This window comes from Plectropomus leopardus, chromosome 2 (genome assembly GCF_026936395.1).
Source record: "Plectropomus leopardus strain MGB_pleo_1.0 chromosome 2, ASM2693639v1, whole genome shotgun sequence".
Lineage (NCBI taxonomy): Eukaryota > Metazoa > Chordata > Actinopteri > Perciformes > Serranidae > Plectropomus > Plectropomus leopardus.
The window spans coordinates 8,540,619-8,612,707 of NC_142177.1; the positions used below are offsets into that span (position 1 = coordinate 8,540,619).

Here is a 72,089-nt window from a genome sequence, read left to right on the forward strand (position 1 = left end):
TAAGTAAGCTCTGGGTTGATAAACTGGGTAGAAAACCTGATCAGTGAGCTTCACAATGATTCATATAGCCATATTTTTTAAAGTTCTTTTTTAGAAACCCTGTAACGCACATCCTTAGTTTCACATAGTGTTAAATATATGGCAGACTGCAAACACAGCTTCAAAACAGCTCCAAAGTGTAGCCAGTCTTCAAAAAACAGCAGTAACACACCAAACAAATTGTAGCCAGTGGGCCAAAATTATTTCATACAAGAGATGAATTTTAGATCTGATTAGACATTTACTGCAACTCCATATGGGAATGTAGCATTGGGTATTTAATGTACCCAGTCATATAAGCCACAAAAGCAGCTTGTGCAACTGCGTCCAGCTCAAATAAACACAAGCGCATAACAGTGCATGGCAAGAAAGATTATATTTTTTTTCTTTTTTTTTAAGCCATAAAGAATCCCAATATGTTGAGTTATTTATCACAAATTACAGTTTATGACGGCCTAATTCATCTTCCATCTGTATTGGATTTTCTCTCAGATTAAAGAAGTGATTTTATTTTAAATGAGGATCAGAAAAAAAACATGAATAAAGACTATTCAAATCATTACTGATTTAATAATCAGGGTATTGTGTCTAAGGCTAGGTTGAATTTTGACAGGGTCCTCTCTTCTCAGTTAAGAGTGATATTAAACATTAGTAACAATGGAGTCTGATTCTATCCTGTTGTTCTCACTCTGTTGTCTACGTGGCATATCCTGGCCACTGCTTTGTTGTTATTCTGACCTCACTTTCTCCACTTTCACTCACTCGTCCTGAAAATCATAACGAAAGATAAACTTTGTTCGAAAGCATCATGAAGCCATTGAATACTCATATCGCACCACTATCACACCTGTTAGTGTTCGATTGGTATCATGCACATCGGGGCTGTCGACAGTTACCTGAAACAGCATACTAATTATGCAAATGAAGCGCCTGGACGGTGGGAATTGAAGAGGCTCTTTGTACTTGCCCTCTTGAGAGGAGAGATGGGCATAGGAGAAGGGGGGTTGGCTGGGCCAGAGGTAACAGAAGAGTAGAAAAGACCAGGCTTTACTGGTGCGAGAGAGACACTCACTATGACTTGTGTTCCAGTGAGGGAGCGCTGCTGGATCTCCTCACGTCCACTCCTCCCGACCAGGTCAGTACTGAAAACTTCAGGTTACAGGTTGAAGTATGTTTTATTAAATTTAGTTTTTAACTTTGAAATTCTTTGAGATCTTTGAAATTAAAAAAAAAAAAAAAGTTTTTCCTTAACGGCAGTTCTGCACAAAGTTTAACCTTTGAAACCTGGAATCACATCCCTTTTCTTGTGCTGCTTTCCGATGACTTTCCGAAGTATTTAAACCTTTGAACCCTGAGCACACTGGTGCGCTTTCTTTCCGAAACATTAGAAAGATTACAAATTGAAAGAAATTATTAGATGAAGAGGATTGTTTTTTAAAAAAAGTGAGGTTAATTGTCTAGGAAAAAAATGCTAGGGGAAAAAGGGGGGAAACTTCATTTATAATTATCACAATTGCATATTACAAAATAATTATTTTTAAGCACCTTTTCCGGCTCATTTCTGTGTTTGTTATTATTATTATTATTGTTGTTATTAATCATTTAATTTTACTTTTTTTCTTTATGATTTCTGAGATAATTTTTTGTATTTTTACTGATTTCTTGCTAATTTTGGGGTCATTTCTTCTTTCATTGCTCATTGCCTTCTTCCCGTGTTTTTGAAAGAAAGAAGAAGAAGGCCAGGTTTCGTAGGGTGAATTTCATGAAAACTCACATTGCTTGCTTTTTTCTGGTGAGCGGAGTCCAAGCAAAGCAACATCCCTCAGTGATTGTCAATCAAAAGAGTAGATTTTGGCAGATTCAAAAGAAAAAGATTTGAGATGAGATTGAGTGTCTTACAGTGATGTTTCTGGGCGTGATCAGCCATGCCCTGTGGGCAGAAAGGCACTAGAGCTTGCGCGGTGAGCCGAATTGTTTTATCATCCCTAAGCAAATACTGCTAACTGTGAAACATTTCCCCAAACATTTGTTTATACATCAGTTCACACTTGTCCTAACACAACTTCACAGCAGGTTGGTAACTTACTGCAAGTGCTCTGTCATGGAACGCAGTTGACAATGGAGCAATGTGAGAAAATGTATTGCAACTGCTTCCCTATCGAGTGTGATGGGACTGACTGTGGAAATATGCAAAGATTACAGTTTGAGATTTTTTGTTGCTTTTTTGTTGTTGCTGTTTGATAGAATGTTGTGCTTGAGCCAGTTGACTGAGACGTTTTGTGGTTGTCTGCCGTTGATACATTCCTGCGGGGAACCTTCTGCCATTACAGCTGTCAGTCTCGGGGTTGACAATGTCTTTATTTGTTTATCAGCGAGTAAACCCCTTTAGATGTCTAACACTTTATCCTGCTGCTCTCAACTGCTGAGACGAGCTCCTGGCACTCTCTCTCCGTCTATTGTGCGCTCTTTGCTATTCTGCCTCAGGCACTAGTTGGAAAGCGCCATGAACGGTATAAACCCAACAAGCTGCTTCTGTCGAGGGGGGGAGAAAAGAAAACAGTGAGAGAAAGAAGAAAGAAACAAAGGAAGAAAGGAAAGAAAAGAAAGGGAGAACAACAGAAGAGATTTGCAATGCCAATCCCCTGGGGGGGAAATGTTGGGTTTTACGTGTTGCAACTTGTTGGGTAACTGAAGGTTTTGTGTGAAGTGATTCTTGTGTCGTGGGAAGTGTAAGGTTTCAGTGTTGTCAACGTTCAAAGGAGAGGAGCTGATTTTTATCTGAGGACAGAGGCATGTTCCCTCTGTCCTCTGTCATCCTCCATCGCCTCCATCTCTGCTGCAACAGGAGCATTCACTTCACAGCAGGGGACGGAACAAGTGTACTTCTGTAACAGCACAGCTATTACTGTGGTCAGACTGACAGTGAGACACAGTAGGCTTCTTTTTTCAAAGGCTCAGTTCACCAAAATAACAAAAACCCCTTTCCCTCTTACTGATGCCTATCATACACTAGAAGACTTTAAAGTATTATCGATAGACTAAAGTCTGACACCCTCTTACTTTAAAGTTACTGTGTGACTATAAGGGCTGGGCGATAAAAGTATAATGATAACTTTCTCAATATAATTTTCTTAAATAGTAATATAATAAATGTTCGATAAATCCACTATATAATTAAACCATGCACCTTAAACGCCACTTACCACCCACGATTTACCTGAAGAAGAAGAGCAGCAGCAGCAGCCATAGAAGAAGAAGAAGACAACGAGACCAGGGTACCAATCCATCGGCCACCTTTTGCCGGCCACCAATGCGTACGGCAATGTTATAATGTTACAACAATTAACATGCATAAAGTTAGTATGATTGTTTTGACAATGGAAACATTGCAACTGTGATTGAATTTGCCAAATAACTTTAGCTACAGTATAGCTGCAAAGTTTACTCATCTAATGCTAAGGGTATGTCAGCAAGTTAAAGAGGTAGTTCAACCAAAAAGTGAAAATTCAGTCATTATCTACTCACCCTCATGCTGATGGACAGTCTGGTAAAGTTTTATAGTCCACAAAACACTGCTGCAGTTTCATGGGGAAAAAGCCATTGCATTCTTCTCCCAAACAATTAAAGCAAATGGTGACCAGGATTCAAATGTTAAGTCAAGTGTTCTGAAGCCGTGACATGGCAAGTTGTTTTTAAAAACGTCACTGGTGTGTCATGTAGCCTGTAGCTCCTCGGTAGGAGCTGCATTCGCACACACTTGCGAACAAAAGCTTTCGGTATCTGCACGCCAGTATTTACATGCAAGAGACCTCTGGAGCTTGCAGCAAGTCCCTTTGGACTGAGTTTTATGACTACTAAGGATCAAATGATCAAAGTATGCTCGGCAAGATCAAGCATGCAACAACTGAGGTAAAACTCTCATGATTTTAATCCGACATTGGTTAATTGTGACAGTGAAATAGCTTGAAAGGTCGCTTGGTATAAGACCGGTCTGAAGATTTCCCAGAAGTTGATTACAATGTTCTTGTACACAGATGTGTTGGATCAAAATCTCCTCACTCTCAAAAAGAAAAAGAATCCTGCACTCTCACTTGCAATCACTTGCACTTTTATTACCTGTCGGACCTTTATTAGATCAAATCCATGTTTATTTAAATACAGGTTGATCAGTTTTTAATTATTATTTTTTAAGTTGTTGTTTAGTGTCTACTGTTAAACCCAAATTTGACAGTGATTAGCACAGAAATGTGTCACATTGTATTTGTTGCCATTGCAGTGTACACAGTGGTTTTTGTCTTGTGCACTTTCACTTGTCACATCATTATGTTGATGGCTGATTGACAAAGATCACACCCCTTTTATTACCCAACAATGCCTGATTCCTCTAACACACTGATATGCACTGGAAGCAAAACATAGTCTCACCTGTTCAGGCGGTTTATTCTCTTCTGGAGGTAAACTCACCACTAGTTACTCTCTTATTGTATATATTTAACATGAGAACATTGTTGCAGGAGTCTAATAGTAGTTCTGGTCACTTTGCTCTGCTTCATTTAGCTCAACAGCTGCTCTGAAGTCTGCTTTATTGTGATTTCTTAGCGGCATGTGGCAAGTGCCTATAAAAGACGAACAACACCATAGGTGGTCGGAAAACTGGCCTCAATCAGATAACCTCGAAAGAAGGCGACGCTATTCAAATCATGCAACACACACACACACACACACACACACACACACACACACACACACTCCATACATATATACATACATATGTACACAGGGTCAGGTTCCACATGGGTGCAGTCAGCTGCACACAGGCTAAGTGTGTGCTTAAGTAGATGAGACTGATGTGGAGAGAAGCCATAACCTTGACTGTTTCCTATTGTTCTTACCAAATGTGAGGCATTGTTTAAAAAAAAAAAAAAAAGCCTTTGTGCTTGTAAAACACACACACCTTGACGCATTCCTTGCTGTCAGCGGCCCTGTGGGTCGCTGAGATTCAATGCATACCTCTGCATAGGGTGACACACAAACACACACGCACACAGTCTGTGCAGAGGCGTGTGAAAGCCACCTGTGGCAGCTCTACAGTCCAGCCCTCTGTGGAACGTGGAGGGGAGACCCAGGAATAACTCGCCGTGGGACAAAACTCTGTGTGTCGCCACTGCCAGCCTGACCCTCCCCCCTCCCCTCGTAACACAATCAACCCCTCGCTGATACCGACGTGGGCTGCTGCACTGTTGGTTAAACACTTTCTCACCTCTCCGTCTTCATCCCTCCATCCTCATTCCCTCGTAATGCTCTGCTAAAAAAAACCAAAAAAACACAGCACCTGAAAATAGCAATCAGACTGGATTAGGCTGATATGGATCCTTGTGGGTGTGCTGATAGCTGATATTTTTTTTCCACTGGTTACCACAGATGAAATGTATCATTGTGTTGGAAACCGCATTTAGATTGTGAGACGGATATTTTTTGTCAGGGACATTTCAATTTTGGACCTGAAAACAAGATTTTGGCCCAAACTCAGACACATATCCGCACACACATAACTGAGTGCGATATCGCGTTCAAAGTCAGCAGTAGTCAAGCAGGTGGCATCAAATGAGTCTGAGTGCTGTTGTTCCTCCCGGCTTGCAGCTGTATTTAATGTGCTAGGAGGCTTTTTAGTTTCCATCAGCTGTGTGAAATGGTTTTATTATGATTCAGAGTCTAAATACACACACACACACACACACACATACACACACAGGTATAAATACACAAGCATCCGTGCATGTTTAGAACCCTGGCAGACAGGTGGCTTTGTGTTGAAATGCAGTAACAGTATTATGTATTTGGCAGATTGTTGGTTGTCGGAGAGCACTGTGCCAAACTCCATAAAGATGTTTCATTAATGCGTCTGTCCTTATTGGTAAAGGTGCACACACAGCTGGCTTCTTCTAACAGAAAGCACCATGCAGGAAGTAACCAGCAGTGGGTGTAAAAGTTGATTAAAACAGTAAAGTGCATCCACTTCATCTAGATGGTTAATTAGGATTTTTGGCTAGCAATTCAGTGTCATTGTTTTGAGACATTTTAGTTGAATAATGTGGTGCTATGATAATACTGCTGTGTTTAGCAATATTCATTGTCTTAATTACTTTGCCAATTTTCAACCAGCTGTGTAATATAATAATGTGCGTAGTAACTGTGGTAAACTTCTCTCTATGTCTTCAGATTTTACATCTGACATCTTTGTAAACCTGAGGGTTGAGTTTAGCAGCAGTAGAAATGTCACTTGCAGCACTACTTATACGGATTTTGGTCCAGAACAGTGCTGCTAGAGGGCAGTACCAAAATATGTAAGAATATTGTTGTATCATTATTGAAGGCAGCCTATAGACTTTTTGACTACAAGAAGTGCTATGGAGCAATGTTTTGATAAGTGGGAGTTTTCTTTTTGTGTATGTAGGCTTGTCTTGGTAATTAAGTTAAAGACCAAGCTTACAACATATGAACGTGACCTCGATCATTTTGCTGACCTTGATTTGGTGTTCAGGCCATAGGTTTTTTTGTTTAGATAAAAATGTCACCAACATTTTAAACAACATGATGTGAAAAATATACAGCTGAGTTTTCCCAGCTGTAATAGTACAGCAGTGATTATCCCCCTTTTAGCCCCTCCACTTATGCCTATTTGTGTCCTAATAAAAACAAAACAACACTTTAAAGATGATACAGTGTAGCTTACCGGTAGCCTGTAGCTGCACTTTTGGAGATGGAGAGGCACAGTCTTGATGGTTATTTGCTAAAAAGTGAGTCGATTGTAGTTTTAACCTCTAACAACTTCATCCCCAACTCTGTAAATCCACCAGCAAACTCCCAGGCCATCCATCCCTGGATATGAGTTTAGCACACCAGCACGATTATGGTGGCAACTTCGCTAAACTTTCTATTAGTCGCAAGAAGCATCACTTGAAATTTTGTTTTAAGTCTCCAACGGAATTATTTTGGGCCACTTCTATATAGGTACTAAAATATTATATGCACTCTCTTGACTGTATTAGCAGGTGTTATTAAGTATAACAGTAACAATTGAACAATTGAAAGTTTATTGCTCTCTGAAAGGGTGTACTTGCATTATTATGCCATTATCATTATACCAGTGGCATAAAACGCTCTCAAAATGACAGAAATATTGTTTATCGCAATTATTGCTGGGACAATATATTGTCCAATACAAGTAGTTCTGCCTGTCTATACGTTAATGAGCATGTAGGTGATGTAATTCCTGCTGTTTCATGCTATTTTACTGATTGACAGTTTGTGGCAGTAAAATGCCAAGAGAAATAGCATTGTCCAAATGCCTAAGAAGAATGATGCTAGTTAGCAAACATGGATGTAAACAAGGCAGGTTTCAGTCCGTGTAAACAAACAGCTTTGCATTTGAGGAAGGAAATGGACTAAGAACATTTGTTAGGTCTCCAGGAGACACACAATGTGGTTTGGTAAGAAACAAAGAAAGTAAACACAACAGTTTACTAACAAGAAAACTCTGTACCTTTAATTCTAAGAAGGTTTTCATTGCAGAAGAACAATAGGTTAATTGTGTTAAGCTATCATCCACAAATACAATCAAAGTGCATTAACTTGTGTTACTTGCTTGTGGTTTACTCTGAATTTCTTTTGTGTTTAGATTCATTGATTCATTACACACACACACACACACACACACACACACACACACACACACACACACACACGCATATATACATCACTGAGGTTTGGAGCCTTGGACCCTGGCAGACAGGTGGCTTTGTTCGGAAACACAGTATGCAGGCTGGGAGAGCTGGGTGAAGTGGAGGGGGGGCTCTAATCATTATTATGCTTTCCGCAGAACGGTGGCGCTCCGCATTTTTTTGCCGTGTTCCCGAGTTGGTCGGCACATTCCGCTGGCATTGTTATCCGGCCTGTTTCCTGCGGCCGGCGGCTTTTGTCAGCCTCTCCCCCATTGTCCCGGCTTCCTTTGTTCCCCGGCTCCAACAATGGCTTTTTTTCTGCCTCTTAATATATATGTGCACTTTTTGCCCTTGTGTGTTCTGTTTGTTTTGTTCTGCTGTCTGCTGTGTTTTTCTTTCCTCCCGCTGCAGAGCTGGGAAATAACACACATACACACAAACATACACGCACCAGCCCGAGTTGATATGTTCAAGTTCACTGTGGTTCAAACCTCCCTCACTCAACCTGTCCTCTCTTCCTTTCTCTCCCTTTCTCCCTCACCGAGGCGTTGTCTGTCTCCCTCCCCTACAGCCTCCTATTATTCACTGTCACACACAAACACACACACACACACACACACACACACACACACACACACACACTTACTTAGACAATAAGCCTGGCTGTGACTTTAGGTGGTGGTAACACAACCACCACCTAACCTTTGACCTTGACTTCAGCAGTGACCTAAAACAGCGGTTCTCAATCAATCTTTGTCATGAAATAGACCTTGAGACACACATCAGACACCAGAGATGCCTTGTGAAGAGGTTTTTGGGACTTCTTTTTTTACAAACTGATCTGCATCACTTCAACATTGGGTTGCACTGTGAGGAGAAGACAGTGGTGACAATGAAATCCATCATTAGAATAACCAGTCTCATACATTTGGTAATTGGGATGATGAGCAGCACTAAATTACAAAATAAGCTTATTTTAAAAAAAGCTTAAATTAAAAATGTCTTTATTTCTAATTTCTGCTGTTTCATACATACATTTTTATCCTGTTTAGTAAGAATAAAAGTCCTGCTATGTCTACAGGCTGTCTTCATGAATTCAGTAACATACATTTTCACAGAACTGAATTCATCACTACATTAATAGAGCAATTGATACTCACCAACTCTGCGGCTTTTTTTTCTTTTGTAACTGAAACACCTGTTTTACTCACTAATACATTCAAATAGGTTACTCCAGCCACCTCAGTGTTTTTATAAAAAAAAATTACCTGGCCTTTATAATGGAGCAGCCTTTTCTTAGGGCAATCGTGTTGGCCCAGCACAGTCTCATAGAAATGAATGAAATGAACAGGATCTCTTGACAATGCATTATGTGCTGGTGGGCTTAAACTGTGATAAAATATCAAAAAAAGTATATAGTAAATTGCAAAGGGTGAATGATAAAGTTCACCTCTGACCTTTCCCTCTTGCGTTACCATGAGGCTTGACATTTGTGGTTCAGAGTGAAATGTGACAGTTATTGGATGGACTATAATGACATTAACTACAGATATTCATGGTCCCAAGAACATAAATTCTAATGACCTGATGATACCCCGAATTTTCCCCCAGTACCGCCAGCAAAGTATTCTGTGAAAATATGTCAACACCTGCTCGACTGGTGAACTCTAGTAGACACTCATGGTCCCTAGAGGATCGATTTTATTAATTTTGATGCCCTGTCCTTTCATATTTAGCCCCATTATCAGGACAGCGTTTGTCCAATAGTTTGACCAAATACCTGCAAAATGAATGGCATTCCCTCCAGCCTCAGCCGTAATTTGTGTTTAGTGCTAATCAGCAAATGTTAGCATAGCTGTAGACTCTTAGTCTTGTCCACGGAGTCAACCAGCTCTTCTTCAAAAGTTGTTTTAACTTGCTCTTCCTGCAGAGTTTTCTCTTCTCACATAACTAGGTGAAAAAGACAGAAACAGAAATGAACACCTGCAGGAATGACTTGACATTATTATTTGTCAATGTTATAAATTATTAAATTAATAGTACTTGAACTCTGCTCTTTGCTGTAATTATATCAAGTACCAAATGAAAATTGACATGGCAAATGGCCAAACCTCACCACACCCAAATGACACATTTTTGTCTGTTGTGTTTGTCTTTCAACAGGATGGTTGAGCCCAGCCCTCCAGCACTGCACCTCCTCTCTGGCGGGGATGTCAGCATGGCGTGTGTTGGTGTCAAAGTAGAACAGGAGGAATCCGGCGGAGGGGGTGGTGTCATTACCAATGCTGAACCTCCTAAGACGTCTCCCTCATGTGATTGGTCAGGGAATCATCCACTGGAGGCCCGCCAGTTGACCCCACCGCTCTCCCGCTCCCCTTCGGTAAGGATATTAAGGAAGGCATGCACGGAGTGAGAAAGGTTGAAGACAGGCATTTTAGTAAATGTAGGCAATGTCAGAGATTGATTTGTCAAAGTAAAATGTGCTTTGCCTTATCCTGCTCTGATGCCTTGTTAGTTGATGGTCTTTTTCTTTGCTTTGACAGGAGGGCTCTCCAGGTAAGGAGCTGCCTCATAGGCAAAGCCCTATGGGACTGAAGGAGGCCAGGACACATGATAGACCAGAAGGACAATCCAACTTCAAAGAAGGTCTGTCGTCTCTCTTTAATGACTTGCACTTTGGTGCATTATGGAACTGAAAAAGTATCCTCTGTATATGAAGTTGAAGGCATATGTTATTTAGAAGAACCAGGGTTGTGAAGACTGAGTGTTAATTAGGGTAGAATGTAAGCAGCTTGACATTCTTTGTTTTGGAAGAAATACCATGATAACTGTAAGATGGACTGCCATGCAATTTGCAACAGATGTCCACAGTCCTAATACCTGGCTAAATACCTTACCTTTTACCTTAATTCACCTGCAAAACTTCAGCTGGACTTTGTGTGAAGTGCATCTTACCATGTTGACTTTAGCATTTAGCACAAAGCACCGCTGTGCTTAAGTACAAACTCGAAAAACCCCCTAGCATGGCTGCAGACTCTGTTATGATAATGCTATGCACGCAGCAGTGTTAGTTTCTTTAACGGAAACTATGACTAAATACTTTCACCAAAGTCAAGTCCCTTTTTTCTAAGAGGAAGTGATGACAAGATGGCACCAAGGCCATAACACTATCTATAACTAAATCAACGTGTAATATTGTTAACAAAAAAACATACTGAAATTAACAAAAGATAGAGACAAATATTTTTGATAGTTTGTAGTTATAGAGTAGTCTCCTCTGCTATGCGCCCCATACACTAACAGCACATACTGAGCAGTCAGGAGGACTCTGGGTTACCTACGTAAGTTTAAGTTAATGAAAACAAGCGCAAGAGATTTGGCCTGTACAGCTACAGTTGTGAATACAGTATTAGGCCAGAGGGCAGTTGTAAAATGGTGTTGGTTCAAAATGAATATGCAGATGAAGGCATGCTCCACAACTGGATGTATTCCTCAAATTGATACCAGACTACTAGACACTTTCTCCAAATCTGCATTCAGCCTGTGTTTTATTAGCAGATAATAATAAAATAAAATCTTATGTGAACCAAGTTTGACTAATATGAGAAATTAGTGGTTTAGGCAGGGCTAGACTGACTGAAAAGATTAATAAAATCTGATGATTAATAGTTATCTTTGACTAAGACAAGACTAATTTGACTTTTAGTCAACTATAAAACAGGATGAGGTTGACTAAATGTGATTAAAAAAAACTAACAAGGACAGTTAACACAGGACTAAGACTGAATAAAGAAAGGTTTGATAAATTTAATACTACACCGCAGTAATTGGTGCGATCTGACAACGCTGCAACAGTGTTACAAAAAGGCCTGATGGCACAAGAAACTCAATGGTCAGGTAATCAGATACATTGTAAACATCATAACCAGTGAAAAGATGAAAATGAGATCCAGGTTACAAAAAACAATTCTGTTTCAATACTTATTTTCAATACTTATACTTACACTGTTCTAAGTCACTGTGTATTCAGTATTCTGAGGGAATAAATGTTTTTTAGTCAGTTTCTGTTAAATTAGGTGCAGCAGTGTATGTGTCTGTTACAGTCCATTGATCTCAGGATTTAATCAGTAAGGACACTAACACTGGAGGACGCCAAAGTTGGACATTTTACCCACTCCGCACATCGTTTTTTTTTAACATTTAAAATGCAAATCAGATCAATGATAACAGCAGTTGATTCGTCTTTTTATGATTTAGAACATGTTCCTACAGCACTCAGTAGCATGAGAGGCCCTGAACTGACTTGTATTTGGATCTTCACTTAATTCACCTCAGCAAGAACTCACCATTCACCAAGCATTGGTATTGGTGTAGCTTCATAGTCTGTCTCCTTTTTTGCACCTCAGTTTTATTTCTTTCTATGGGAGTCTTTCTCTCCTACTCAAATATACACACATCCATACAATTTTCTCACCAACCAGACTTCGACGACTCCATATTTTATGTGTTTAAGTGCACTACATTCAGCTGCTATTCAGTGTTAAACAATGCAGTCTGCTGAAAATCAATGCGTAGAAGTGACAGTTTGTCTAGCGGAGCGAGGGTGTTGTTTTGGTTCCTGAATGGGCTCGGGGGGAACGGGGTGCTTTTTTTTTTTTTTTTTGTCTGATTTTGTTCAATCCCTCACATGTGGAGTGAAAGGCTGCTCTGCCGAGCCGCTCCCGAGACTCTCCCTGCCCTCGAGTCTTTCACCAGCCTGCACTCCTCGCCTTAAATTTTTCTCAAATTCTCTCCACTAGCTGACCTTGGATTGTTCTCTGTCCAAATATCGATCCACTCAAACACTCAAAACTTCTCCCAGAGGCACAAACAACCTCTGCCCCACGCCACCTCAAATGTCTTCTTCAATCAATGCCATTAGGAAGGCAGAAGAGAGGCTGAAAAAGTAGTTTGGTGTCAGATAGATTTTATTTGACAGAATATATTTTTCACGCCATCTAGTGCAGCCCATTGCAGCTCAGCTGAGTACCTGTTGTGTCCTGTTAACAGTAATGCCTACCATTGAGAAGCTGCTGAATGCTGACTGGAAGGAGAAACTTCTGGATAAAAGCACAGTGGGGGCAGGACAACTGAAAGGTCAGCTTTCAAACACTACTAACACCTTTATACCATTTATACACCACTTATAAACCATTATTTCCAACACATTACTAATTGAGTGTGCAAATATCTGCCATATTTTTTTCATTTGTAATGATTCTCATTTGCTTTGTTAACTGAAATGTAATGTAACACTTTTCAAAAGATACCAGGCAGCGTGCACTGATTTGATAGACTATTGCTTGGATCATTTCACTGTCAAAACTGTTTGTTTCAACAGTTTTGTTTAAAGCTCTGTATACAATGTGCAATTTTGGGGTTGTCCCAGACGAAAGATGACCATCGTGACAGAAACGTGGCGACATCTTTATTCATGGGCCTACGTCGCTTAGTGAGACAGGTTCAAGAATGACGGTTGTCACGATCTTGCGATCGAAGACGGCCAGGGATAAAATTCTGACAGTGTCAGAAATTCACGATGAGCATCTCGCTGTGTGACTGCTGTTACGACCCACGTCTACAAACCAACCAAGAGACATGCAGCATGAAATGACGCTCTGATTAGTGCGACACTGGCGCTGATGCTAGTAGGTGCTAATATTTACTTTGAGCTTTCGTTGCAAAATGACCAAATTGGCTCTTTTCCCCAGCCAAGACCGCGTCCACATTCTCCTCCTCCCCCTTTTCAGACTTTTGTTGACACATAAATGCCACTGTAGTGAGGGCTTGATTCATGTTTGTTTACATTTTTCCCTTGATGGATGACGCACGCCCAGAGCAAGTACACCAAGCTTCGGGATGGCAAATTTTGTTTGACGTCCAGCAGCAAACACACAGTAGCCCAACATAGAATGTAGGGCCATTATTTTTTTGCTGAACTTAACCCAGCAATATTTTTAATATTTGTCCAAACCTGGCCTGAACTGTCACATCCCGTCGGGCTCCGGTCAGTGTCCACACTTTTTAAAATTGTAAAACTCTAGAAACACACTTTACCACCAAACACTGATCATGACACAGTTTGTCCTGACATTCAGTGCAAAAGGAGTTTTTGGAGAAACCTGACCCTCTGACCTTTTCCAGGTACCCCAGAGGCTCTGGCAGAGAAGGAGCTCCAGTTGTTGATGATGATCAATCAGCTGAGCGGTCTGAGGGAGCAGCTACTGGGCGCCCACTCTGAGCAGAGGAACATGGCCGCCCTGCTGCTGGAGAAACAGCAGCAGCAGATGGAACTTGCTAGACAACAGCAGGAACAGGTACCAGTGACAGGTGTCCAATCAGAACACCAGAATCCATGCATCTACCATCGTACTCATCAAAACATTCAAATTTCTGCGTGGTCACTGTCTGTTATCTTGATCAAAACTAGAATGAACCTTTCTGACCAAACAGACCTGGATTCCCAGGAACTAAATCAGTAACTCAAAGTCCCCTCTGTGCTCTCTTGTTTGTGTTTTGACTGCATACGAAGAAGCATTGAGAACAGGCAAATTAGGCAGATGAAATTAAAAGCCATCTTTGTTTGAGATGTCATTTTTTGAACACGACGAGACAACAGCACATTGTGTTGTTCTTTGTAATTCACTGCTGCACGACTGTGTGATGTTTGAATGGATGGAGGAAATGTGCAGCGGTGGAGAGGGAGACAGAGACGCCAGAGAGGCGAGACACCTGTCGCCAAAGAGATAATCAGTTGATTTTATTTTAGGCCTTTTTTGTAAATGTGCGTTGTTTTTGTTTTTTTTTTTTATGCTTACACTTGTTCTCCTTATCTTACTAGCTGACTAGAAATAGAAACTCAGCAAAAAAATAATGACATTTAAAAGTCAGCAACATAAGAAGTAATTCTCATCACTTGTGCTGATATTTATTCTGGTGACTGCTGGTGGTTCTTAACATCTGAATGGTTTCACACACATGTCTGGAGACTTGTCTCACTGTAACCTGCACACTTGGCCTCTCTGTCCCACAGCACTCGTTAACGTTTTCCAACATGTTGAGCTGAATGCGCCCACATCAGGGACTATTTTCAAAAACAGCAGAAAGACCTCACACATAGTAAAAGTTCCTCAGTGTAAGCAGATGGTCCACTTTAAGTGCTGTAGCTTATTAGTCTGATTCAGGCAAACAAATACCCCTTTCCACCAAAATTAGCACAGGCACACAGGTTTATTAGATAGATAGATAGATAGATAGATAGATAGATAGATAGATATTATTGATCCCCACAAAAATGACTTGATACGGCAGCCCCATTCCCAATCAAGCACAACGACAGGAGACATCAAATTGTAGAACCTACACATCTACATCATCACATGTTAAAGCAATTAAAAGTATACCTAGTGTGTAAAGATAAAAAATGTGTTATATTCAATGTCGCTGGTGTGCAATGTGGCTTTTCTAAAATTACAAAAACTAATTGCCTATATAAATATGATCTAAATAGTATCTAAAATAGCATTCCTAAAAGTCTAAAATATAAAAATATAAAATTAAAAAGTACCTGTATTAATATTAAATATATGTACATGCACACATCTACCCAATAAACATTATTATATACATTACACACACACGCATATATATATACACACACACACACACACACATATATATATATATACATATATATATACACACATATATGTGTGTGTGTGTGTGTGTGTATGTATATATATATATATATATATATATATATACACACATATATATATATATATATATATATATATATACACACACATATATGTGTGTGTGTGTGTGTGTATGTATATATATATATATATATATACACACATACATATATATCCCTGCAGTTCAGCTGTGTGTACTAAACAGTCTAACAGCAGTTAGCAGGTCGGACTTCCTGCAGCGTTCAGCCCTGTTAAACCCGTGTTAACCTGTGAAAGCATGCTCGCTGGGTGGAACATTACTGAAAGCAAGGTATAATGTTAGCCAGGACCCAAAATGATGCGATTCTGAATTTGATCACATCATTGTGCATTGGCACTAAATACTAGGCCTGGCTGCACCGCACCCTTCCCGCCCCCTGACACTCGGCCAGTCACAGTCAACATTTACAACATTTACAACATGTGTCTCGCCCAGAGTGAATCTCCTTTCTTTTGATCCATTCTCACACAGTTTATCATGACTCATGTGCCTTTTGTTTTTACTTAGTAAGGGATGTGATGTGATTTGAAATGTAGCAAACTACGATACTCATACTCAAGTTTTTCAGGAAAGGTCTGTCTGTCCATTTAAAACTTAAATGACCAATTTAAGAAAAAAAAAAAAAACCAAAACGAAAAAAATGTTCAAGTACACAAAAATGACTTTGTAACAGCAACAAGAGTGAATTCAACTCTGCATACATGATGTACCGACTGACTTAAGGCCAATTTAATTAAGTACAGTGTTTTTCACTTTAACCCTTTGAAACCTGGATTGACATCAGTTTTCTTCTGCTGCATTCAGAACCGTTTTTAAAAGCATTAAAATTGTTTAAAACGGAGCAAATTGGTTTGATTTCTTTCAAAAATACTGATATAAAGGCAATGGGCAACTTGGCAAGAAATGTCCCAAAAATTGCAAGCAATTTGCAAAAGTTGACAAGACAATTATCTGAAAATTTGCTTAAAAAAAACAAGAGAGAAAGAGACTATTACTATTACTATTACTATTCTATTACTATTATCTACTATTCCATGTGGTTTTATTGATTAACATTTGTAATTAACTAATAGCGAATGCATCTTATTAACCACTGTTTATATTGTATTTATTTATTATTGTGTAATGTTCAAATGTTTATATTCATATACTATACGTACTGTGAATGTGTATGGATTTATTTGTGTTACATGGTATGCTTTGCCACATGCATATAAAGGAAAATTGTGATAAAATGTCCAGACAACTATATTTAAAATTATTTTGTTAAAACATAACATAATCATATTTATGATAAGATGAGATGAGATTTTTTTTTTAATTTCCTTGTGTTTATTATGTGTGTGTGTGTATATATATATATATATATATATATATATATATAAAATATATATATATAATATATATTTATATTTAATTCAGATAATTTTTTCTACCTTTTTGGGTCATTCTTGTTTAGTTGCCCATTGCCTTCTTTTCATGTTTTTGAGAGAAGTCATGCCAATTTGCTCTGTTTTTAAATGGTTAATTTTCTGTTAGTACAGAATACAGTTTGTATTATTTAAATATACAGTATGTAATAATGTAGGAAGGCATGCAGGCATTTCTTGATATATTTCAATTGTCATTTTATTCAGTATGAATGCAACATATATCAATTAGTTTGATTTTTGTTTCAATTTGTAGCTGCGATACAGGATAAGATTCATTCTGCAGAAAACTGCATTTGTTGGGGGTTCAGGCTGAATTCCTGACTGCAGCCCTGATCATGGTCACCTACACTGTGTGCACTTGTGTCTGTTTGCCACAAACATACGTGATGCTTGTTACAATGAACTTGTCTTTTGTCTCAGATCGCCAAGCAACAGCAGCAGCTGATCCAACAGCAGCACAAGATCAACCTGCTACAGCAGCAGATCCAGGTCAGCTCCCCTTATGACCTTCAGGTGTCCTCACAAACCACAGCCAGCAGCACTAGCATGGGATTGTGACTACGAATAACAAGTTCTCATCGCAGATCAGAAATCTGTGTTTCAGACAAATGAGGCAAGAACTTTTATGTCAAATGTACTTGTTCTGTCTTGTCCCAGCAGGTGAACATGCCCTATGTGATGATCCCTGCTTTCCACCCCAACACCCAGCCCCTCTCGGTCACCTCTGACCCCCAGATGACCTTGCCACTGCAACCGATCCCCTGCAAGCCAGGTCAGTCATGAAGCTAGCAGAGAGATTGTCATTCTGAGAAGTGTTCGGTTGGGACAAACTGGCACTAAAAAAACCATAAATCCATTGTTGGAAAAGTAAAATGAAAAATAAAAATTAATTTAAGAAATGTAAATTTGAATACATTGCCTATCAAAAATGTACAAACATTCTGAATTGTGCATTTTCTTTTGCCGTGTGGTTTCAAATAGCTTTGGATACCAAGCTCAAAGTGACTTTTTGTGCCATTGTGATTGAGTTTTGCCTTTTTAGTTCTGTCCAACAGAACTTTATTAACACTGTTAAAATACCTATTCAGAATCATAAATTATAAAAATTGCAATTCATTATGGGCTCAATGGTGTTCTGTATTACATTCTGTGTTCTATAGTCTGTCTTGAATTATCATAGTGATCTCTTGATAATCCTTCAAGGTTTCCATCCACCAGGCCTTTAGTGCTGGAAAAGGTTGGGGTTTTGTCAGTTCTTTCATAGCTTATTCTTGCATTGTCCGTTATTAAAAGAAGAATGGACACTCTGACAATGATGGTGTGCTTTCAAGGTCTAAAACTCAGTGCTAAAAAGTTGTCAACTGCATGAGTTGCCATCCATGCCGCAGCGTCTTTTCACTCAAGTGTTTTTGAAGAGAGACTTAAGCATATTTATGCACTTCAACTCAAGGCCTACTTTAAGGTAAATGGAAAGGCATCAGTGAGCCACAAATATGGACTTCAGTTGAACAATGCGGTTGATAGTAGCTTTCACACACTTATGCTTGTACAGTTCGCAGGCTATAGAGGGTACAGCTCGAAAACGGCAGCTTTGTGCAGTCTTGCTTTCACAAGTCTTAAAAGCTGTGATCGTGGGTGACCTTGTCTCCTCTATCTTTTCAAACCTAAAACACACAAGGCCAGTCTTTAAAACATTGTAGGCGGAATTTAAGGATAGCCATTCATTTGCTCTATTTTATTTCAGTAAATGTGTGTGTGTGTGTGTGTGTGTGTGTGTGTGTGTGTGTGTGTGTGTGTGTGTGTGTGTGTGCACGTGTGTGCGTGTGTGTGTGTGTGTGCGTGCATGTGTGTGTGCGTGTGTTTGCTTCAGAATGTTTTGACAGATGAATGTAATAAATTGTTCAAGGACTGTGTGGAAGAGGTCGGCTATGGCCAGCAGTCTGAGGTTGTGTTTTCTCTGAAGGTATAGACTGAATGCAGGGCCATGCCTTTTAATTTCATTTTGGTAGAGTCTTTCATTAGTTCCCACATTTGATTACATACAACTTCACTATAAACTGGACACTGCATTTTGGGGTATTCCCCTGAAGTCCGAAACTAATTTTAACTATGTTTTTAGTTATGTTGAGATGTATGGAAATTTGTTCTTGTTGCCGGGAGCGTTATATGCACCTGTTGTGTTGTAACCATGCCCAGAGGCCATGTGTATCTGGTGAGGCCAGGCTGGACCTGTTATTGGTACTAATGACACAATGCAGCAACATTAGGAGACATAAAGACATTTTCAGTTCAACTGTCAGCCAAGCCAGGTAGGAAGGTACAATCTCCAACTTTTTCAGGCTTGATTTTGATGCTGATGACTAGATTACAGGGCAGCATTTTGAATAATATAGAACTAAAGAATGAGAAATTGGAGTGATAATTGAGGGGATGTTGACAGCAGAGCACTTTCCTTTCTCTGTCCTTATGAAAACATCATTTGTGTTAACACGGGGACAGCTATCCAAAGTTACACATAGAAGTTTTACTGTGTTTACGTGGTCAGTATTTGTGGTGCCAATATCAAATTTCACTTGAGGGTTGTTGGCCAACAAGTGGCGGGATCCATTCATAAAAACTCATTGACTTCATACCGAGGGAACCCCAGGTACTGAAATGCTCACTGATTTCAGGTTTTAGAACTTTTTGCTGAGTCCTGCAAGATGGCTAAGTTGTTAGGATATGGTTCCCAGGTGGTTTGCCGAGCTTGTTGTGGATTTGTGACACACTAGTTCCCCTTGGAGTATCTGGCACTCAACGTTTGGGGGTCATCTTTTCAAAATTTGAAAATTATTCCAGACACTTGAAATTTTCGACAAACCATCACTAAGTTTAAATGTCCTTGTATGAGAATAACTAAAAATAACCATGGCAATGCATAGTGAATGATGTTGGAAAACCATTTCTTTATTTATGGATTTTTTGGAGTAATGCATTTATTATAAAAACAGAGCTTTTGAATTTGATAGATAGATAGATAGATAGATAGATAGATAGATAGATAATTTGGAAGTTTCTAAGCCCTTTCTGAAAGTATATTGTAGAGTATGAACTATAATGTACAATGCAGGAGGGTCACTGACACATCAGTTAACTGTGTACTGCAATCATAGTTACTTACTGTAAACTACAAGTGCTAATAATCACCTTACTTTGTGCTGCATGGCGAACCTTCAGTTGAATCAGCATGACTTTACCGGTACAGTGTTCATGTCTTTCATTCTTAAAATTTTATACCTCCCACAGCTGTGGACTATCCCATGCCGCTGCTGCCAAACCCTCACCACACCCCTGTCAAGAGGAGCAGTGGTTCCTTCCGACAGGTACAGTGTTTCTATAGTTTATATTGTGTGTCATCTATAGAACTGTTCATCTCAGTTTAACACATTATGTATCCAGACTGCAGAGATAACTGTGAGAACATACGGTGTGTGTGCATGTTAAATGTACACTGTTTGTATCTACTATATACTTTATGTAATGTATGTGTATTTTTTTTAAGGGATATTAAATAGAGCGAGTCCCTCCAGATTTAACAGATAATGTACTTCTCTAGTATTTGTAAGTCTGGGAAAGCTTTTTAAATCCACCACACCCTCTGTTCAAAGGTTCAATGTGTGTGGTATCGGTGTGTGTGTGAGAGTATGCCTGTGTGTGTATGTGGCATGAAGCGTATTTGCACGGCTGCTTTCCAAGCAGAGATAGACTGACACAGCTTAGAAAAACAAAAGGGAAGAAAGGATGAGGTGAACATGAAGACAAAAGACAAGAGTAAGTACAAAGGTGTGACAGATACGCTCCGACATGCCAAATCTGCCGTGCATAACCGGAATACATGCACACCCTCGCCCTTTGCGGTTACGTCTGAATGTGTGTTAAGTGGCCCCACCCCTGTTCATCTGCTCTCGCTGTGTGTTTAGGAAGCCAGTCAGCCCTTGAACCTGACCTCCAAGCCAAAGGGGCTGGAGCTGGGGAAAACACCCAGTCCGCAGAGCCTGGAGCTGGGATCGCTGGCACTGCAGGGGGCCTACAGGTCCAGAGAGCTCCAGAGGGAAGTGTCCCACAGCCCGCCACGATCTGCCCTCAGTGAGTTACACTGACAGCTACACTGCTGTGATGGAAGTTGGGAATTTGTGATCCAAAAAGGAGGAAAAACTGTTGCATCCTCAAAGCTCTCTAAGATTCTTGAATCAAAGCAGTGGTATAGACATCCTCTGTTTCTCTGGTTTGTCATGGTAACAGAGTCTTCTCCATGCATGTAAAACTTTATTTAAAGGCACCTGTGGAGGTTGTACCTTACAGAAGTGTATTGCTGCCATGCTAGAAAAAAAAATCAATATCATGTAATAAAGTAGAACGTTTCCTGATTCAAGATGTTTTTCAGATTTTACATTATGGCATACAAACATATCCCATTATAACTAGAAACTTTTCTTTTTATAACAAGATATTGTCTATTTTCTTATGTTTAATGTTATAATGTGATAGTTTGTCGTTATAACGTAACGATAAATTATCGCATAAAATATTTCACATTATACCATGATCACTTATCATGAATTGTTTCACATTATTACATGATATCTTGATATTTTGATGAGAAGCTTGAAGCTTGTTGAAATGAGGAAACTTTTTTGCAGAGAAGGATAAATTGCAGAATGTGTCTCTTTTACAGAATTGGATTAAGTTTTAAATGTGACAAACATTTTGTTATAACTTTTAGCATTATTACCTGATACTTTTTTTTCTGGTGTGACACCAATATACTTCCGTATGTTACCAATAGTAGTGAGATGGAGCAATGTTTTTAAGACGGGGCCCTTGTTTAGGTTTTCCTCTATGTAAATCAAAAGTCTAAAGAAATAAATTGTCAACTTAGGGTTATAAGGTTCTATCTAACTTTTTGTCAAAATTGAGTTATTAATATGTTGTTATTCTGTTACAATATTATGTGTGGCTTTTTTCTTGTTTTATTGATTTTTTTTCTAAGTTATATGCATTTCTTGACTTTTTATTTTGAAAACAAAGAGGTTACTATCATTATTACTATTTGGAATCGAAAACCTTAAAGCCCACCTCAAGCTCAATATCTTAAAACTGTTCAGAACATAGATAAACTTTATTATTCCAAGGTGGCGAAATGTCAGATAAAGAAAGGGGAAGTTATTATTAGCACCAATAGCCAACGTGAATTAGCACACAAATAAGAGAGTGCAGACTATTGAAACTCAGATAGTGCGACCCACATTGTTTAATAATCTCAGTTCCATGCAGACTCACCACAGTAATGAGTTCTTTGCAACAACATGGGCTACAGTTGAAGTGAAAGCAGGAACTGTGCATTATCACTTTATAAGTAACAAAGAGAGGTTAATTTTTTTCTCTATGTCCTTGACCTGTCATTGTGTCACCAGGTTTCCTTGGAGACGGCGATGTGGTCACCCAGGCCATCCATGATGCCCAGCAGCTCCTGAGGGGCCACAGCACCGGAGGACGAGATAGAGACAGGGAGAGAGAGAGAGATGGTGGCGGAAAGATGGTGAGCCAATGTCCAAACTGCACAATCCACAGTTACAACCTTTCTTTTCAGAGCTCCTCTTAGACATGCTCCTCTTTTTGTAAATATGATAACACATTTACATGTCCTCTCATGTCTGAAGATGTTTTAAGGTGAAAGTCGCAAAGGCAATCTCCATAGGTCTGAACATAACATTTCGTTAAAAATTCAACACATCACCAGTCTAAGCTGAATGCAGTGTGACGAGTTTAAAGGCTACAGCAGTAAGATAAGACATGAATAGAGGAAATGTAAATGCACATTGTGTTATTGCAGCCTCTCTTACCCTCTCATACTGTTACCTTAGACTTCCTCACGTTATTTCTCCTGTGATTTTCACCAGTATGCCTTTCTCTCTTTTACATTTTTCTTTACTCTTTTGCGCAAGTATAAAACACATTTGAAATTTTTAATGAAAAATATCTTTAACGGGGACCTATTATGCTCATTTTTAGGTTCATACTTGTTTCTATTACAACATTGTAAATGCTTTAAAGGTCAAACAACACACATTTTTTCTCATACTGTCTGAAATGTTCCATCTTAGCGTGTGTCTCTTTAAGCCCCCTCTCAAAATTCCGGCCTACTGTAATTAGTCAGCCTATTGAGGTTTTCCGTATCTACGCATCTTTGCAGTGCAGTGCAGTGGAATGACTGTAATGTACAAAAAGCAGCACATTTTACCATGAAAAAAATGCCAAATGCGATTTCTACATGCCAGCAGGAATCTGGTCCGAAATCAGGAAGAAATTTACAACACTGGCAACCAAATGTACATGTTTCCCTGGCATTAGCCTGTAGCTACATATAGCATTATAGGCTAAACACTTGCAGTAACATGCTCGGACCAGATGATCATATAAAGAAATCCGTCATGAGTTTATGTCAGCTTTTTGCCAAAGTTAAAAAAAACAAACAAAAACAGTGTGTTCAGAACGGTGTGGAATCTGAGATTTTGGCTCACAGGATTACTCTTACATACATCACTTCATTATCTGAAACTTTATCCACGTTTAATATGAACATCCGACATGTAACACTTTACATAAGACACAAACTATGGAAAAGCATATTAGCTCCCCTTTAATGTTTATTCTCAACTGTCAACAAATAGAATAGACAATTCTCATGGGCCAATTATGTAACAGAGACTTTCAGAATCATTACTGTAACTGCAAGGTGATGTCAGCAGTGTTATATTCTAAGTCTGAAATTCCTCCTTCCACACTTAACCACTCACAAAATTTAAAGCCTGTGAATTTTTATGCTATTTCTTCAAATTTTGCACAAACGTTCACTTGGTCTCAACAATGACATGATTTGATTTTGGAGGTCAGAGGTTGAGGTCTAATTCTTGTGAACGCAATATCTCAAGAACAACTTGAGGAAATTTATCAAATTTGACCCCTAATTTCCACCAGATCCGTGCGCGGTCCGGCTTCGCTCTGTCACAGCAGACGGAGCAAATAGATTACACTCTAGTCTATGTGTTAATTTTCACTGGCTCCGCTGCGTTTCAGACAGACTCCGTCTCAGATCCGGCAGTCCAGAGGCTTGTAGATGAGATACGCAAGCCTCCTATTTTTGCCGGGCACTGGATCAGTTCGCATAAATTCAGCTGAAATTAACACAGAGCAGCCAGGAAATCACACAGCGATACAACATTAAAACATCCGGTTACTTTTCTGATTAAAACACTCTGTGTTCACGTCTGATCATATTTCACTAAACTACATAAACAAAATGTCAGAATGAGCGGAGGTCATTATCAGCAACATGGACGAGGAGAAGCCAATTTGTGAGGTGGAAAACCACAAAATTATTTATGACAACATACATCCTGTTGTAAGGACAACCATAGAGAGGAAATGGCGTGGAGCAACTCATTGGGAGTAATGTGAGTAAATTGACATCACTATAATTAATTCACGGCGTGAATGGAGTTACTACTTTTTCTTCTGTAATGATATACTGCGCGTGATTCTGTAATGACCGCGAGAACTCCTCGGTCTCGCCACCCCAGGTGATCAGGCAGTGCTGCGCCATGCCGGCCCAAAACGCAACCGGTGGGGATTGATGGATGATAGGGCACAGAGCAAAACCACAGCAGAACCGGAACACAACACACATGTAAGCTGTGGAAATCCGCTGTGACACAATCATCCCACTTGGACTCAACAATGAGCTGATTAGAATTTGGTGTTCAGAGGTCAAGGTCACTGTGACCTTGGACCTCTCATTCTCGTGAACTCAATATCTCAAGAAGGCCTTCAGGGAGTTTTCTCAAATTTGGCACAAATTTTCATTTGGACTCAGGAATGAACTGATTAGAATCTGGATGTCAAAGGTTTAAGGTCAAGGTCATGGTGGTGACCTCATAAAACATGATTTTGGCCATAACTCAAGAATTCACAAACTCAAATTTCCCACAAATATCTAATGATGCAGTTTTGACATTTTATATCCAAGAGGTCTAAGGTCAACTTTGACATCATAAAATGCTCCAAAAACACTTTATGGCCATAATTCAACATCATATTTCAGGACCAGCGGGTAAGATATTTGGTAAGATACTGAATTGGTGACGCTAATCTTGAGACCGTGCTGATTGTATAAATCTTCTGTGCTGCTAGGGGGAAGATGAACGTGAAGCATCCATGTTTTCGCAGACATGAACATAAATTTTAAGTGCAACTTGACTGGTGTGCTGTGGCTTGCATTGTGATCATTTCACCACTAAAATTCCGAATGATTAAAATATCTTATGATTGTTCAGAAAAAGTGGTATATCAACAAAGAAATCTATCAAACCTTAATGAAAATAGCTTGAGTCTGTAGTACAGATTCATTTTGACTGAACAAACTGGATATGAGGAAACACTCAGTCTGATTCTGACTGACAAAGGGGTGTAATCGGGGGTCATTCTCAGGTTTAGGATTACAGAGAGTCATGCCTCTCCTGAGGATTTAACCAACTGAAGAAAAACCACGCACAGAAGCGCATTATAACAGTTCAGTACTTATGTTTTTGCCTCAGGCAATAGGCTGTTAGGTAATGAAAAAGACAAAGAAGTTACGTGTTTATATTAATAGTATTTGAAAGGGTGCTGTCTATTCAGTATCCCCTGACAAAGATACTATCAACTGCTGTATTCTTCTTTTTGTAAGTGCAGTCTTGTGCTACAGTGAAAAAGTACATGTTTTAATTACACGCGTGGCTTCAGTTGTAAAATATGAAGCACAATGGAAACATGTTATTAAAGCATCTCAATATCACATATTTTGTCTGGCCTCGTGTGCAAAAATGCTGGTTGTTGTTTTGTTTTTTTTGTTGTGGTTCTTGTAAAAATTGTCTTCTATTATGGTCTTGGTTTTCATTCTTTGAGGTGGCTGAAGCTTTGGTCTCAGCCTCGTCCTGGTGCAACAGCTGTTGCAGCCTCACAATACCACAAAGGCCTCAGTGTGGCATTGACTGAGCCACCTGCCCTCTCTTTTTGTCCGCAGTAATACTGTACTCTGTAGCTCTCCTCCTCCTCTCCTCCATTATCCGGCTCCATCTCGCCTCTGCCGCTGTTTTAACACCAATCCCGATGAGTGACCTATTTTGGTATTACACTCCGCCGAATGGGGATAAATAATGTTTTACAGCTCGGGAAAGGGTGATAGAAACACTGACGGTGTGATAGATTTGCAAATTCAGAGTTACATTCCCAACCTTTTCTCCTTCACCTCTCCTCCCTCAAACAATAAACACCATTCTTCCTCCTGCACGGCGTTGTCATTTCCTTTCTTTGCATTTACAGCTCTGCATTTAAACAGCAGCTGATATGGTGAGCGTGCAGTTTCTTTACCTTAAATAGCAACTCTCTAAAACACATGTGTGCCTTGATCACACCCCTTGCACACTGGGTCATTTTTTTTACTGCTGCTGAAATTCAAATCGTCCCTTTGTGCTTGAGTGTGAATATTTGTGTGACTTATCTGCATGTCTGACTTCATCTGTCATTGTCTTTTTTATGCCTTCAGGAGTATAAAGATTCTCCCCGCAGTGAGAAAGTTTCTCCCTCCGAGCGCAGTGAAGACAGACACGGCCTGATGTCCACTGAGGACCACCTCAGCAGTGACTCTGAGGGTAGGTGTCCCCTGAGGAGCCTGTTTAACAATGATGGCCTTCTTCATTGATGTCTGCCAAATGTGTTGAATAACATTTCCCCAGTCATGAGTAGTGCCATGGATGGATCATGAAACAATGGGTCCCAGGGCAAAGACATGTAAAAGGCCCCACCCTCCCTCACATAGGACTTTGTGGGGATTTGTACCTCTTTTCTTTTGTTGTAGTTGTGTATTTCTTGGTTGTTTTGTGTCTCTTTGTTGTTGTTTTGTGTATCTTTGAAGCTACTCTTTTTTTTTTTTAAGGTAATTTTTGTGTCTTTTTTTTGGTCGATTTGTGTCTCTGAGGTCTTTTTGTTTTGTTTTTAGGTAGTTTATGTGTCCTTTTGTGCTCGTCTTTTGTCTCTAGTAACCCTTTCCCACCAAAATTAGCACATGCACGCAGATTTTTTAAACACAAGTAAACCTACTCAATACCGGCAATAGACTGCATATCTATGGCCAGTAGCAGACCTGTGAACATAGCACTGCAGCAGGCGAGTCTGCCTTTCTGTGTGTGTGTGTGTGTTGGGGTTGCTGTGTCTGTTCGATGTCACGGACAGGCTGAAAAGAAGTGAATCGTACACAGCAGCTAGAACAGTGGTCTGTGAAAACTTTACAGTGGTTAATTCTCTTGATACAGTCTCTGACCTATTCAATCTCTCTTTTAAACTCGGTGCAGATTAACTTAAAGTAATGTTTAAGTGCTGCTTAGGTAGAGACGAATGGTAATTAGAGACAGCACATCATTGCATGTCTGTGGTAAAGGAGTTTAAATTAACATGTTCACCTGGTTGTTGTGTTCTCATGAATGCTGATCGGAGCCAGAGGTGATAAATATCCATGTCTCCTGCAGTCATTTGACCTGGGTGTGAATGTTGATGATATGCATTCCCATTGCATTAAAAAAAAAGCCAGATGTTAGCAGGTATTGGTTGTTTTTGTGTGCAGTGGGAACAAGGCTTTTGTAGTCTTTTTGTGTATCTTTGAGGTAATTTATGTGTCTTTTTTGGTCATTTTGTGTCTCTTTTTTGTTGTTTTGTGTTTTTTGAGGTGATAATTTTTTTTAGGTAATTTTGTATGTGAGGTATTTTTTGTTGTTTTCCGTGTCTTTGTAGTTGTTTTGTATCTCTTTTAGGTAATTTGTGTTATTTTTTTTAGACAATTTTGTGTCCCTTTGTGTTTGCTTTGCTGCTTTTATAGCTATTTTGTGTCTCTTTGTAGTTCCTTCTCATCTCTTTGAGGTCCTTTAAAGTCTCTACCTGGGTAGTCATGGTAATTAATTTGTCTCTGCCCAGTAGCCCCGCTCAGTTATCCATTCATGAGAAGTATAACAACTATCTTTTTTAAAGGCCATATACTACGCTAGTTATTATCAAAAAATGCTGATTATTATTATCTGATTGACATTTAAATATTCCAAAATAACTTCTCTTCAAAGCAACAAGTTTCTTGTACAGACCCAGGATTGAGAAGGTGGGTGGGGAATGTGAATCTAGCATCTGAAATAGGATGTTTGTGGGTGAATAGAAACTTTCCCTTCAATGAGTAAAGGTTAATAACTAAGTAAGGTAACAGAAGGGTGTAAAAGAGAAGGTTATCAACAACAAATAAAGCTGCAAGCAACCAAGCAAGTTCAGGCCCTTTCTTGGTTTAGAGAGGAAAAGCAGATCTATTGCCAAAATCAAACCCGCAACCAGCAATGAATGACTTTTGGCCTTCACAAAGATGATCAAAAATATTTCAACTGGTGTAATTCCATCCAAAGAAGTAGTGAGACCAATCACACACTTGTTCCAATATTACAATTTAGGCAGCATTTCAATAAGTACACACTCAAAGTCTCGTCTTTTGGTCCCCATTCATCGAATGTGAACCAAACCTTGTGAGTTTGTTCAGGAGTTAGTGCACACAGCCTAACGAATACATCCAGGTCTGTGAGGTGATGCTATTGCCCCCCTAGACTTACACTGGGAAAGAGACATCTATAAATCAGTGGATCAGTGGATTTTTTTGACTGTCACAACCCCTGCAAAAGTTATAGTGTCACTATCATAATTTGATCCGTTAGGTCTGATAACATTTCAAAAGAATAAGAATTTGAATTATTATTATTATTATTATTTTTGAAAGAGGGATCCCTCCTTAGTTGCTCTTCCTGAGGTTTCCACTGTTTTTTTTCCTCTATAAAGGTTTTTTTTTTGGGGGGGGGGTTCCTTAGCTGCTGTGAGGGTCCAAGGACAGAGGGATGTCGTTTGCTGTAAAGCCGTCTGAGGCAAATTGTGTCAATAAAATTCACTAGACTTGAACTCTAAGAAGCTTGCTTGGCTGGCGTAGTGAACTAGGCTAAATGATTTTATACCCTAAAAGTTTAACCTTTTTGACTTCATGTGCCACTGCACAACTTTAACAAGAATGAACAGGGCTATAACTCCAACACTGTGTCCAGGTCTCTTAATGCATTCAAGATATATAGTAGGATTATGTATCCCATTCCCATAAGACTGTAAACCAAATTGGATGTCAAGAGAGTCGAAATCCAAAAATTTCTATTACAGGTTATGAAAGAAAAAAAACATTTTTAGTATGCCCCCTAGGGGCTTGAACCCTAATAAAAGAGAATAAGTAACATATTCCAAGCAGTTTGGTCTGGTCTTCTGACTGTAGCCTTCTCTCCTATAGGTACCCTGCCCGTCTCAGTTCCAGGGTACTCCGAGGCCCGGCCCCCTCCTTCCTCGGGCCACATCAAGAGACCCATGAATGCCTTTATGGTGTGGGCCAAGGACGAGCGCAGGAGGATCCTGCAGGCTTTCCCTGACATGCACAACTCTTCCATCAGCAAGATCCTGGGTAAGCCTAGCAATGGGTAGGGGTGGGTTTCACTCTGTGACTCTATTCTGAGACACTGCCTGGCACACGTGAGGGCACGAACAGCCACCTGCTTGTCCCACCAGACACACATATACTCACATGGACACACACACACATACTGGCCTGGATCTCTTTCCTTGGACCAAACATTTACATTCCATTCTATTGTGGAGAGCTGGTTGTTGGGAGCAACCACCCTTCACACAGACACACACAGACATGCAGACGTGAATACACACATGCATGAAAAGTATGCATATGTCATGTCATATGTCACATAAACCATTAAACTGCTTAAAAACCTAATTTTATCAGTGATTTCTTAGAATTCTCATCTCAATTCACAGAGAATTGTTTTCTCTAATGCACTCTATTCACAGTGGTGGGATCATTGAGATCCATGTTTGTGCCGGTTTTCACACCAATTACTACAGCAGCTAATCTCACACCTCTGGGTGAAGATGCGTTAACCACACCTTCACCCAGAGACAAGAAACTTCACCAGTCAAATCAATTTTTGGTCTGATATGAATTTAAAAATGTGCATTCTCATGTACAACACTGACAATCAGCACGTTTACATAATGTTAGACAAAGTCTAATTATTGTGTTAGTCCGACTAAAACTGGACTTTTAAAATACATGTAAACATGTTAGTCCGACTGAAATCTCAAAAAGTCAAAGTTCTCGAAGTCAGACTAACACACCTAGATATTATGGTTGAGAGTCGTTGTCTCCTTCATGTGTGCGCCCCAGTCAGACCTGAAATGGCCGGGACATTGTGCGCATGCTCCATGCTCCCCACATCGGGCTTTGACCAGCATAAATTTGTAGATGAAAGCTGAAGAGGAAGGGAAGAAAACAAATAAGACAAAGGTAACAACATGGTGAGTGCTAGAGCATGCAACCTGTTTGCTGCTTGCTAACTTGTTTGATACAATAACGTAAAAGGCATATCTCCACCTAGTCTGACATACGTCTGTCAATAAATCAGTTCTCCCTTAGTGCTTGTTTAGTGGGACAAGGACAGTAGTCCAGTTAAAAGGCCCAATCAAGCTATAACTGTAGCTCCACTTAACTGTGCATGTAAATGCACTGAATGACAAAATCATGGTGACAACTTTTAATTGATGCAAAGATAATGATTACATAACATTAATGAAAATGATACATGATCATTCAAAATGAAAAAAAAAATCCTTATATTTATCTATTTTCAGGGGGAATTGTTCCAACTTAAGCGATAAAGAAGAAATAATGCAATCTCCGTGCAACAGATTTAAAGTTGAAATTGGAAATAAACACATTTTTGCTCAGTTCAACAAATACTGTCCTTACATCATGCAATGTTTCAAGTGACTTTACTGTTGTAGGCAATTGCCAGTATCAGGATAAAGTCATGATATTTTTGCCTCAGTTGGTGCGTACTCGTGTGATCAGAATCATTTGTTGTAAGGTGGTTATAAAATTCAGTCCAAGCTGTCTTAAGTTGGTCTTTTTCTTGTCTTGATGCTCCAACAAAACCAAATATGTTTACTATGATCCTGCGTTTTTAGTCTTTGCTCATGCACATACATGAACTTCAATGATGTAACATTGTCAACAACCAATAGCTAAGACTCCGGGGAGGCACAAGAGCGTGAACAAGTCTCTGTTCTCTTAAGTCTCTTATTCTGCGTAAAAGGAGGAGAAACCGTTAGAGTTGTGTGGTGAACAAGAGTCCGTGTTAAATTCAGCATGTATCTGATCCACCAACTAGCACTTATTTTAGTGACAAATCTTATTTTTTTTAAATGGTTTGCTCAGAAATAGAATGAGTCACTCTACAAGTTCGCCTCTCATTCCCACCTTTTACTCCCATTAAAATAGTGCGTCTAACCAAGTGAGGTTGGTGGCAAAATGAGGCAACAAAAATCCGAAATGCAAAGTTTGTATGCATATACAGTTCATCTTTATAGATTATATTGATGTTGAATTGACAAGAATACTGTTTACATATGGTGCTTTTTATCTTGTGTTTCTAGAATTGTGTCTTTTTGCAAGCATGTGAGGAATTATTTGTACCTAATTACTAACAGGTCATGTATCTTAAAGGAAGTTTGGTGTGATATTTTTTTTAAGCAGTAGCAGGATGGTAAACAATCTCAAAAGGAATCTTGTAGTTTTGCACAAAGTGACCGTGCAAGATCCCCAGTCTTTGCAAAAAATCTGGTAGAGTTGTTTTGAGATGTGAGAGGGTGTCAGGCTTTAGGCTTTTCATAGTATTTTTAAAGCTTTTAGTGTATGACGTGAATCACCCAGGGGTTTTGCTGCTGTAGTTTTACTTGGCCTGATTTGGCTAGTAGCTTGTGGTGGCTGATGTTACCAAACACGAGGAAACCTTTGCCAAATGTTGCTGTGATTAATGAGTCAGTTTGCTGACTTAATGACTCCTCGGCATTTGTCATACTTTTACACTACATTTTAGCCTGTTAGGACAGATGGGAAATAAGGGGAGAAAGAGTAGCTTAAAATGCAACAAAGGTTCCTAGATGGCCTCAAATTCATACCACTCTGACCCCTAGAAAGGACTTATGTTTAAATTTAAAAAGGAAAAAAGAAAAAAGCAAGTAAAAATCTATAAATTAATAATTAGCTATTTAATATTATGTTACTGAATTATTATACATTTTTAAGCACATTTCCCAGGTGATTTCCTCGTTGTTGTTTTTTTTCCAACTCTTTATTATTTATTTATTTTATTTTTTAATTTTTAGGTTTCAGGTTTAACTATGTTAACATATTGTTAGGTTTCTGGTGTTTTTTTTTTTTTTTTAATTTTCAGGTCTTTTTCTTATACTTTTTACTAATGTCTTACTAATTTTGGGGCCATTTCTTCTTTCATTGCTTTCTTCCAGTGTTTTCAAAAGAAATCAAGCCAATTTGCTCAGGTTTTAAGCTACTGCTCTCCTCTGTGTCTTTGTCTTTAGGCTCCAGATGGAAGGGCATGTCCAACCAGGAGAAGCAGCCTTACTATGAGGAGCAGGCGAGGCTGAGCAGGCAACATCTGGAGCGCTACCCTGACTACAAGTACAAACCGCGGCCCAAAAGGACCTGCATCGTGGAGGGACGGAGGCTGAGGGTCGGCGAGTACAAGGCCATGATGAAGAACCGCCGGCAGGAGCAGAGAGCAACCTACACGCACAGGTAGAGACCAAAATGCACTCAGAACAACTTGTTTTGCCCAACTTTTGAGAGTTTGTCCCTGGCAGACAACGCTGACAATTCACTCCATTGACAAGAGTTTTCTCTGCACCTCCACACACTGTAGACAATGCCTGCAGCTCCCAAAGCTCTTCTTTTATTCTTTAAGACTCAAACAAAAGTGGAGTATTGATACCGCAGCTGGGCTGTTTTTCAGTCTGTCCTTGACGATGAATAGCATCCCTCACCATTGTTCCCTCAACTCCTCCAACTAGTTAAGCTGGAGGAGTTGGAGGTTGGAACCGTTAACGGTGGTTGGTTTTGAGTGTTTTTCTGTTTCTGTGTTTTTCTTTGCCTCACAGATACTCCACATTTTTGTCTTTTAGATTCTTTTGACAAATAAAATGTCTATATCAGAGTGTCACGATGGCCTCAAATTTCTGATCACTTAATACAGATCAGTTTTCTGTAGCATTAAGGGGGTTATTTTAAAGTCCATTTTATTTTCATTTCTTATTTATTGGTGTGTATAGGTTGGAAAGCTAGACTAACCAGCCTCAACTTTCCAAGTGCAAGACAAACGTAATAGCACAACCTCAATGTTACTTGCTGCATGAAAACTCTGGAGTCTCCCAGATAATGTCACCATTTCAGAGATATATGTCATGACCACCAGTTTAAATTATTTCCTGATAAATCATGGACATGGATGCTCTGAGGAAAATGCTAAGTTAGCATTTAGCTAGCTATAAAGTGTTATTGATTGCAGCAGGCTACAAGTCATTTTCAATGGAAGCCCGTCACATAATGATTCAATCCGACGCCTGACACTTATCCCTGCAAAGTCGAGCTGGCCTCAACTGTTTTTACCATTCTAGTGACACATTGGAGCACCAACCAATCACATGTTTTTGTCTAAAGCTGTGATACTGTGTTATTTATCTTAGCTACCTGATGCTATGCTATCTTTTTTTTGCGCTGCATGTGATGTTGAAATATGGCTCAGACATTTTTTTTGACTATACAATGTTTAGATGATGTTCAAGTGAAGTACTTTTTGGCAAAAAGCAGATGCACATAAGCCTGTGACAACATAACTATGTTAACAAGTGTAAGAGCAACACTACAACGCCAACTGCGGTAGGTTAAAGGAGGTGTGGCTAGGGTTAGGATTAGGGTTAGGGCTAGGGACATGGCTAAGGGTAAGGGCGAATGTGTCATGAATTATAAAGTTGTTTTTGTTTTGCCACATGTAATATAGCGTCGTGTTGTAGCAGGATTCAGTTCGTAGGATTGTGTCATGTTGAAAAACAGAATATTGCTGCATCTGTACATGTCTCTTTTCTGTCCACAAACATGTACCTTTGACATTTAAACAGACAACTAGATGTATTTTGTTCATCTTTTGTACTGATGATTCAACCAGAGAAGTCTCATGAATGGTGAATTTCAACTTTTTTCCCGCCTCTATTGAAAAATGAAATAATATGCACAATAGCTGCAGTATCTCTACAATTTACATTTCCTTTCACAAAAAGTAGGAATTCACATTTTCAGTTTGACTTTCACAGTAAAACCAAGAAAATAATCAAACAGATTCATGAAAACTTGTTTAATGAAACAGAATTGTATTAACAGTTCATAATAACCAGCGTGTACTGTATATTAACCTCATCACCTCCATCGTATGAAAGGTAAAATCCCTCAATATAAGCAAACTGGTGTATCCAGAGAAGCTTATTAAAGTTCATTCATCCTACAGTCTCATTATAAAGGTGTCATTTGGTGTCTTCTCAGTCAAACAGAACCACAGCAGATCCACTACTCCCACAGTGATGGCCAGTACCCAGGCAGCACCAGCTCGGTCTCGGTAGCAGCCATGCCCTTTCACCCTGCGTTACTGGAGCACTACCTGCCGCAGGTGCCACCTACGCTGCGTCGAGCAGAGGGCCAGGCCACGCCTACAACCCTGCCCAGAGAGAGGGAGAGGGAACGAGAGAGGGAGAGGCCTCCGTACAGTGAAGGAGAGGAAAGTGACGGGGGAGAAAGGAGCGAGGGGGAACTGGTGCTTCTTACAGACTGAAGGGGAGGGAGGTGGGAGAGGGAAAAAAATGGAGAGATGAGAGGGGAGGGGTAGCTGAGGAGGAAGGGTGCTCTTTGTTGACTTACAGTCAGAGAAGAAGAACGATGAGGATGGACAGGGGAAACGGGAGTTGTCACTGAATGAGAGAGTTGCTCCTCTGTTAGGCAAATGTGAAGAGAAGTGAGAAAATGTCATATGCACTCCCTTGTAAAATAGTTGTTTTCAGTGAAACCCTGCCTCACACATGCACACACACACACACACACATACACACACACACGCAGGCACAAAGGCAAGCTCTTATCTTTATCATTTCCCCTCATAGACATGTCATCAGCTGCTTTGTTTTTGAGTAAAGAAGTCATGTTGAAGTTTATCATTTTAATCCCTTATGCTTCTTGTTTCCTCCCATGTAGACTTTCGGCACCACAGGGATTCGATTCATTGGAATAGAGTCTCTGTTTTCACCTGTTGGGCAGCTGAGTAACGTCTCTGGTTGAAGCAACAGGCTGGTGATGGAGCTGTATGTTAACAGTATGTCAGTCCTGCCCCCTGCTGGCAAAGGCTGGTTACTACATACAAACACCCAGAGAGGTAGTATTCTAACAGAAAGTATTTCACAGTTGATAACGCTGTTGCAACACAGACTGTCAGCTAAAATATTACAAGTAACCCACTAACTGTAAGTCATGGCTCAGGTTGTCTTGAAAGCGTGCCACCTGAAATTTGGCACGTTACAATCTTCCAATTAAAATCTGATCTTGAAGAAAGACTGAGGGGGAAATAGAGAAGTTGAAGGTGTTTTTCAGCATTTTACTATAGAGTGCTTAAGGAATGAAACCTAGAAATTGGTTAGCATTTTAGCACTCTTTGTTTCCTATTGTCAAAGTCAGTGGGTTTTTTGAATGGGTTTTTGGTTTGAAGGCTGAAATAAGAGCTTTGATTAACAAAAACTTAAGAGACTTCTACGTTTTGTTCTATGACATAAAATTTGTCAGTTAATACTTTACTCATGAACTTTGAAGCTTACAGACGTTTAGCTTAGAGGCTAAATGGGACAAAAGAACGTCATCATAGTGAACACCATGTTACAGCTTTGTTTTGGTGGCAATGTTAAGTCACGCAGTTGCGTTGTAGTTTGTTTAATTCAGTTGAATTCAATTTCAAATATAAAGCCCGTTATCACAATTCACAATTTCCCTCAGAGGGCTTTACAGTATACAACATCCCTCTGCCTAATGTTACCCTTACACTTCTGGGGATTCAATTACGGCTTCAAAATTCATAAAAGTGGTGTTAATTTGTGAAGATTATCTTGCTAAACGAAATGGGTAGGTATGATAAACGTTTGTTTTCTACAAAGCTTATTTTCTGCAAAATCCAATGGAAAAATGACATTGGCTTTTTGACGGAACCAAGGCGACGCTAACTTTCACGTCGGCCTACAGAAAAACAGCATCCCTTCAGCTTTCTATTGCACTACCATAAACATGGGGAGCTCAGTTTGAAAAAGAAGGCTTAAATTCAAAGCAACAGAAGCTGCGATATCCTGACTTTTAGTCCCCAGTACCCTGGATCCTACTTCCCATGATTCAGCTTCACACTGTGTTACAATAGACCCTCCCTCAGTGGTAAATGTCCATGTCGTTTCACATTTCATACCCCATTTTCTAACTCTGGCTTTACAGTATGAACATTTGATGTCATAATCTCACACGGCGTTAAACCCTAATGGTTTTTTTTTTTGGTTTTTTTTAAGAACATTTTGCTAGTGATTCCTCCAGAGCCACAGATGATATTATACAGCTGTTTTTCACAGCCATCAATAAATGATATTAGAATGACATCACAGCAGCGTTCTGAAAACATTGCTCACTTTAAGAGGATACAATACATATTTATATCGGTCTCACTGAAAACAAAAACAGCGCAGGTATCAGTCATTGCTTCATATTAATTAGTTGCTCTCAAGAAGCAGACATTTGTTTGTCATTGACTCATTAAATGTTTTAGTTAAGGCAATGGAAGTTTGTTCATACATTTCACACAGAGAGGTAATTCAAAGCGCTTTACATAATGCAGTAAAAACATTAAAAAAAAAGAGAGAAAAACAGCATTCAGTCATTAAAATGCTGACTAAAAGGATAGAAAACCTATTATAATAGTAGGTAATTAGGGAGTAGGGATCTCTCACTGCACCCAATCAGACTGCCAATGAAATTATTTCTAACCAGTTGCATCCCAGATAATGTACAGTAAATTAACAATCTATCCCTCCTCTTCCTCGTCCTCCCACATAACACTGTTCAGTTGAGCTGTGCTGTATATGCTGTATTCGTGTGTCTATCAGTTCCCTCTCAGCTCCCTCATAGCATGGTGGGTTGACCTCAGCCTTACCTATTTTTTTATACCTCTGTGTTTGCTTCTCTGAGTGTTAATTGATTGTCGTGTTGAGCACCGCCTTTCTGTGCAGCCAAATGTTTTTAATGCTGCTTAAGAGATGCAGCCTTTTGCAGCACTGCAGAAAATATCCGACATACAGCACAAAAATTTCAGGAATCGTCATTTTTTTGGCACATGTGCATTTGACCTTGTTTCAAGATGCTGACATCATGATGTTTTTCACAAAATTCCTGAAGCTGCATAGGAATCAGTTTCATATTTGAAGACTCAAAGTAAAGTTGAATGACATTTAGGCCTCATATGATGGTGAAGTTGAATAGGCTGAATAGGCTTAAATGTTGTCTTCGTATTTCATTTTTCAAATTTTCCTGCTTCAGACATCTAACACAGAGGCAAGTCAATCATGTCACATGGAAGCTGTTGTTTATTGTTTGATGTTAACAGAGCTAGAGAAAATAGAGTGTCCCAGGAATGAGTCCTAAAACCCAGAAATGAGCACTAAGCACTCCAGTTTCTCCAAAATCCGTTGGAAAATCCTGTTTGCTTTTTGATGAGGGTGACGAAAGAAATGTAGGCTAAATAGAAACAAAAGTTTTTAGTGACTGGTCAACTTTATGAGAACAAAGAAACCAAAATTATCCATTAATCGATGGTACTTGGCCATAGTGTTCCACGTTAAGCTTGCTATTTGGCTCCTTGTTAACACTTAGCATATAATGTTTTTGGGGCTGCATACACTGCTAGTTGGGGTTATCATATAAGCATACTTATTGTTGTAGTAGAAGCCTGTGCTTTATAAAGTTTTCCTTGCAGGAATTGGAAAATCCTTAGTTCCTAAAACTTGGTTATCCTCATGCTAATGATACCTAAGTTCAGCAAGCACTGTTAAGTCACTTTCAGTTTCCACAATTCATTCAATGAGTTAACTTACAAGTTCTCAAATTAATCTTAAATTAGTTGCATTTTAAGCTTTAGGTGTTACAATTGAAATGAAATGTAAGAAACATTAATGATTACTTTTACCTCATTATTTTTCAGATTGTTTGAGAAGGTATTATGAGAGTTTTTAAGACTGCGTGCCTTCCATGACCACTGCTCAGTTGATGAGTTTATGCTTGCATCAAATAAAAAACATCCAGAAATAAACCTGCTACTACTCAAGCTATGTATAGCTATTAGCATGTTGCTATTAGCCTTTTAGTACCTGTGGCTAATACTTCTGAGCACATGGATAGTTTTGGTGCCTTTGTTCTCATCACTCAGTAACCATATTGACCAGTAGGAATATTTAACAAAATCTTTGTCTATGTAATTAAAACTGGGGTCAATCCACTTTTAGCTAATTGCCAGGATGACAAATCAAAATGGAGGGGAAAGATTTTCAGACCTCAGGTTTTGGTCTCATTCAGTGCAATCAGGGTCATGGCTGTGTAGAGTAAAGATGCTGGCTTTGTGCGCAGAGGAAAATGTTAATCTTATTTTAGTAGAGACATGCTGAGGAGTCACCTGTCGTTACCCCTGCTGATGTAAATATAGAAAGAGACTTTATTTTGTTTATAAGAGCCTGTGTAATTTAAAGGTGTACGTTTCTCTATGTTTTCAAAGTTTTGTGTTGTTGTTTTTTGTTTTGTTTTGTTTTGTTTTGTTTTTTTCTTGAAAGACAATAAATTGGTTGTGCTAATTCTGTTTGGTTTAATTTTTTTTTTTTATTCTTTTAATAAATGTGCGCCTGTGTGTGATTGAGATAGGGTTGTGTGAATATCTCCCCACATGCCTTGGTTCAGTTGGTTTAGTAATTACTTTGCTCAGTAATTCAGGTCTCCCAGAGGTCATTCTCAGGGTAACACATCACAGCAGCTCTTTTCAGCTTACGCCTGCATTTACACATTAACACAACAGCTTGTTCCTCTATGTTGTATTTTTCCCTCAGGCTTATATATCTCAGCTGGTAAAGTAGCTTGTGAGCTGATTATTCAAGTTGAAAAAGTCTTGCTTAATCAATAATAATTTACATTTACACTTAACAGGGGACTATAAAAGAGGCTTAACTTCAAACTAGCCATTATCGCAGCTTTGGTTAGTGTTGAAAGTTGTTATAACTTGTGAATATAACTGTCTCCCTGTGAATGGTTGTATCCCAATTTTAAATTCAAGATTAGGTAGGTTTATGTATATAGAGTATGTTATCCAAAATCATACAGTACAACATAAAGTATGTCAAAAAATGTCACATTATAACATGGTGGAAAAAACAGTCAAAGAGAAATTTAGTATATAAACTTCATTTATGTTTTTACTGAACTTTTTATAATATAATTGTTTTTTAGGAGTTGTGCATAACTGCGACTATTTCAAGTACCAGCTGAAAACCACTTAAAATGACACAATTTAGCATGCCAAAAAAATAACTAAAAATGCCCTACTATAGTATGGCAAAAAATGTAAAAATATGACATGTCCAAAAAACAGCTGAAAACCACGTAAAAGAGTATGTCAAGACCCACCATGGCATAGGATGTTGCAAAAACACCATAAAATAGCATGCTGAAAAACTGCCCTTAAATGCCATACTACAGTATGGTGAAAAATGTCATAATATGACACATCCAAAAAACAGCTGAAAACCACATAAAATAGCAAAATGAGGCATGCCCTAGCATACGATGTTGCAAAACGGCCCAAAACACCATAAAATAGGATGTAAAAAAACGACCAAAAATGACATACTAGTATGGAAAAAAAAGTCAAAATGTGTTATCCAAAAAACAGCTGAAAACCTCATAAAACAACGTAAAATAGCATGGCAAGACTTGCCAAAGCAAAGGCTGTTGCAAAAACCACCCAAAACGCAATAAAATAGCAAGAAAAACTGATCAAAAATTGAGCATAGCGTTAGTTCAGAAAGGCCACGGTGTAAAGCGCTGCTACTGTTGATATCAGCTGATATCATGCAAACCTCATCAGCTGATGGCCAGCTGATTTGCCTCTAAGCTGCTCTTGCCCACCTACTCTTCCCTCTTCCATCTGCATGCTGCTTTTGCGTGCTCCTTCTCCCGGCCTCCTCCTTTGTGCCGTTCTGACTTGATTTGTGAAGTTGTGTCATTGATGCCTGCTCTGTGGGGGTTTTGTTCTTTTCTTTTTGCTGCTGCTCTCCCTGCCTCAGGAATGTGTGCTGTTCCTGTTTAATGCTTTCCACGTCAGCACGTGGAAGGGCAGGGCATCCCCAGCACAGAGCCATACCACCAAATGTGAATTACTGCAATAAGTTAAATCTGAAAGCTGCTAAGAAATGTTTTTCTTGATGAAGTGGTCCTGACTGAAATGCCATACTATGGTATGGCGAAAAATGTAAAAATATGACATTTCCAAAAAAACAGCTGAAAACCACATAAAACCACACAAATTAGCATGCCTAGACATGCCATAGCAAAAGAAGTTGCAAAAACGGCTCAAAAAACCATAACATAGCATAACAAAAAAAACAAAAACAAAAATGCCACACTATAGTATGTCGAAAAATCAAATGTCATGTCAAAAAACAGCTGAAAACTGAATGAAATCACATAAAATATCGTGCCGAGACAGGCCATAGCAAAGGATGTTGCAAAAACACCATTGAATAGCATGTCCAAAAATCCACCAAAAATGCAAGGCTATAGTATGGCAAAAATGTCAAAAAATGACATTCCTGAAAGACTGCTTTTTAAACCACATTAATAGCGTGCTGAAAAACGCCATAGCAATGGATTTTCCACAATCATCACAAAACACCATTAAATAGAATGCCCGAAAATCCACCAAAAATGCAAGGCTATAGTAAGGCAAAAATGTCAAAAAATGACATTCCCGAAAAACTACTTAAAACCATTTTAAACCACATAAAATAGCGTGCTGAGACACGCCACAGCAAAAGATGTTGCAAGAACATCCCAAAACAGCATTAAATAGCATGTCAAAAAATCCACCAAAAGTGCAAGGTTATAGTATGATGAAATTGTCAAAAAATGTCATTTCAAAGAAACTGCTAGAAATCATTTTAAACCATATAAAATAGGGTGCTGAGACACACCATAGGAAAGGAAGTTCCAAGAACATCCCGAAACAGCATTAAATAGCATGTCCAAAAATCCACCAAAAATGTAAGGCTAAAGTATGGCAAAAGTTTCAAAAATGGTATTTCCAAGAAACGGCTTAAAACCATTTTAAACCACATAAAATAGGGTGCTGAGACACGCCATAGCAAAGGAAGTTGCAAGAACATCCCAAAACACCATTAAATAGCATGTCCAAAAATCCAAGAAAATTGCAAGGCTATAGTATTGAAAAAATGTCAAAAAATGCTATTTCCAAAAAACGGCTTAAAACCATTTAAAACCACATAAAACAGTGTGCCGAGACACGCCTTAGCAAAGGATTTTGCAAAAACATCCCAAAACACCATTAAATACCACGTCCAAAAATCCATCAAAAACGCAAGGCTATAGTAAGGCAAAAATGTCAAAAAATGACATTTCCGAAAAACTGCTTAAAACCATTTTAAACCACATGAAATAGCGTGCTGAGACATGCCATAGCAAAAGATGTTGCAAGAACATCCCAAAACAGCATTAAATAGCATGTCAAAAAATCCATCAAAAATGCAAGGCTATAGTATGGCAAAAATATAAAAAATGCTATTTCCACGAAACGGCTTAAAACTATTTAAAACCACATAAACTGGCGTGCCGAGACACGCCATCGCAAAGTATTTTGCAAAAACATCACAAAACACCAAAAAATAGCATGTCCAAAAATCCATCAAAAATGCAAGGCTATAGTATGGCAAAAATGTCAAAAAATGACTTGCCTGAAAAACTGCTTAAAACCATTTTAAACCACATCAAATAGTGGGCCAAGACACACCATAGCAAAGGATTTTGCAGAAACATCACAAAACACCATTAAATACCACATCCAAAAATCCATCAAAAATGTAAGACAAAAATGTCAAAAAATGACATTTCTGAAAAACTGCTTAAAACCATTTTAAACCACATAAAATAGCATGCTGAGACACGCCACAGCAAACGATGTTGCAAGAACATCCCAAAACAGCATTCAATAGCATGTCCAAAAATCCACCAAAAATGCAAGGCTATCCATCCATCCATCCATTTTCTTCCGCTTATCCGGGGTCGGGTCGCGGGGGCAGCAGCCTAAGCAGGGAAGCCCAGACTTCCCTCTCCCTTCGTCCAGCTCTTCCCGGGGGACCCCGAGGCCTTCCCAAGCCAGCTGTGAGACGTAGTCTCTCCAGCGTGTCCCGGGTCTTCCCTGGGGCCTCCTACCAGTGGGACGTGCCCTGAACACCTCACCAGGGAGGCGTCCTGGAGGCATCCTAATTAGATGCCCGAGCCACCTCATCTGGCTCTTCTCAACGCGACCGAGCTTCTCTAAGGGAGAGCCTAGCCACCCTACGGAGAAAACTCATTTCGGCCGCTTGTACCCGTGATCTTGTTCTTTCGGTCACTACCCAAAGCTTGTGACCATAGGTGAGGGTAGGAACGAAGATCGACCGGTAAATTGAGAGCTTTGCCTTTCGGCTCAGCTCCCTCTTCACCACGACAGACCGGTGCAGAGTCCGCATTACTGCAGACGCTGCACCGATCCGCCTGTCAATCTCCCGTTCCATCCTTCCCTCACTCGTGAACAAAACCCTGAGGTACTTAAACTCCTCCACTTGGGGCAGGACTTTGTCCCCGATCCGGAGGGGGCACGCCACCCTTTTCCGGCTGAGAACCATGGTCTCGGATTTAGAGGTGCTGATTCTCATCCCAGCCGCTTCACACTCGGCTGAGAACTGATCCAGTGAGAACTGAAGGTCACGGCCTGATGAAGCCAACAGGACCACATCATCTGCAAAGAGCAGAGACCCAATCCTGAGGTCACCAAACCGGACCCCCTCAACACCCTGGCTGCGCCTAGAAATTCTGTCCATAAAAGTTATGAACAGAATCGGTGACAAAGGGCAGCCCTGGCGGAGTCCAACCCTCACTGGAAACGAGTTCGACTTACTGCCGGCAATGCAGACCAAGCTCTGGCACCGGTCATACAGGGAATGGACAGCCCGTATCAGGGAGTCCGAAACCCCATATTCCCGGAGAACCCCCCACAGGACTCCCCGAGGGACACGGTCGAATGCCTTCTCCAAGTCCACAAAGCACATGTGGACTGGTTGGGCAAACTCCCACGCACCCTCAAGGACTCTGCCAAGGGTCCAGAGCTGGTCCACAGTTCCACGACCGCATTGCTCCTCCTGAATCCGGGGTTCGACTATCCAGCGGACCCTCCTCTCTAGTACCCCCGAATAGACCTTACCAGGGAGGCTGAGGAGTGTGATCCCCCTGTAGTTGGAACACACCCTCTTCTTAAAAAGAGGGACCACCACCCCAGTCTGCCAGTCCAAGGGCACTACCCCCGATGTCCACGCAATGTTGCAGAGTCGCGTCAGCCACGACAGCCCCACAACATCCAGGGCCTTGGGGAACTCCGGGCGGACCTCGTCCACCCCCAGGGCCCTGCCACCAAGGAGCTTTTTGACCACCTTGGTAACCTCAGCCCCAGAGATAGAGGAGCCCATCCCCGAGTCCCCAGGCCCTGCTTCCTCAACGGAAGGCGTGTTGGTGGGATTGAGGAGGTCTTCAAAGTATTCCTTCCACCGATCCACAACGTCCCGAGTTGAGGTCAGCAGCGCCCCGTCCCCACCATACACAGTGTTGACGGAGCACCGCTTCCCCCTCCTGAGCCTGAGTCCAGAACCTCTTCGAAGCCGTCCGGAAGTCGTTTTCCATGGCCTCGCTGAACTCCTCCCACGCCCGGGTTTTCGCCTCGGCGACCGCCGCCGCCGCACTCCGCTTGGCCTGTCGGTGCCTGTCTGCTGCTTCCGGAGTCCCACAGGCCAAGAAGGCCCGATAGGACTCCTTCTTCAGCTTGACAGCACCCATTACCGCCGGTGTCCACCAGCAGGTTCGGGTGTTGCCGCCCCGACAGGCACCGACCACCTTACGGTCACAGCACCGGTCGGCCGCCTCAGCAATGGAGGCACGGAACACGGTCCACTTGGACTCAATGTCCCTGGCCTCCCCCGGGACATGGTCGAAGCTCTCCCGGAGGTGGGAGTTGAAGCTCCTTCTGACGGGAGACTCTGCCAGTTGTTCCCAGCAGACCCTCACAATGCGTTTGGGTCTGCCAGGTCTGACCGGCGTCCTCCCCCACCATCGGAGCCAACTCACCACCAGGTGGTGGTTGGTTGACAGCTCCGCCCCTCTCTTCACCCGAGTGTCCAAGACATACGGCCGCAAGTCCAACGATACGACTACAAAATCGATCATTGAACTGCGGCCTAGGGTGTCCTGATGCCAAGTGCACATATGGACACCCTTATGCTTGAACATGGTGTTCGTTATGGACAATCTGTGGGGAGCACAGAAGTCCAATAACAAAACACCACTCGGGTTCAGATCGGGGGAGCCATTCCTCCCAATCACGCCCCTCCAGGTCTCACTGTTGTTGCCAACGTGAGCGTTGAAGTCCCCCAGCAGAATGAGGGAGTCCCCAGAAGGAGCACTCTCCAGCACCCCCTCTAAGGACTCCAAAAAGGGTGGATACTCTGAACTGCTGTTTGGACCATAGACACAAACAACAGTCAGGATCCGTCCCCCAACCCGAAGGCAGAGGGAGGCTATGCTCTCATTCACCGGGGTAAACTCCAACGTACAGGCACCGAGCCGGGGGGCAATAAGTATTGCCACCCCTGCCCGGCGCCTCTCACCAGTGGCAACTCCAGAGTGGAAGAGAGTCCATCCCCTCTCGAGAAGACTGGTTCCGGAGCCCAAGCCGTGCGTCGAGGTGAGGCCGACTATATCTAGTCGGAACTTCTCAACCTCGTGCACCAGCTCAGGCTCCTTCCCCACCAGAGAGGTGACATTCCATGTCCCCAGAGCTAGCTTCTGCAGCCGAGGATCGGTCCGCCAAGGTCCCCGCCTTCGGCTGCCGCCCAGCTCACATTGCACCCAACCCCTACGGCCCGTCCTACGGGTGGTGAGCCCACGGGAAGGAGGTCCCATGTCACCTCTTCGGGCTGTGCCCGGCCGGGCCCCATGGGTAAAGGCCCGGCCACCAGGCGCTCGCCATAGAGCCCCACCCCCAGGCCTGGCTCCAGGGGGGGCCCCGATGACCCGCGTCCGGACGAGGGGAACTCCGGACCATTGGTTGTCGTCATCATAGGGGTCTTGTGAGCTACACTTTGTCTGGTCCCTCCCCTAGGACCTGTTTGCCATGAGTGACCCTACCAGGGGCATGAAGCCCCCGACAACTGAGCTCCTAGGATCACTGGGAAACGCAAACCCCTCCACCACGATAAGGTGGTAGCTCGGGGAGGGGATGCAAGGCTATAGTATGGCAAAAAAGTCAAAAAATGACATTCCCGAAAAAGTGCTTAAAACTATTTTAAACCACATAAAATAGGGTGCTGAGACACGCCATAGCAAAGGAATTTGCAAAAATATCACAAAACACCATTAAATACCACGTCCAAAAAGCCATCAAAAATGCAAGGCTATAGTAAAACAAAAATGTCAAAAAATGACATTTCCGAAAAACTGCTTAAAACCATTTTAAACCACATAAAATAGTGTGCTAAGACATGCCACAGCAAAAGATGTTGCAAGAACATACCAAAACAGCATTAAATAGCATGTCCAAAAATCCATCAAAAATGCAAGACTATAGTATGGCAAAAATTTAAAAAATGCTATTTCCACGAAATGGCTTAAAACTATTTAAAACCACATAAAATAGCGTGCCAAGACACGCCATAGCAAAGGATTTTGCAAAAACATCACAAAACACCATTAAATAGCATGTCCAAAAAACACCAAAAATGCAAGGCTATAGTATAGCAAAAATGTCAAAAAATGACATTCCTGAAAAACTGCTTAAAACCATTTTAAACCACATCAAATAGTGTACCGAGACACGCCATAGCAAAGGATTTTGCAAAAACATCACAAAACACCATTGAATACCACATCCGAAAATCCATCAAAAATGCAAGGGTATAGTAAGACAAAAATGTCAAAAAATGACATTCCCGAAAAACTGGTTAAAACCATTTTAAACCACATAAAATAGCGTGCTGAGACACGCCACAGCAAAAGATGTTGCAAGAACATCCCAAAACAGCATTAAATAGCATGTCAAAAAATCCATCAAAAATGCAAGGCTATAGTATGGCAAAAATGTCAAAAAATGACATTTCCGAAAAACTGCTTAAAACCATTTTAAACCACATAAAATAGCATGCTGAGACACGCCACAGCAAAAGATGTTGCAAGAACATCCCAAAACAGCATTAAATAGCACGTCCAAAAAAACACCAAAAATGCAAGGCTATAGTATGGCAAAAATGTCAAAAAATGACATTCCCGAAAAACTGCTTAAAACCATTTTAAACCATTCAAATAGCATGCCAAAAGACACCAAAGCAAAGGAATTTGCAAAAACATCCCAAAACATTAAATACCACGTCCAAAAGTCCATCAAAAATGCAAGGCTATAGTAAGGCAAAAATGTCAAAAAATGACATTCCTGAAAAACTGCTTAAAAGCATTTAAAACCACATAAAATAGCGTGCTGAGACATGCCACAGCAAAAGATGTTGCAAGAACATCCCAAAACAGCATTAAATACCGTGTCCAAAAATCCATCAAAAATGCAAGGCTATAGTATGGTAAAAATTTAAAAAATGCTATTTCCACGAAATGGCTTAAAACTATTTAAAACCACATCAAATAGTGTGCCGAGACACGCCATAGCAAAGGATTTTGCAAAAACATCCCAAAACACCATTAAATACCACGTCTAAAAATCCATCAAAAATGCAAGGCTATAGTAAGACAAAAATGTCAAAAAATGACATTTCCAAAAAACTGCTTAAAACCATTTTAAACCACATAAAATAGCGTGCTGAGACACGCCACAGCAAACGATTTTGCAAGAACATCCCAAAACAGCATACAATATCATGTCCAAAAATCCACGAAAATTGCAAGGATATAGTATGGCAAAAATGTCAAAAAAATGACATTCCTGAAAAACTGCATGAAACCATTTTAAACCACATCAAATAGTGTGCCGAGACACGCCATAGCAAAGGATTTTGCAAAAACATCACAAAACACCATTAAATACCACGTCTAAAAATCCATCAAAAATGCAAGGCTATAGTAAGACAAAATTTTCAAAAATGCTATTTCCAAGAAACGGCTTAAAACCATTTTAAACCACATGAAATAGTGTGCTGAGACACGCCACAGCAAAAGATGTTGCAAGAACATCCCAAAACAGCATTAAATAGCATGTCAAAAAATCCACCAAAAGTGCAAGGCTATAGTATGGCAAAAATTAAAAAAATGCTATTTCCAAGAAACGGCTTAAAACCATTTAAAACCACATAAAATAGCGTGCTGAGACACGCCACAGCAAAAGATGTTGCAAAAACATCTCAAAACACCATTAAATACCATGTCCAAAAATCCACCAAAATGCAAGGCTATAGTAAGGCAAAAATGTCAAAAAATGACATTTGAAAAAAAACTGCTAAAACCATTTTAAACCACATAAAATAGCGTGCCGAGACACGCCATAGCAAAGGATTTTGCAAAAACATCACAAAACACCATTAAATAGCATGTCCAAAAATCCACGAAAATTGCAAGGCTATAGTATGGCAAAAATGTCAAAAAAATGACATTCCTGAAAAACTGCATGAAACCATTTTAAACCACATCAAATAGTGTGCCGAGACACGCCATAGCAAAGGATTTTGCAAAAACATCACAAAACACCATTAAATACCACGTCTAAAAATCCATCAAAAATGCAAGGCTATAGTAAGACAAAATTTTCAAAAATGCTATTTCCAAGAAACGGCTTAAAACCATTTTAAACCACATGAAATAGTGTGCTGAGACACGCCACAGCAAAACATGTTGCAAGAACATCCCAAAACAGCATTAAATAGCATGTCAAAAAATCCATCAAAAATGCAAGGCTATAGTATGGCAAAATCGTGAAAAATTGTAATTTCAAAGAAACTGCTAAAACCATTTTAAACCACATAAAATAGGGTGCTGAGACACACCATAGCAAAGGAAGTTGCAAGGACATCCCAAAACACCATTAAATAGCATGTCCAAAAATCCACAAAAATTGCAAGGCTATAGTATGGCAAAAATGTCAAAAAATACCATTTGGAAAAAACTGCTAAAAAAAACATCTAAAACCACATCAAATAGCGTGCTGAGACGCGCCACAGCAAAGGATTTAGCAAAAACATCACAAAACACCATTAAATACCACGTCTAAAAATCCATCAAAAATGCAAGGCTATAGTCAGACAAAAATGTCAAAAAATGACATTCCCGAAAAACTGCTTAAAACCATTTTAAACCACATAAAATAGTGTGCTGAGACACGCCACAGCAAAAGATGTTGCAAGAACATCCCAAAACACCATTAAATAGCATGTCCAAAAATCCACCAAAATGCAAGGCTATAGTAAGGCAAAAATGTCAAAAAATGACATTTGAAAAAAAACTGCTAAAACCATTTTAAACCACATAAAATAGCGTGCCGAGACACGCCATAGCAAAGGATTTTGCAAAAACATCACAAAACACCATTTAATAGCATGTCCAAAAATCCACGAAAATTGCAAGGCTATAGTATGGCAAAATGTCAAAAAATGACATTCCCGAAAAATGGCTTAAAACCATTTTAAACCACATAAAATAGCGTGCTGTGACACGCCACAGCAAAAGATGTTGCAAGAACATCCCAAAAAAGCATTAAATAGCATGTACAAAAATCCACCAAAAATGCAAGGCTATAGTATGTCAAAAATTTCAAAAAATACTATTTCCAAAAAACGACTTGAAACCATTTTAAACCACATAAAATACCGTGCCGAGACACCCCATAGCAAAGGATTTTGCAAAAACATCACAAAACATCATTAAATAGCATGTCCATAAAAATGCCAAAAATGCAAGGCTATAGTATGGCAAAAATGTCAAAAAATGACATTCCTAAAAAACTTCTTAAAATCATTTTAAACCACATCAAATAGTGTGCCAAGACACGCCATAGCAAAGGCTTTTGCAAAAACATCACAAAACACCATTAAATACCACGTCTAAAAATCCATCAAAAATGCAAGGCTATAGTCAGACAAAAATGTCAAAAAATGACATTTCCGAAAAACTGCTTAAAACCATTTTAAACCACATAAAATAGTGTGCTGAGACACGCCACAGCAAAAGATGTTGCAAGAACATCCCAAACCAGCATTAAATAGCATGTCCAAAAATCCATCAAAATTGCAAGGCTATAGTATGGCAAAAATGTCAAAAATGCTATTTCCAAGAAACGGCTTAAAACCATTTAAAACCACATAAAATAGCGTGCCGAGACACGCCATAGCAAAGGATTTTGCAAAAACATCACAAAACACCATTAAATACCACGTCCAAAAATCTACGAAAATTGCAAGAGTATAGTATGGCAAAAATGTCAAAAAATACCATTTGGAAAAAACTGCTAAAAAAAACATCTTAAACCACATCAAATAGCGTGCTGAGACGCGCCATAGCAAAGGATTTTGCAAAAACATCACAAAACACCATTAAATACCACGTCAAAAAAGCGATAAAAAATGCAAGGCTATAGTATGGCAAAAATGTCAAAAAATGACATTCCCGAAAAACTACTTAAAACCATTTTAAACCACATAAAATAGCGTGCTGAGACATGCCACTGCAAAAGATGTTGCAAGAACATCCCAAAACACCATTAAATAGCATGTCCAAAAATCCACCAAAAATGCAAGGCTATAGTATGGCAAAAATTTCAAAAATGCTATTTCCAAAAAACGACTTAAAACCATTTAAAACCACATAAAATAGCGTGCCGAGATACGCCATAGCAAAGGAAGTTGCAAGAACATCCCAAAACACCAGTAAATAGCATGTCCAAAAATCCAAGAAAATTGCAAGGCTATACTATGGCAAAAATGTCAAAAAATGTTATTTCCAAAAAACGGCTTAAAACCATTTAAAACCACATAAAATAGCGTGCCGAGACACGCCATAGCAAAGTATTTTGCAAAAACATCCCAAAACAGCATTAAATAGCATGTCCAAAAATCCACCAAAATGCAAGGCTATAGTAAGGCAAAAATGTCAAAAAATACCATTGGAAAAAACTGCTAAAAAACCATCTTAAACCACATCAAATAGTGTGCCAAGACACGCCATAGCAAAGGATTTTGCAAAAACATCACAAAACACCATTAAATACCACGTCCAAAAAGCCATCAAAAATGCAAGGCTATAGTAAGGCAAAAATGTCAAAAAATGACATTCCCGAAAAACTGCTTAAAACCATTTTAAACCACATAAAATAGCGTGCTGTGACACGCCACAGCAAAAGATGTTGCAAGAACATCCCAAAACAGCATTAAATAGCATGTCAAAAAATCCACCAAAAATGCAAGGCTATTGTATGGCAAAAATTTCAAAAATGCTATTTCCACGAAACGGCTTAAAACTATTTAAAACCACATGAAATAGGGTGCTGAGACACGCCATAGCAAAGGAAGTTGCAAGAACATCACAAAACACAATAAAATAGCATGTCCAAAAAAACAGCAAAAATGCAAGGCTATAGTATGGCAAAAATGTCAAAAAAAGACATTCCTGAAAAACTGCTTAAAACCATTTTAAACCAGATCAAATAGTGTGCCAAGACATGCCATAGCAAAGGATTTTGCAAAAACATCACAAAACAGCATTAAATACCACGTCCAAAAATCCACCAAAATGCAAGGCTATAGTAAGGTGAAAATGTCAAAAAATACCATTTGGAAAAAAACTGCTAAAAAACCATCTTAAACCACATAAAATAGCGTGCTGAGACACACCACAGCAAAAAATGTTGCAAGAACATCCCAAAACAGCATTAAATAGCATGTCAAAAAATCCATCAAAAATGCAAGGCTATAGTATGGCAAAATCGTGAAAAATTGTAATTTCAAAGAAACTGCTAAAACCATTTTAAACCACATAAAATAGGGTGCTGAGACACACCATAGCAAAGGAAGTTGCAAGGACATCTCAAAACACCATAAAATAGCATGTCCAAAAATCCACGAAAATTGCAAGGCTATAGTATGGCAAAAATGTCAAAAAATACCATTTGGAAAAAACTGCTAAAAAAAACATCTAAAACCACATCAAATAGCGTGCTGACACGCGCCATAGCAAAGGATTTAGCAAAAACATCACAAAACACCATTAAATACCACGTCAAAAAAGCCATCAAAAATGCAAGGCAAAAATGTCAAAAAATGACATTTCCAAAAAACTGCTTAAAACCATTTTAAACCACATAAAGTAGGGTGCTGAGACACGCCATAGCAAAGGAAGTTGCAAGAACATCCCAAAACAGCATTAAATAGCATGTCCAAAAATCCACCAAAATGCAAGGCTATAGTAAGGCAAAAATGTCAAAAAATGACATTTGAAAAAAAACTGCTAAAACCATTTTAAACCACATAAAATAGCGTGCCGAGACACGCCATAGCAAAGGATTTTGCAAAAACATCACAAAACACCATTTAATAGCATGTCCAAAAATCCACGAAAATTGCAAGGCCATAGTATGGCAAAATGTCAAAAAATGACATTCCCGAAAAATGGCTTAAAACCATTTTAAACCACATAAAATAGCGTGCTGTGACACGCCACAGCAAAAGATGTTGCAAGAACATCCCAAAAAAGCATTAAATAGCATGTACAAAAATCCACCAAAAATGCAAGGCTATAGTATGTCAAAAATTTCAAAAAATACTATTTCCAAAAAACGGCTTGAAACCATTTTAAACCACACAAAATACCGTGCCGAGACACCCCATAGCAAAGGATTTTGCAAAAACATCACAAAACATCATTAAATAGCATGTCCATAAAAATGCCAAAAATGCAAGGCTATAGTATGGCAAAAATGTCAAAAAATGACATTCCTAAAAAACTTCTTAAAATCATTTTAAACCACATCAAATAGTGTGCCAAGACACGCCATAGCAAAGGCTTTTGCAAAAACATCACAAAACACCATTAAATACCACGTCTAAAAATCCATCAAAAATGCAAGGCTATAGTCAGACAAAAATGTCAAAAAATGACATTCCCGAAAAACTGCTTAAAACCATTTTAAACCACATAAAATAGTGTGCTGAGACACGCCACAGCAAAAGATGTTGCAAGAACATCCCAAAACACCATTAAATAGCATGTCCAAAAATCCACCAAAATGCAAGGCTATAGTAAGGCAAAAATGTCAAAAAATGACATTTGAAAAAAAACTGCTAAAACCATTTTAAACCACATAAAATAGCGTGCCGAGACACGCCATAGCAAAGGATTTTGCAAAAACATCACAAAACACCATTAAATAGCATGTCCAAAAATCCACGAAAATTGCAAGGCTATAGTATGGCAAAATGTCAAAAAATGACATTCCCGAAAAATGGCTTAAAACCATTTTAAACCACATAAAATAGCGTGCTGTGACACGCCACAGCAAAAGATGTTGCAAGAACATCCCAAAAAAGCATTAAATAGCATGTACAAAAATCCACCAAAAATGCAAGGCTATAGTATGGCAAAAATTTCAAAAAATACTATTTCCAAAAAATGGCTTGAAACCATTTTAAACCACATAAAATACCGTGCCGAGACACCCCATAGCAAAGGATTTTGCAAAAACATCACAAAACATCATTAAATAGCATGTCCATAAAAATGCCAAAAATGCAAGGCTATAGTATGGCAAAAATGTCAAAAAATGACATTCCTAAAAAACTTCTTAAAATCATTTTAAACCACATCAAATAGTGTGCCAAGACACGCCATAGCAAAGGCTTTTGCAAAAACATCACAAAACACCATTAAATACCACGTCTAAAAATCCATCAAAAATGCAAGGCTATAGTCAGACAAAAATGTCAAAAAATGACATTTCCGAAAAACTGCTTAAAACCATTTAAAACTACATAAAATAGCGTGCCGAGACACGCCATAGCAAAGAAAGTTGCAAGAACATCGCAAAACACCATTAAATAGCATGTCCAAAAATCCAAGAAAATTGCAAGGCTATAGTATGGCAAAAATGTAAAAAAATACCATTTGGAAAAAACTGCTAAAAAAAACATCTTAAACCACATCAAATAGCGTGCTGAGACGCGCCATAGCAAAGGATTTTGCAAAAACATCACAAAACACCATTAAATACCACGTCAAAAAAGCGATAAAAAATGCAAGGCTATAGTATGGCAAAAATGTCAAAAATGCTATTTCCAAAAAATGACTTAAAACCATTTAAAACCACATAAAATAGCGTGCCGAGACACGCCATAGCAAAGGAAGTTGCAAGAACATCGCAAAACACCATTAAATAGCATGTCCAAAAATCCAAGAAAATTGCAAGGCTATAGTATGGCAAAAATTTCAAAAATACTATTTCCAAGAAATGGCTTAAAACCATTTTAAACCACATAGAATTGCGGACCAAGACACGCCATAGCAAAGGAAGTTGCAAGAACATCGCAAAACACCATTAAATAGCATGTCCAAAAATCCAAGAAAATTGCAAGGCTATAGTATGGCAAAAATGTCAAAAAAATGACATTCCTGAAAAACTGCTTAAAACCATTTTAAACCACATAAAATAGTGTGCTGAGACACGCCACAGCAAAAGATGTTGCAAGAACATCCCAAACCAGCATTAAATAGCATGTCCAAAAATCCATCAAAAATGCAAGGCTACAGTATGGCAAAAATGTCAAAAATGCTATTTCCAAAAAACGACTTAAAACCATTTAAAACCACATAAAATAGCGTGCCGAGACACGCCATAGCAAAGGAAGTTGCAAGAACATCCCAAAACACCATTAAATAGCATGTCCAAAAATCCAAGAAAATTGCAAGGCTATAGTATGGCAAAAATGTCAAAAAATGTTATTTCCAAAAAACGGCTTAAAACCATTTAAAACCACATAAAATAGCATGCCGAGACACGCCATAGCAAAGTATTTTGCAAAAACATCCCAAAACACCATTAAACAGCATGTCAAAAAATCCACCAAAAATGCAAGGCTATTGTATGGCAAAAATTTCAAAAATGCTATTTCCACGAAACGGCTTAAAACTATTTAAAACCACATCAAATACCAAACACCATTAAATAGCATGTCCAAAAATCCATCAAAAATGCAAGGCTATAGTATGGCAAAAATGTCAAAAATGCTATTTCCAAAAAATGACTTAAAACCATTTAAAACCACATAAAATAGCGTGCCGAGACACGCCATAGCAAAGGAAGTTGCAAGAACATCGCAAAACACCATTAAATAGCATGTCCAAAAATCCAAGAAAATTGCAAGGCTATAGTATGGCAAAAATTTCAAAAATACTATTTCCAAGAAATGGCTTAAAACCATTTTAAACCACATAAAATTGCGGACCAAGACACGCCATAGCAAAGGAAGTTGCAAGAACATCGCAAAACACCATTAAATACCACGTCTAAAGATCTATCAAAAATGCAAGGCTATAGTATGACAAAAATGTCAAAAAATGACATTTCCAAAAAACTGCTTAAAACCATTTTAAACCACATGAAATAGCGTGCTGAGACACGCCACAGCAAACGATTTTGCAAGAACATCCCAAAACAGCAATCAATATCATGTCCAAAAATCCACCAAAAATGCAAGGCTATAGTATGGCAAAAATTTCAAAAATGCTATTTCCAAGAAATGGCTTAAAACCATTTAAAACCACATGAAATAGGGTGCTGAGACACGCCATAGCAAAGGATTTTGCAAAAGCATCACAAAACACTATAAAATAGCATGTCCAAAAAACCACCAAAAATGCAAGGCTATAGTGAGGCAAAAATGTCAAAAAATGACATTCCTGAAAAACTGCTTTAAACCATTTTAAACCCCATAAAATAGCGTGCCCAGACACGCCATAGCAAACGATGTTGCAAGAACACCCCAAAAGAGCATTCAATAGCATGTCCAAAAATCCACCAAAAATGCAAGGCTATAGTATGGCAGAAATTTCAAAAACGCTATTTCCAAGAAACGGCTTAAAACCATTTAAAACCACAGAAAATAGCGTGCCGAGACACGCCATAGCAAAGGATTTTGCAAAAACATCAAGAAACACCATTAAATAGCACGTCCAAAAAAACAGCAAAAATGCAAGGCTATTGTATGGCAAAAATATTAAAAAAAAGACATTCCTGAAAAACTGCTTAAAACCATTTTAAAACACATCAAATAGTGTGCCGAGACACGCCATAGCAAAGGCTTTTGCAAAAACATCACAAAACACCATTAAATACCACGTCTAAAAATCCATCAAAAATGCAAGGCTATAGTAAGACAAAAATGTCAAAAAATGACATTCCCAAAAAACTGCTTAAAACCATTTTAAACCACATCAAATAGTGTGCCGAGACACGCCATAGCAAAGGATTTTGCAAAAACTTCCCAAAACACCATTAAATAGCATGTCCAAAAATCCACCAAAAATGCAAGGCTATAGTATGGCAAATATATCAAAAAATGACATTCCTGAAAAACTGCTTAAAACCATTTTAAACCACATAAAATAGCGTGCCGAGACACGCCATAGCAAAGGATTTTGCAAAAACATCACAAAACAGCATTAAATAGCATGTCCAAAAAAACACCAAAATGCAAGGCTATAGTAAGGCAAAAATGTCAAAAAATGACATTCCCGAAAAACTGCTTAAAACCATTTTAAACCACATCAAATAGTGTGCTGAGACACGCCACAGCAAAAGATGTTGCAAGAACATCCCAAAACAGCATTAAATAGCATGTACAAAAATCCACCAAAAATGCAAGGCTATAGTATGGCAAAAATGTCAAAAAATGACATTCCGAAAAAACAGCTTAAAACCATTTTAAACCACATCAAATAGCGTACCAAGACATGCCATAGCAAAGGATTTTGCAAAAACATCCCAAAACACCATTAAATAGCATGTCCAAAAATCCACCAAAAATGCAAGGCTATAGTATGGCAAAAATTTCAAAAATACTATTTCCAAGAAATGGCTTAAAACCATTTTAAACCACATAAAATTGCGTACCAAGACACGCCATAGCAAAGGAAGTTGCAAGAACATCGCAAAACACCATTAAATAGCATGTCCAAAAATCCAAGAAAATTGCAAGGCTATAGTATGGCAAAAATGTCAAAAAAATGACATTCCTGAAAAACTGCTTAAAACCATTTTAAAACACATCAAATAGTGTGCCGAGACACGCCATTGCAAAGGCTTTTGCAAAAACATCACAAAACACCATTAAATACCACGTCTAAAAATCCATCAAAACTGAAAGGCTATAGTATGGCAAAAATGTCAAAAAATGCTATTTCCACGAAACGGCTTAAAACTATTTAAAACCACATAAAACAGGGTGCTGAGACACGCCATAGCAAAGGAAGTTGCAATAACATCACAAAACACAATAAAATAGCATGTCCAAAAAAACACCAAAAATGCAAGGCTATAGCATGGCAAAATGTCAAAAAATACCATTTGGAAAAAACTGCTAAAAAAACCCCACCTTAAACCACATCAAATAGTGTGCTGAGACACCCCATAGCAAAGGATTTTGCAAAAACATCACAAAACACCATTAAATAGCATGTACAAAAATCCACCAAAAATGCAAGGCTATAGTATGGCAAAAATTTCAAAAATGCCATTTCTAAGAAACGGCTTAAAACCATTTTAAACCACATAAAATAGCGTGCTGTGACACGCCACAGCAAAAGATGTTGCAAGAACATCCCAAAACACCATTAAATAGCATGTCCAAAAATCCACCAAAAATGCAAGGCAAAAATGTCAAAAAATGACATTCCGAAAAAACTGCTTAAAACCATTTTAAACCACATCAAATAGCGTACCACAACATGCCATAGCAAAGGATTTTGCAAAAACATCACAAAACACCATTAAATACCACGTCCAAAAAGCCATCAAAAATGCAAGGCTATAGTAAGATAAAAATGTCAAAAAACGACATTCCCAAAAAACTGCTTAAAACCATTTTAAACCACATAAAATAGCGTGCTGAGACACGCCACAGCAAAAGATCTTGCAAGAACATCCCAAAACAGCATTAAATAGCATGTCCAAAAAGCCATCAAAAATGCAAGGCTATAGTATGGCAAAATGTCAAAAAATATGATTTGGAAAAAACTGCTAAAAAAACCCACCCTAAAGCACATCAAATAGCGTGCTGAGACACCCCATAGCAAAGAATTTTGCAATAACATCACAAAGCACCATTAAATAGCATGTCCAAAAAAACACCAAAAATGCAAGGCTATAGTATGGCAAAAATGTAAAAAAAAATGACATTCCGAAAAAACAGCTTAAAACCATTTTAAACCACATAAAATAGTGTGCCAAGACATGCCATAGCAAAGGATTTTGCAAAAACATCCCAAAACACCTTTAAATAGCATGTCCAAAAATCCACCAAAATGCAAGGCTATAGTATGGCAAAAATGTCAAAAAATGACATTCCCGAAAAACTGCTTAAAACCATTTTAAACCACATAAAATAGCGTGCTGTGACACGCCACAGCAAAAGATGTTGCAAGAACATCCCAAAACAGCATTAAATAGCATGTACAAAAATCCACCAAAAATGCAAGGCTATAGTAAGGCAAAAATGTCAAAAAATGACATTCCGAAAAAACTGCTTAAAACCATTTTAAACCACATCAAATAGCGTACCAAGACATGCCATAGCACAGGATTTTGCAAAAACATCACAAAACACCATTAAATACCATGTCCAAAAAGCCATCAAAAATGCAAGGCAATAGTATGGCAAAATGTCAAAAAATACCATTTGGAAAAAACTGCTAAAAAGAACCACCTTAAACCACATCAAATAGCGTACTGAGACACCCCATAGCAAAGGATTTTGCAAAAACATCACAAAACACCATTAAATAGCATGTCCAAAAATCCACGAAAATTGCAAGGCTATAGTATGGCAAAAATGTCAAAAAGTGACATTCCGAAAAAACTGCTTAAAACCATTTTAAACCACATCAAATAGTGTGCCAAGACACGCCATAGCAAAGTATTTTGCAAAAACATCCCAAAACACCATTAAATACCATGTCCAAAAATCCACCAAAATGCAAGGCTATTGTAAGGCAAAAATGTCAAAAAATGACATTCCCGAAAAACTGCTTAAAACCATTTTAAACCACATAAAATAGCGTGCTGTGACACGCCACAGCAAAAGATGTTGCAAGAACATCCCAAAACAGCATTAAATAGCATGTACAAAAATCCACCAAAAATGCAAGGCAAAAATGTCAAAAAATGACATTCCGAAAAAACTGCTTAAAACCATTTTAAACCACATCAAATAGCGTACCAAGACATGCCATAGCAAAGGATTTTGCAAAAACATCACAAAACACCATTAAAAACCATGTCCAAAAAGCCATCAAAAATGCACGGCAATAGTATGGCAAAATGCCAAAAAATACCATTTGGAAAAAACTGCTAAAAAAAACCCACCTTAAACCACATCAAATAGCGTGCTGAGACACCCCATAGCAAAGGATTTTGCAAAAACATCACAAAACACCATTAAATAGCATGTCCAAAAAAAACACCAAAAATGCAAGGCTATAGTATGGCAAAAATGTCAAAAAAATGACATTCCTGAAAAACTGCTTAAAACCATTTTAAACCACATAAAATAGTGTGCTGAGACACGCCACAGCAAAAGATGTTGCAAGAACATCCCAAACCAGCATTAAATAGCATGTCCAAAAATCCATCAAAAATGCAAGGCTACAGTATGGCAAAAATGTCAAAAATGCTATTTCCAAAAAACGACTTAAAACCATTTAAAACCACATAAAATAGCGTGCCGAGACACGCCATAGCAAAGGAAGTTGCAAGAACATCCCAAAACACCATTAAATAGCATGTCCAAAAATCCAAGAAAATTGCAAGGCTATACTATGGCAAAAATGTCAAAAAATGTTATTTCCAAAAAACGGCTTAAAACCATTTTAAACCACATAAAATAGCGTGCTGTGACACGCCACAGCAAAAGATGTTGCAAGAACATCCCAAAACACCATTAAACAGCAAAATCCATCAAAAATGCAAGGCTATAGTATGGCAAAATCGTGAAAAATTGTAATTTCAAAGAAACTGCTAAAACCATTTTAAACCACATAAAATAGGGTGCTGAGACACACCATAGCAAAGGAAGTTGCAAGGACATCCCAAAACACCATTAAATAGCATGTCCAAAAATCCATCAAAAATGCAAGGCTATAGTATGGCAAAAATGTCAAAAATGCTATTTCCAAAAAATGACTTAAAACCATTTAAAACCACATAAAATAGCGTGCCGAGACACGCCATAGCAAAGGAAGTTGCAAGAACATCATAAAACACCATTAAATAGCATGTCCAAAATCCAAGAAAATTGCAAGGCTATAGTATGGCAAAAATTTCAAAAATACTATTTCAAGAAATGGCTTAAAACCATTTTAAACCACATAAAATTATGGACCAAGACACGCCATAGCAAAGGAAGTTGCAAGAACATCGCAAAACACCATTAAATACCACGTCTAAAGATCTATCAAAATGCAAGGCTATAGTATGACAAAAATGTCAAAAAATGACATTTCCAAAAAACTGCTTAAAACCATTTTAAACCACATGAAATAGCGTGCTGAGACACGCCACAGCAAACGATTTTGCAAGAACATCCCAAAACAGCAATCAATATCATGTCCAAAAATCCACCAAAAATGCAAGGCTATAGTATGGCAAAAATTTCAAAAATGCTATTTCCAAGAAATGGCTTAAAACCATTTAAAACCACATAAAATAGCGTGCCGAGACACGCCATAGCAAAGGATTTTGCAAAAGCATCACAAAACACTATAAAATAGCATGTCCAAAAAAACACCAAAAATGCAAGGCTATAGTGAGGCAAAAATGTCAAAAAATGACATTCCTGAAAAACTGCTTTAAACCATTTTAAACCACATAAAATAGCGTGCCCAGACACGCCATAGCAAACGATGTTGCAAGAACACCCCAAAAGAGCATTCAATAGCATGTCCAAAAATCCACCAAAAATGCAAGGCTATAGTATGGCAGAAATTTCAAAAACGCTATTTCCAAGAAACGGCTTAAAACCATTTAAAACCACAGAAAATAGCGTGCCGAGACACGCCATAGCAAAGGATTTTGCAAAAACATCAAGAAACACCATTAAATAGCACGTCCAAAAAAACAGCAAAAATGCAAGGCTATTGTATGGCAAAAATATTAAAAAAAAGACATTCCTGAAAAACTGCTTAAAACCATTTTAAAACACATCAAATAGTGTGCCGAGACACGCCATAGCAAAGGCTTTTGCAAAAACATCACAAAACACCATTAAATACCACGTCTAAAAATCCATCAAAAATGCAAGGCTATAGTAAGACAAAAATGTCAAAAAATGACATTCCCAAAAAACTGCTTAAAACCATTTTAAACCACATCAAATAGTGTGCCAAGACACGCCATAGCAAAGGATTTTGCAAAAACTTGCCAAAACACCATTAAATAGCATGTCCAAAAATCCACCAAAAATGCAAGGCTATAGTATGGCAAATATATCAAAAAATGACATTCCTGAAAAACTGCTTAAAACCATTTTAAACCACATAAAATAGCGTGCCGAGACACGCCATAGCAAAGGATTTTGCAAAAACATCACAAAACAGCATTAAATAGCATGTCCAAAAAAACACCAAAATGCAAGGCTATAGTAAGGCAAAAATGTCAAAAAATGACATTCCCGAAAAACTGCTTAAAACCATTTTAAACCACATCAAATAGTGTGCTGAGACACGCCACAGCAAAAGATGTTGCAAGAACATCCCAAAACAGCATTAAATAGCATGTACAAAAATCCACCAAAAATGCAAGGCTATAGTATGGCAAAAATGTCAAAAAATGACATTCCGAAAAAACAGCTTAAAACCATTTTAAACCACATCAAATAGCGTACCAAGACATGCCATAGCAAAGGATTTTGCAAAAAAATCACAAAACACCATTAAATACCACGTCCAAAAAGCCATCAAAAATGCAAGGCAATAGTATGGCAAAATGTCAAAAAATACCATTTGGAAAAAACTGCTAAAAAAACCCACCTTAAACCACATCAAATAGCGTGCTGAGACACCCCATAGCAAAGGATTTTGCAAAAACATTCCAAAACACCATTAAATAGCATGTCCAAAAAAACACCAAAAATGCAAGGCTATAGTATGGCAAAAATGTCAAAAAATGACATTCCCGAAAAACTACTTAAAACCATTTTAAACCACATAAAATAGCGTGCTGAGACACGCCACTGCAACAGATGTTGCAAGAACATCCCAAAACACCATTAAATAGCATGTCCAAAAATCCACCAAAAATGCAAGGCTATAGTATGGCAAAAATTTCAAAAATACTATTTCCAAGAAATGGCTTAAAACCATTTTAAACCACATAAAATTGCGTACCAAGACACGCCATAGCAAAGGAAGTTGCAAGAACATCGCAAAACACCATTAAATAGCATGTCCAAAAATCCAAGAAAATTGCAAGGCTATAGTATGGCAAAAATGTCAAAAAAATGACATTCCTGAAAAACTGCTTAAAACCATTTTAAAACACATCAAATAGTGTGCCGAGACACGCCATTGCAAAGGCTTTTGCAAAAACATCACAAAACACCATTAAATACCACGTCTAAAAATCCATCAAAACTGAAAGGCTATAGTATGGCAAAAATGTCAAAAAATGCTATTTCCACGAAACGGCTTAAAACTATTTAAAACCACATAAAACAGGGTGCTGAGACACGCCATAGCAAAGGAAGTTGCAATAACATCACAAAACACAATAAAATAGCATGTCCAAAAAAACACCAAAAATGCAAGGCTATAGCATGGCAAAATGTCAAAAAATACCATTTGGAAAAAACTGCTAAAAAAAACCCACCTTAAACCACATCAAATAGTGTGCTGAGACACCCCATAGCAAAGGATTTTGCAAAAACATCACAAAACACCATTAAATAGCATGTACAAAAATCCACCAAAAATGCAAGGCTATAGTATGGCAAAAATTTCAAAAATGCCATTTCTAAGAAACGGCTTAAAACCATTTTAAACCACATAAAATAGCGTGCTGAGACACGCCACAGCAAAAGATCTTGCAAGAACATCCCAAAACAGCAAAAATGTCAAAAAATGACATTCCGAAAAAACTGCTTAAAACCATTTTAAACCACATCAAATAGCGTACCACAACATGCCATAGCAAAGGATTTTGCAAAAACATCACAAAACACCATTAAATACCACGTCCAAAAAGCCATCAAAAATGCAAGGCTATAGTAAGATAAAAATGTCAAAAAACGACATTCCCAAAAAACTGCTTAAAACCATTTTAAACCACATAAAATAGCGTGCTGAGACACGCCACAGCAAAAGATCTTGCAAGAACATCCCAAAACAGCATTAAATAGCATGTCCAAAAAGCCATCAAAAATGCAAGGCTATAGTATGGCAAAATGTCAAAAAATATGATTTGGAAAAAACTGCTAAAAAAACCCACCCTAAAGCACATCAAATAGCGTGCTGAGACACCCCATAGCAAAGAATTTTGCAATAACATCACAAAGCACCATTAAATAGCATGTCCAAAAAAACACCAAAAATGCAAGGCTATAGTATGGCAAAAATGTAAAAAAAAATGACATTCCGAAAAAACAGCTTAAAACCATTTTAAACCACATCAAATAGCGTACCAAGACATGCCATAGCAAAGGATTTTGCAAAAACATCACAAAACACCATTAAATACCACGTCCAAAAAGCCATCAAAAATGCAAGGCAATAGTATGGCAAAATGTCAAAAAATACCATTTGGAAAAAACTGCTAAAAAAACCCACCTTAAACCACATCAAATAGCGTGCTGAGACACCCCATAGCAAAGGATTTTGCAAAAACATTCCAAAACACCATTAAATAGCATGTCCAAAAAAACACCAAAAATGCAAGGCTATAGTATGGCAAAAATGTCAAAAAATGACATTCCCGAAAAACTACTTAAAACCATTTTAAACCACATAAAATAGCGTGCTGAGACACGCCACTGCAACAGATGTTGCAAGAACATCCCAAAACACCATTAAATAGCATGTCCAAAAATCCACCAAAATGCAAGGCTATAGTATGGCAAAAATTTCAAAATACTATTTCCAAGAAAAGGCTTAAACCCATTTTAAACCACATAAAATTGCGTACCAAGACACGCCATAGCAAAGGAAGTTGCAAGAACATCGCAAAACACCATTAAATAGCATGTCCAAAAATCCAAGAAAATTGCAAGGCTATAGTATGGCAAAAATGTCAAAAAAATGACATTCCTGAAAAACTGCTTAAAACCATTTTAAAACACATCAAATAGTGTGCCGAGACACGCCATTGCAAAGGCTTTTGCAAAAACATCACAAAACACCATTAAATACCACGTCTAAAAATCCATCAAAAATGCAAGGCTATAGTATGGCAAAAATATAAAAAATGCTATTTCCAAGAAACAGCTTAAAACTATTTAAAACCACATAAAATAGGGTGCTGAGACACGCCATAGCAAAGGAAGTTGCAAGAACATCCCAAAACAGCAATAAAATAGCATGTCCAAAAAAACACCAAAGATGCAAGGCTATAGCATGGCAAAATGTCAAAAAATACCATTTGGAAAAAACTGCTAAAAAAAACCCACCTTAAACCACATCAAATAGCGTGCTGAGACACCCCATAGCAAAGGATTTTGCAAAAACATCACAAAACACCATTAAATAGCATGTACAAAATCCACCAAAATGCAAGGCTATAGTATGGCAAAAATTTCAAAAATGCCATTTCTAAGAAACGGCTTAAAACCATTTTAAACCACATAAAATAGCGTGCTGAGACACGCCACAGCAAAAGATCTTGCAAGAACATCCCAAAACAGCAAAAATGTCAAAAAATGACATTCCGAAAAAACTGCTTAAAACCATTTTAAACCACATCAAATAGCGTACCACAACATGCCATAGCAAAGGATTTTGCAAAAACATCACAAAACACCATTAAATACCACGTCCAAAAAGCCATCAAAATGCAAGGCTATAGTAAGATAAAATGTCAAAATTGACATTCCCAAAAACTGCTTAAAACCATTTTAAACCACATAAAATAGCGTGCTGAGACACGCCACAGCAAAAGATCTTGCAAGAACATCCCAAAACAGCATTAAATAGCATGTCCAAAAAGCCATCAAAAATGCAAGGCTATAGTATGGCAAAATGTCAAAAAATATGATTTGGAAAAAACTGCTAAAAAAACCCACCCTAAAGCACATCAAATAGCGTGCTGAGACACCCCATAGCAAAGAATTTTGCAATAACATCACAAAACACCATTAAATAGCATGTCCAAAAAAACACCAAAAATGCAAGGCTATAGTATGGCAAAAATGTAAAAAAAAATGACATTCCGAAAAAACAGCTTAAAACCATTTTAAACCACATAAAATAGTGTGCCAAGACATGCCATAGCAAAGGATTTTGCAAAAACATCCCAAAACACCTTTAAATAGCATGTCCAAAAATCCACCAAAATGCAAGGCTATAGTATGGCAAAAATGTCAAAAAATGACATTCCCGAAAAACTGCTTAAAACCATTTTAAACCACATAAAATAGCGTGCTGTGACACGCCACAGCAAAAGATGTTGCAAGAACATCCCAAAACAGCATTAAATAGCATGTACAAAAATCCACCAAAAATGCAAGGCTATAGTAAGGCAAAAATGTCAAAAAATGACATTCGAAAAACTGCTTAAAACCATTTTAAACCACATCAAATAGCGTACCAAGACATGCCATAGCACAGGATTTTGCAAAAACATCACAAAACACCATTAAATACCATGTCCAAAAAGCCATCAAAAATGCAAGGCAATAGTATGGCAAAATGTCAAAAAATACCATTTGGAAAAAACTGCTAAAAAGAACCACCTTAAACCACATCAAATAGCGTACTGAGACACCCCATAGCAAAGGATTTTGCAAAAACATCACAAAACACCATTAAATAGCATGTCCAAAAATCCACGAAAACTGCAAGGCTATAGTATGGCAAAAATGTCAAAAAGTGACATTCCGAAAAAACTGCTTAAAACCATTTTAAACCACATCAAATAGTGTGCCAAGACACGCCATAGCAAAGTATTTTGCAAAAACATCCCAAAACACCATTAAATACCATGTCCAAAAATCCACCAAAATGCAAGGCTATTGTAAGGCAAAAATGTCAAAAAATGACATTCCCGAAAAACTGCTGAAAACCATTTTAAACCACATAAAATAGCGTGCTGTGACACGCCACAGCAAAAGATGTTGCAAGAACATCCCAAAACAGCATTAAATAGCATGTACAAAAATCCACCAAAAATGCAAGGCAAAAATGTCAAAAAATGACATTCCGAAAAAACTGCTTAAAACCATTTTAAACCACATCAAATAGCGTACCAAGACATGCCATAGCAAAGGATTTTGCAAAAACATCACAAAACACCATTAAAAACCATGTCCAAAAAGCCATCAAAAATGCACGGCAATAGTATGGCAAAATGCCAAAAAATACCATTTGGAAAAAACTGCTAAAAAAAACCCACCTTAAACCACATCAAATAGCGTGCTGAGACACCCCATAGCAAAGGATTTTGCAAAAACATCACAAAACACCATTAAATAGCATGTCCAAAAAAAACACCAAAAATGCAAGGCTATAGTATGGCAAAAATGTCAAAAAATGACATTCCGAAAAAACTGCTTAAAACCATTTTAAACCACATAAAATAGTGTGCTGTGACACGCCACAGCAAAAGATGTTGCAAGAACATCCCAAAACAGCATTAAATAGCATGTACAAAAATCCACCAAAAATGCAAGGCAAAAATGTCAAAAAATGACATTCCGAAAAAACTGCTTAAAACCATTTTAAACCACATCAAATAGTGTGTCAAGACACGCCATAGCAAAGGATTTTGCAAAAACATCCCAAAACACCATTAAATAGCATGTCCAAAAAAACACCAAAATGCAAGGCTATAGTAAGGCAAAAATGTCAAAAAATGACATTCCCGAAAAACTGCTTAAAACCATTTTAAACCACATAAAATAGTGTGCTGTGACACGCCACAGCAAAAGATGTTGCAAGAACATCCCAAAACAGCATTAAATAGCATATACAAAAATCCACCAAAAATGCAAGGCAAAAATGTCAAAAAATGACATTCCGAAAAAACTGCTTAAAACCATTTTAAACCACATCAAATAGCGTACCAAGACATGCCATAGCAAAGGATTTTGCAAAAACATCACAAAACACCATTAAATACCATGTCCAAAAAGCCATCAAAAATGCAAGGCAATAGTATGGCAAAATGTCAAAAAATACCATTTGGAAAAAACTGCTAAAAAAACCCACCTTAAACCACATCAAATAGCGTGCTGAGACACCCCATAGCAAAGGATTTTGCAAGAACATCACAAAACAGCATTAAATAGCATGTCCAAAAAAAACACCAATAATGCAAGGCTATAGTATGGCAAAAATATCAAAAAATGACATTCCGAAAAAACTGCTTAAAACCATTTTAAACCACATCAAATAGTGTGCCAAGACATGCCATAGCAAAGGATTTTGCAAAAACATCCCAAAACACCATTTAATAGCATGTCCAAAAATCCACCAAAAATGCAAGGCTATAGTATGGCAAAAATGTCACAAAATACTATTTCCAAAAAACGTCTTAAAACCATTTTAAACCACATCAAATAGCGTGCCGAGACACGCCATAACAAAGGATTTTGCAAAAGCATCATAAAACACTATTAAATAGCATGTCCAAACAAACACCAAAAATGCAATAGTATGGCAAATATGTAAAAAAATGACATTCCTGAAAAACTGCTTAAAACCATTTTAAACCACATAAAATAGCGTGCCGAGACACGCCATAGCAAAGGATTTTGCAAAAACATCACAAAACAGCATTAAATAGCATGTCCAAAAAAAAAACACCAAAAATGCAAGGCTATAGTATGGCAAAAATGTTAAAAAATGACATTCCGAAAAAACAGCTTAAAACCATTTTAAACCACATCAAATAGTGTGCCAAGACACGCCATAGCAAAGGATTTTGCAAAAACATCCCAAAACACCATTAAATAGCATGTCCAAAAAAACACCAAAAATGCAAGGCTATAGTATGGCAAATATATCAAAAAATGACATTCCTGAAAAACTGCTTAAAACCATTTTAAACCATTCAAATAGCATGCCGAGACACGCCATAGCAAAGGATTTTGCAAAAACATCAAGAAACACCATTAAATAGCACGTCCAAAAATCCACCAAAATGCAAGGCTATAGTTAGACAAAAATGTCAAAAAATGACATTTCCGAAAAACTGCTTAAAACCATTTTAAACCACATAAAATAGTGTGCTGTGACACGCCACAGCAAAAGATGTTGCAAGAACATCCCAAAACACCATTAAATAGCATGTCCAAAAATCCACCAAAAATGCAAGGCTATAGTAAGGCAAAAATGTCAAAAAATGACATTCCCGAAAAACTGCTTAAAACCATTTTAAACCACATCAAATAGCGTACCGAGACACGCCATAGCAAAGGATTTTGCAAGAACATCCCAAAACAGCATTAAATAGCATGTACAAAAATCCACCAAAAATGCAAGGCTATAGTATGGCAAAAATGTCAAAAAATGACATTCCGAAAAAACTGCTAAAAAAACCCACCTTAAACCACATCAAATAGCGTGCTGAGACACCCCATAGCAAAGGATTTTGCAAAAACATTCCAAAACACCCTTAAATGGCATGTCCAAAAAAACACCAAAAATGCAAGGCTATAGTAAGGCAAAAATGTCAAAAAATGACATTCCGAAAAACTGCTTAAAACAATTTTAAACCACATAAAATAGCGTGCTGTGACACGCCACAGCAGAAGATGTTGCAAGAACATCCCAAAACAGCATTAAATAGCATGTACAAAAATCCACCAAAAATGCAAGCTATAGTATGGCAAAAATGTCACAAAATACAATTTCCAAAAAACGTCTTAAAACCATTTTAAACCACATAAAATAGCATGCCGAGACACGCCATAACAAAGGATTTTGCAAAAACATCATAAAACACTATTAAATAGCATGTCCAAAAATCCACCAAAATGCAAGGCTTTAGTAAGGCAAAAATGTCAAAAAATGACATTCCCGAAAAACTGCTTAAAACCATTTTAAACCACATCAAATAGTGTGCTGAGACACCCCATAGCAAAGGATTTTGCAAAAACATCCCAAAACACCATTAAATAGCATGTCCAAAAATCCACCAAAAATGCAAGGCTATAGTAAGGCAAAAATGTCAAAAAATGACATTCCCGAAAAACTGCTTAAAACCATTTTAAACCACATCAAATAGCGTACCAAGACATGCCATAGCAAAGGATTTTGCAAAAACATCACAAAACACCATTAAATACCGCGTCCAAAAAGCCATCAAAAATGCAAGGCAATAGTATGGCAAAATGTCAAAAAATACCATTTGGAAAAAACTGCTAAAAAAACCCACCTTAAACCACATCAAATAGCGTGCTGAGACACCCCATAGCAAAGGATTTTGCAAAAACATTCCAAAACACCATTAAATAGCATGTCCAAAAAAACACCAAAAATGCAAGGCTATAGTATGGCAAAAATGTCAAAAAATGACATTCCCGAAAAACTGCTTAAAACAATTTTAAACCACATAAAATAGCGTGCTGTGACACGCCACAGCAAAAGATGTTGCAAGAACATCCCAAAACAGCATTAAATAGCATGTACAAAAATCCACCAAAAATGCAAGGCTATAGTATGGCAAAAATGTCACAAAATACTATTTCCAAAAAACGTCTTAAAACCATTTTAAACCACATAAAATAGCGTGCCGAGACACGCCATAACAAAGGATTTTGCAAAAACATCATAAAACACTATTAAATAGCATGTCCAAAAATCCACCAAAATGCAAGGGCTATAGTAAGGCAAAAATGTCAAAAAATGACATTCCCGAAAAACTGCTTAAAACCATTTTAAACCACATAAAATAGCGTGCTGTGACACGCCACAGCAAAAGATGTTGCAAGAACATCCCAAAACAGCATAAAATAGCATGTCCAAAAATCAACCAAAAATGCAAGGCTATAGTATGGCAAAAATTTCAAAAAATTACATTCCTGAAAAACTGCTTAAAACCATTTTAAACTGCATCAAATAGCGTGCCGAGACACGCCATAGCAAAGGATTTTGCAAAAACATCACGAAACACCATTAAATAGCATGTACAAAAATCCACCAAAAAATGCAAGGCTATAGTAAGGCAAAAATGTCAAAAAATGCCATTTCGAAAAAAACTGCTGATCACCATTTTAAATCACATCAAATGGTGTTGAGACAAGCCATAGAGATAGATGTTGCAAAAACAACCAAAAACATCTAATAGATCATGTCAAAAAAAGCGGCCAAAAATGCTGTACTGTAGTATGGGAAAAAATATTAAATCAATCACCATAGGAAAGAATGTTGCTAAAACGGCCGAAAACACCATGACATAGCATGTTGAAAAAAACAACCATAAATGCCATACTAGTATGGCGAAAAAAGTCAAAATATGACATGTCCAACGAACAGCTGAAAACCACGTAAAACCACATAAAATAGTATGCCGAGACATGCCATGGCATAGGATGTTTCAAAAAGGGACAAAACAACCATAATCGAGCATGTCATAAAAATGACCGAAAAAGCCATACTATAGTATGCCAAAAAATATCAAAATATGAAATGTCCGAAAATAAGCTGACCACCACATAAAACCACATAAAATAGTATGCCCAGTCATGCCATAACATAAGATGTTGCAAAAACATCCCAAAACACCATAAAATAGCATGTCAAAAAAAATTTGTCAAAAACATGCCATATGGCGAAAAAAGTCAAAATATGACTTGTCCAAAAAACAGCTGAAAACCACATTAAATAGCATGCCGAGATATGCCATAATATTAAATGTTGAAAAAACATCAAAAAACATTATAATACAGCATGTCAAAAAACTGACCAAAAACGTCACACTATAGCGTGTAGTAAAAATTACAAAATATGACATGTCAAAAACAACAGCTGAAAACCCCATAGTATAGCATCTTGAATAAAATGACCGGGAAAAAGTCCTAGTATACCATTCTGAATAGCATTATAGTATTGCATGATAAAAAAATCGGTCCAAAAAGGCAAGATTTCAATTGTTACAAAGTCATAATTCAGCAAGCCCAAAAACGTCATACAATAGAATGCCGAAAAAATAGTCTAAAAAGTTATCCTTTCAAATGTTGGAAAAACTTTATACTATGGCTTGTTAAAGAACATTATAGGATATCATGTTTAAAAAACTGTTCAAATAGTCATTGTTTCAAATATTGAAAATTCATACCATAGTGTGTCGTAAAATGTCATAGTATGGCATGTCAAAAAAACAGTCAAAACAGCCATTGTGCCAAATGTCGAAAAAAAGTCAAAGTATGGCAAATTGGTGAAGATTATAATATAACGTCCAAAAAACAAATTCCAAATCCTCAAGCTTTCAAATGTTGAAAAGTCATAGAATAGTGTGACAAAAAAAAAAAAACGCCATACTATAGGATGCCGAAAAAACAGTCAAAAAAAACAATTGATGAAAATGTCAAAAGTAGTATTTGGAGAGCATGTACATCGTGATTGGTCACAGGAGTCAGGGTGGGCCAAACTGGAAACACCCCAGTTTCCCAGGGAGAGCAGAGCTGTTTATTTGCTTGAGGTCGCTGATTGCATTTCTCCCGAGTTGTTCCAGTGTTTCCTTGTCTCTGATGTCAGCTTTGTACCATCGCCCAAGGCTTCTGATTGGTTTCTCCAAGACAGTCGGTATTGGTTTGCCATTGGTGTGGGACGTTGCATTGGTGAGCTGGCCTTTCACTATAGAAAAGCTGTGGGACTTGCTGGGTTTGAGCTCCATTCGTGCCCATTTGATGTTGTTCTCGAGTTTGTTTAAGAGGCAGTTGGCTCATGCTTTTGTTGATGTTATTATTGTTCTGTTTTCCATATATGCTCTGACTGGAGGACGGTGCAGCCCTTTCTTCAAGCGCCACCAGCCACCCACTTTGATGCATGGATGATGAGCTCCATAGCCAAGGTGAAAGCCCGGGGAGAGATGGTGCAGCCTGTCATTATGCCCTTCTCAAGATGTTGCCATGTGGTGGTGTTGTCCTGCATTGTTATGCAGAACTGGAGGTCCCAGAAGTATGTTGTTACGAGCCTTGTTATGCCTTCTTGGACCTGGAAAAAGTTGAACATCGTCCACAGGACCTCATGAGGTACCGACCCAAAGGTGTTTGCAAGGTCCAGAAACACAACATGCAG

At 38.5% G+C, this 72,089-nt stretch overlaps 1 protein-coding gene across 2 annotated transcripts; it reads left to right on the forward strand.

Annotated features, from left to right (window-relative positions):
• Positions 1–1,061: 1,061 nt before the first annotated feature.
• sox13 (SRY-box transcription factor 13) lies at positions 1,062–38,940 on the forward strand. Of its 2 annotated transcripts, none has more exons than XM_042499500.2 (14): positions 1,062–1,174; positions 9,924–10,140; positions 10,304–10,406; positions 12,810–12,896; positions 13,944–14,116; positions 17,390–17,458; positions 17,627–17,741; positions 20,255–20,331; positions 20,929–21,094; positions 22,423–22,547; positions 26,592–26,697; positions 29,397–29,564; positions 32,555–32,771; positions 34,566–38,940. In XM_042499500.2, the coding sequence occupies exons 1-14, from the start codon at positions 1,113–1,115 to the stop codon at positions 34,849–34,851; spliced, it is 1,971 nt and encodes a 656-aa protein (XP_042355434.2). In that variant the 5' UTR covers positions 1,062–1,112; the 3' UTR covers positions 34,852–38,940. The 2 variants fall into 2 exon arrangements, with proteins under 2 accessions (XP_042355434.2, XP_087940122.1); XM_088083996.1 differs by having other exon boundaries at positions 17,630–17,741.
• The last annotated feature ends 33,149 nt before the right edge of the window (positions 38,941–72,089 follow it).

Coding starts and splice junctions, on each gene's coding strand:
- sox13 (XM_042499500.2), top strand. CDS start 1,113: ATGACTTGTGTTCCAGTGAGGGAGCGCTGCTGGATCTCCTCACGTCCA. Junction 21,095..22,422: donor CCCGCCACGATCTGCCCTCA/GTGAGTTACACT, acceptor TTGTGTCACCAG/GTTTCCTTGGAGACGGCGAT. Junction 26,698..29,396: donor CCTCAGCAGTGACTCTGAGG/GTAGGTGTCCCC, acceptor TCTCTCCTATAG/GTACCCTGCCCGTCTCAGTT.